This window comes from Triticum aestivum, chromosome 5A, assembly GCF_018294505.1.
Source record: "Triticum aestivum cultivar Chinese Spring chromosome 5A, IWGSC CS RefSeq v2.1, whole genome shotgun sequence".
Taxonomy (NCBI): Eukaryota; Viridiplantae; Streptophyta; class Magnoliopsida; order Poales; family Poaceae; genus Triticum; species Triticum aestivum.
Window position 1 is genome coordinate 466,685,332 of NC_057806.1, and position 72,089 is coordinate 466,757,420.

The 72,089-nt window shown below is 47.9% G+C and overlaps 1 long non-coding RNA gene across 1 annotated transcript; it reads right to left on the minus strand.

The window, feature by feature from the left end:
- Positions 1–40,023: 40,023 nt before the first annotated feature.
- On the minus strand, positions 40,024–42,062 carry LOC123107190 (uncharacterized). The gene is made up of 3 exons (XR_006451605.1): positions 41,791–42,062; positions 40,634–40,714; positions 40,024–40,562 (listed from the first exon to the last, which is right to left on the minus strand). It is a non-coding gene; the product is annotated as an uncharacterized lncRNA (long non-coding RNA).
- Between the last annotated feature and the right edge of the window lie 30,027 nt (positions 42,063–72,089).

Genomic DNA, 72,089 nt, shown 5'->3' on the forward strand with positions numbered 1-72,089 from the left:
TGTGTCATCGCCGTTAGGCTTGATGGCTCCTACGATCATCGATAGCAATGCAGTCCAGGGTGAGACTTTTCTTCCCGGACAGATCTTTGTGTCCGGCGGCTTCGCACTGCAGGCCAACTCGCTTGGCCATCTGGAGCAGATCGAAAGTTACGCCCCTGGCCACCAGGTCAGGTTTGGAAGCTTAAACTACACGGCCGACATCCATGGAGACTTGATCTTCAACGGATTCGAGCCCCTGCCTTGTGCGCCGCGCAGTCACGATGAGTACGATTTAGCTCTACCATCGGACCGTATTCAGGAGATCGCACCGGCAGCCGCTCCGACCCTCAATTCGGAGCCAGTTGCGCCATCCATGGCCAGGTGGATGGACCCCGTCACGGAGGCTGTACCCTCAGCGGCGTTCGAGCCGAATATCGACCTTACCCTTCACGAGTGTCGTGTTGCCAAACTGCCAGATCCTTCTCCGTCCACGGACTCCGAACCGCCTGCGCCCATTCCTATCGAATTCGATTGGGCGCCGATCATGGAGTTTACCTCCGCGGATATTTTCCAGCACTCGCCCTTCGGCGACATACTGAACTCATTAAGGTATCTCTCCTTGTTAGGAGGATCCTGGCTGAACAACGTCCGGCAGGATTGGGATGCGGATGACGAAGAAATTCACCGCCCACCCACCACCCACTTAGTAGCCACTGTCGATGACTTAACCGACACGCTCGACTTTGACTCCGAAGACATCGACGGTATGGACGACGATGCAAGAGTCGAAGAGGAACCACTGCCCACAGGGCACTGGACGCCCACTTCATCACATGATGTATACATGGTGGACACACCCAAAGAAAATAACGACGAGGAACGGAAGGACGCAGCGACGGGTGGTTCCCTCGAGCATCAGTCAAAGCAGCGGCGTGAACGCCACCCCAAATCCTGCCCCGGCAGAAATAACGATCACATAGACCCAGCGTTAGAGCAGGGTGAACCATTGCCCAACCATGGTAACACGGAAAATCAAGCCGAACAACCTAACCCCGTCGAAGATAACAGTCCGGACGACATCACACCAGATAGGCGCTAGGAGCAACATAATGCTCACCAAAGGCTTGTTTCCACGGTGAGGAGTCTAAAAAAACAGAAGCAAAGGCTCAAGGCTGCACAAGACACACTCAAAATCAAATGGAGTGAAGTACTCAACACAGCAGCGAAGTACGGTAGTAATCGCCACACCAAGAGCTACCCGAAGCGGAAGTTACTACCTGAATTTGATGAGGAGGCCTTAGATCCCCCGCAACCAAAAATTAAAATGGCCATCCGGCCGGATAGACGACCTCACGGCCAACATAAAGCGGCGAACAACGCCACAGATAAGCCAATACGCGACCCACGCGAGGGCTCGCATCAAAAGGACGGCGCAACCAGATCCATTTATGGACCACGCAAGTGTGCTCCAGCATACGATGCAACACAACAAACATCCGAACACCATGGTACACCCAGATACAGGGGTGCCGCACACCCCCTATGTTTCACCGATGAGGTGCTGGACCATGAATTTCCAGAGGGATTCAAACCCGTAAACATAGAGGCATATGACGGAACAACAGACCCTGGGGTCTAGATTGAGGACTATATCATCCATATCCATATGGCTCGAGGAGATGATCTCCACACCATCAAGTACATACCCCTCAAGCTCAAAGGGCCAGCTCGGCATTGGCTTAAAAGCCTTCCCGAAAGCTCCATTGGAAGCTGGGAAGAGCCCGAAGACGCCTATCGGGCAAATTTTCAAGGGACATATGTCCGACCACCGGATGCAGACGATTTAAGTCATATAACTCAACAGCCCGGAGAGTCAGCCCGAAAGCTTTGGAACAGGTTTCTTACTAAAAAGAACCAAATAGTCGACTGTCCGGATGCCGAATCCTTGGCAGCCTTTAAGCACAGCGTCCGAGACGAATGGCTTGCCAGGCACCTCGGCCAAGAAAAGCCGAGAACAATGGCAACATTAACAAGCCTCATGACCCGCTTTTGCGCGGGCGTGGACAACTGGCTAGCCCGATGCAGCACCAGCGACCCAAGTACATCCGAAGTTAGAGATGGAAATGGGAAATCACGACGCAGCAAAAATAATAAGCGCCGGAATAAAGAAGACAGCCCGAAGAGCATGGCGGTAAACGCCAGGTTCAGAAGCTCTCGGCCAGGTCAGCAAAAGCCGCCCTCTAAAGGTGCCAGAGATGAACTATCTAGCTTAAACAAAATTCTGGACCAAATATGTCAGATCCATAGCACCCCCGATAAACCTGCAAATCATACCCACAGAGAATGTTGGGCCTTCAAGCAGTCTGGCAAGCTCAACACCGAACATAAGGGGCAAGATACACCAAGCGAAGACAAGGATGAGCCTCGCAAGCAAAACACTGGGGAACAGAAGAAATTCCCACCAGAAGTCCAAACAGTAAACGTGTTACACGTGATAAAGGGGAGAAGCAAAGCGGCACTCCCAGACAAACATGCCCAAGGGCCTATCACCGCGGAGTTCTGCCACTGGCCGTCTCAATAGATCACCTTCGACCATCAGGATTACTCAGCAAGTATCCGGAACGCAGGGTGGGCTGCCTTGGTATTAGATTCAATAATTGACGGATACCACTTCACACGAGCCCTGATGGACGGCGGCAGCAGCTTAAACCTGATATATCAGGACACAATCCGCAAAATGGGGATACATTCAACGAAAATTTGCCACAACAATACTACCTTTAGAGGAGTAACGCCAGGCCCAGGGGCTCATTGCACGGGATCCCTGCTACTAGAGGTTATATTCGGCTTCCCCGATAACTTCCGTAGCAAAAATTTAACCTTCCACATTGCTCCGTTCCAAAGTGGCTATCAAGCACTACTTGGACGCGAAGCTTTCGCTCGCTTTAATGCAATACTGCATTACGCTTCCCTTACACTTAAGATGCCCGGTCCATGTGGCATCATTAGAATAAATGGAAATATTGAGCGATCCCTGCGTGCCAAAGAGAGTGCGGCTACCTTGGCAGCCGCACACTAAAACGGCCTCACCAACTAAAGCATTCGATAGGTCGTTAAGACCACGGACACGGTTAGACGAGTCCGGCGCAGCGATATGAAATTCATACAGGTTTGATGGCCACACCCCTATTACAAATACTAGTCGTCAACCCGTGCGTCCGCACGGGCTAGCCTATTTTAGGTAGACGTATATAAGCTGAACTTCGATTAACATTTTTGTCGCATGCAATATTTTTCGAGAAATTAGCTGTGATTATGAACAGTTATGTCCACATTTTAGTAGCATTTCTTGTGTGCAAATACTTTTCCATGAGTACAGAAAAAGAATATGTCAATATAAGTTTGAAAATTACTCTTCAGAATAAATTATAGTTCTCACTGCAAGTCATAGAGCCAAAATGTATATATTTCTACATTCAATATCATGGTGAGAAATTATTACCTTTTGAACAACAGACACATGACCAATGATCCCCTGCCAACAACAAAACCTTGAGCAACCCGTACAGACCAACCTTTGTAAAGTGTCAAGGATCGGCTTCTATGTGAAGTATCATTCAATATTTTTGTGAATATGTGGAGGGAATACAAACATGCAGAGTATAGTAGGATAGTCAACTCGTTTGCAGAACACGTGCAAAGCAAGTGTAGTAGTATGTGGCTGTAAAAAATTCAGAGAACTCACCTGAAAAAAAAATCAGAGAAAGGGACTCAAGCTATATGCAAGAAAATTATATCTTACCTACATTTTGCCGTTGCTTCTGGCAGGTAGTAAAATGAAATGGTATTTTTGATGAATTCCTGAGAAGATAATTTACATATATGTAGGATTTACCAATGATGATAAAGTAATAATGAATTGTATTGTTATATTTCTAGGAACTGTTTTGTAGATCTATTCTCACACTATTAATTAAACAAAACATGTATCCACAAAAACATGTGAATATTCCTGTTCCATTGTATATTTACAAATTTATTATCCTAGATCCCAGACTTATTCTTTTTAAATAATTAGGTAACATAGGCAACTTTGAGCTTGCCAAATTCATGGTCAACTTTGAGCGAATCAAAATCATGTGTGCTTGCCAAATTGACTATCTAAAACCCAATGACACTAATATATCATGATACTGTGTGGAATCCAAATTTGCGCTTAGTTACAAAATAAAGAGACCACATTCAAAAGTTTCCAAAAAATGTATATGTGAGCTCCGGAACTTCAAAACTTTAGTAAGAAATATTCTTGTTTGTATCTTAAGAAACGGACAAATGAGTACATCTTTTATAGTGTATTATTTCATATATTTACGTCACACATTCGGTTTTTGTGTAACATGCAAATAATAATAGTCCGTAGTCAAACAGTAGTATCAATATTTACGTGTAAGGCAAAATTAGGATTTTGTCAAACTTAAAGGGGTGTTTGATTTATATCTTTTGTTGTCATTTTTGTCAACTTGAAGGTTGGAAGCAATATATTTGCACTCCATATGGCTCAGAATATTTCAATATAATGAAGAAAAAAAATCATAAACATATATGTAGATAAGTTTTTTTATCAAAAAATATGTGCTCGGTGTGCTTCCACTACATCAACAACACCATGCCATATTTTGCATATGCCTTATTAAATTGTAAAAACGGAAAAAGTCTTTTCAGGCCTAACATAATTATATGCACTATAAACTTTTCACACACACACACACACACACACACACACACACACATATATATATATATGCTTTATTTATAATAAAAGATCAAAGTACAGCCACAATCCCATGGCCTGTTCAAAATATTTTCTGCTGAATATACTCTTGAACGGACAAAGGGGGCAAAAAGTTCCTTATACTTTTAAAGACGTAGAACTTATGCAACACAACAATTTATCACTTGTTCAATCAAAAAAGAGGTATTGCAGATTGATCTAAAATAGTTGTTCATGAGCTCAAATACGAATTTGGATGTTGCTAATGTATAAAATTACAGATATATATTCTTACTTCTAATTTCTCTTATATTTTCAATAGAAAATTACACCAACTATTTAGCATGTATATGTAGCAATCAGCCAGCTACAAAATAATGATCACAATATACTGCAAATATAGAACGCAAGACATATTCTTCGTCTAACCAATTATTCATGCCCTCAAATAGTCAATGGGACAGCATGGGAGTAGTGATATGCTGTACGGGGGAGAGATGATATGTTTGTGCTGATGCTCAGGAAGCAGACATGAAAGCTCTGTGATGGGAGGTAAGTAACTCGACTAATCAGCAAATGGAGACGGACTGTGCTCTGTGGTTTGAAGGCTTGCAACCCCGTTATTAGTCATCTGTTGGTAGGATTTGCAGCTTGGTCTTCTATTACCTATTATCGTTAGAAGACAGCAATTGCGCAACACATGAGTTTGAAAATCAGGCAAGAGTACCCGGACGCCTTGTGCATTTGTGGCCTTTCCTGACATTGCTGAAGCACCTTTTGTAGTGGTTCTAATATGATCGACATTCATATGTAAAACTCACTTTCCCCTTAAAAAAATCCTTTTATCAATACATAAACCAAATCAATTAGAAATAGAATGATCTGAAGGATAATGGTACCGTCTTTAAAGAAAGAGCAGTCCAACAAAACAGCAGTGGGCGAATTATTTTTGTCTCCGGCAGCCAATGTGCTTGCCGCCATATTGTACATCCCAATAAACTCAATCTAGCTCCTCAGCCTGTATAATCCAACAGTGAGACATGAGTTATAAACAGAGAGAAAAATATAGGAGGAATTTTCTTTCCTTACCTTCACTAATGGCCTGAAGAGGAGCAACGACGTCGAAGAGAGAAAAGGTGGAGGAGGATGCATTGCCCATAGGACTCGAGCCTGTAGCCAAATTTCAGACCTTATTTAGTAATTATAGTCAGCAAAATTAGCACTATTCAGCTAGAGTACTGCTTAAAAGCATATGAACAAATCTCAGTGTCATATATACTATTAAAATTGAACCGAACAAAATACGTATTTCGTGGATGCAATTGCATGAATACCCTTTCTGATCAAGTTATACAATGTGATGCTTGAATACGTCCTTTGACATACCTAAATTGGGACTCTAATTTGAAACCGTGCGGCACCTATCATGGAACGGAGGGAGACAACAAAGGGAATATGTAAATAAAGACATTTGAACTCGAGTACTCCATGAAATCAGCTTAACTCAACTATATGGACAACCGTTTTAAAGTCGGACTACTGATCTTCGAAAGAAGATTATGAACACTATTATCTCACAAAGAAAGAAACAATCACTTAACTGTGGTATTAGCCGAACAAAGAGTAATAGCTACAGAATATATACTCTTCAATGTAGTAGAACAACCTCTCTTCTGATAACAATAGATCCACCGTATCCATCCTTTTTTTCCTAACGTTCAAGTTCTACCATCTTCAGGCTTGCATGAACCTCGATGGTGAGGATCTCTAAACTCACTATGATACGAATGAATACGCAAATTTTGTTGATTCAAACATGGTACAGTAACTGACTTTGTTTCTATACTTCATGATCCCACTACAGGCTAAGTTTATGTTATTATTCCCTCTTTAAGAAATCATTCAGGAGCTGTGCTGATAGATGAACATCTACAACACCAAATTTTCTTTGTACACAACCTATCTGCAGTCTGCACAATGTATATATCATCATCTTGTCGAAATTGTCCAAACGCAAAATTAACAGAAATTAAGGAATATGCCTTTTTGTGGGTAATTAAGAATTGTAGGAAACACAAAGTAATACACATGGAAACTTTCAATCGTCCCTTTACCTTTTAGGTTTAGCCACACTGGGCCATATTATGGTTGCAGATTGAACATAACGATGTTCCCTGGGAGGCTTCTGTAATCTAATCAGAGTAGAGAAGAAGTTATATTAATAGATTTAAGACTAATATTACCTTAGAGGAGGGTTTTCATGGAATTGGAGCCAAGCAACAGCAGAGTCCGCATCTATGAAAAGACGGCCGGATAGCAGTCTAGACTCTGCAGTGGTGGTACAGGAAGTGGCATCACGTGATTGGGTTTCAACTATTAGCTAGCCGATGCCTTAGGAGAGGCCGGCGTGGGTTTGAGAAGGATGATGGGCATCGGAGACAGCAGGATGGTGGTTTGCCGGGCCGGAGGGGTAGAGGACATGGTGATTGAGGTCGTGAGGGACGACCGATGCGTGGAAAGCTCGCAACCTAGGATTTCGCTAGATTTGTTTCTGGTCTAGTTACATGATTGGTTGACGTATGTGAGAGGCCGTTGAGATGTACTCTTTTTACGTGTGAGATGTACTTTTTTTTCAGCCCAACTATAGATAGATATTGACACGGGAGTTCTTTTCTCATCTGTTTTAACGACCAAAAAAATCATTATTTGTCTAGGATTTTGTGAGTCGATCTACACCGCAATTACTTGGTCCCACCAGATAAACGGTTGGTAATTACTAATTAACGTGGGAATTTTTAGGGAGTCTAGGATTATTATAGGTATAGATAGATAGACAAGGGGCTCAACGCGCGCAGACAAGTGGTAATATTTACTCATCTTGAACTGTAAATGGTTTCTTTAAACCCACCTTTTTGCACGACAACTTTTCACCTAAGTTCCTCTCTTTTACAGATGACAATCGTGCTACACCCGTCCAGGATACGGCACAACGGAGACACAGGTGCAGACGTGCAGCAGGGACCCGTTCCAAGGATTCTTTTTAGATTAAGACCCTGCGTCAACCTTTTTTACTATCTCTTGTTGATACACACCCCTCGGATTCTCAGTACAATTGAGAAGGATGCTGACGTCTTGGCATGTGGCCACGTCAGAACAATGCACGTACCTAGACACTAGGGGCTTCTTACAAAGGGCACTGTTTAGGCTCGGTTTACACCATAAAGACCGAATACCTTAGGGAGTGTTCGGCGTCGCGAGTTTAGCCTTATATGCATCAGCTCCGAATCATGTCTTGGGTCAAATGTTGGGTTTGCCCGGCTCCTGTGTTTTGCTGCCTTACGTTCCGCTCTATCGACTAAGGCGGCACCAGGAGAACTACTGCGATTGTGCCCTGGTTCATCCGGATGAGCACCTCAGTAGAGAAAGCCGAAAACTGACTATCATGATATAGCGCGAGACTGGTCAACCACTCGATGACCTATTGGAATCCTAGAATTGCTCCACCTTAACGAATGGCCGTTTCCCGGCCGGGCATGTACGCACCCCGAACTCGGGTGAGTGCGGAGCCATCAGGGGCTATATAGTAGCCCCACTGTCAAACTCCTATGGCTAAGTGAAAGTGTTAAAGCATTATAGTCCGGTTGCCTAGTTCGCTGTGCTATCACCTCTTATTAGGACCAAGACGTTGGATTAAGTGTGAATACGTGTCTTCTGTGAACACCCCCGCATTATATGCGTGGGGGCTGAAGCCGACGACTGCAATCTTTCAGGTTATATACATGTATACATAAAACGGCCGGACAGGAGGCATCACAATACTTTCGAGCAAAAGTATAAATACAGCCATGATAAAATTAATAAAACATTGTTTTTACAATGGGAATACATGTCACTCAAACATAATATTCTTCGAGCACTGGGCCTCTATCAAACGAGCACCCCCAAGAACTTCTTCAAAATAGTGCTCGGCAGCCACTCGGCCTATGGCCGAACCCTGCGCCGCGACAGTGGTAGCATCCATCTCCGCACAGTATGCTTTGACACGGGTGAGGGAGTCCTGGATTAGGGGGTGTTCGGATAGCCGGACTATACCTTCAGCCGGACTCCTGGACTATGAAGATACGAGATTGAATACTTCGTCCCGTGTCCGGAAGGGACTTTCCTTGGCGTGGAAGGCAAGCTTGGCGATACGGATATGTAGATCTCCTACCATTGTAACCGACTTTGTGTAACCCTAACCCTCTCCGGTGTCTATATAAACCGGAGGGTTTTAGTCTGTAGGACAACATACACAACAACAATCATACCATAGGCTAGCTTCTAGGGTTTAGCCTCTTCGATCTCGTGGTAGATCTACTCTAGTACTACCCATATCATCAATATTAATCAAGCAGGACGTAGGGTTTTACCTCCATCGAGAGGGCCCGAACCTGGGTAAAACTTGGTGTCCCTTGCCTCCTGTTACCATCCGGCCTAGACGCACAGTTCGGGACCCCCTACCCAAGATCCGCCGGTTTTGACACCGACATTGGTGCTTTCATTGAGAGTTTCTCTGTGTCGTCGCCGTCAGGCTCGATGGCTCCTACGATCATCAATAGCGATGCAGTCCAGGGTGAGACCTTCCTCCCCGGACAGATCTTCGTCTTCGGCGGCTTCGCACTGCGGGCCAATTCATTTGGCCAGCTGGAGCAGATCGAAAGCTACGCCCCTGGCCGTTAGGTCAGATTTGGAAGTTTAAACTACACGGCTGACATCCGCAGGGACTTGATCTTCGACGGATTCGAGCCATTGCCGAGCGCACCGCACTATCTCGACGAGCATGATCTAGCTCTGCCACCGAACAGTGCCCTGGAGGCCGCACCCGCATCGGCTTCGACCCTTAATTTGGAGCCAATTGCGCCGATCGAGGATGGGCGGTTGGATGCCGCCTCGGGGGCTGTGATCCCAACGGCGATTGAGCCAAACACCAACCCCGCACTCTGCGAGACTCGTGACTCCAAGGAGCCGGACTCCGAACCCTCCGCGCCCCTGCTGATCGAATCCGATTGGGCGCCGATCATGGAGTTTACTGCCGCAGACATCTTTCAGCACTCGCCTTTCGGCGATATTCTGAATACACTGGAGTCTCTCTCTTTATCAGGAGAGCCCTGGTCGGACTAAGGTCAGCAAGGTTGGGGTACGGACGATGAAGAAATTCAAAGCCCACCCACCACCCACTTTGTAGCCACTGTCGACGATTTAACCGACATGCTCAACTTCGACTCCGAAGACATCGACGGTATGGATGCCGATGAAGGAGACGATGAAGAACCAGCGCCTATCAGGCCCTGGAAAGCCACCTCGTCATATAACATATACATGGTGGAGACCCCCAAAGAAGGAGATGGCGATGGAACAGCGGAGGATGACCCCTCCAAGAAACAGCCTAAGCGCCGGCGTCAGCGGCGCCCCTCAAAATCCCGCCAAAACAAATACGGTGATTCCAGCACGGGAGATAATAATACTCCGGAAAGTGCCGAAGAAAACCCCCTCCAGCAAGATTTAGCACAGGAGGATGGAGAAACCAGCCCTCATGAGAGAGCGGCAAACAGAGAGGTCGAGGATGATAATTATATGCCTCCCTCCGAAGACGAGGCAAGCCTCGACGACGACGAATTCGTCGTGCCAGAGGATCCCGTCGAGCAAGAGCGTTTTCAACGCAGGCTTATGGCCACGACAAGAAGCCTCAAGAAAAAACAGCAACAGCTTAGAGCTGATCAAGATTTGCTAGTCGACAGATGGACTGAAGTCCTTGCGGCTGAAGAGCATAAACTCGAACGCCCCCCAAGAGCTACCTAAAGCGCAGGTTGCTACCCCTATTAGAGGAGGAAGCACTTAAACCTACATCACCTGCACTCGATATGGCCGATCGGCCACCTCGTGGCCGCGACAGAGAGGCCTCTCGGCCCTCCACTCAAGCCGCACCCCGTACCAAGGCACGGGAAAATGCGCCGGACTTGCGAGATATGTTGGAGGATAAGGCAAGGCAAACAAGATCGATCTACAGATCGCGTGGGCGCCCCACGACTCGAGACGGTAACCGTCACGCCGGCCACAAATTCGATAGGGCCGAACACAGTAGACAAAGCTCATTGGAGCTACATCGTGACATAGCCCAGTACAGAGGCGCCGCACACCCACTATGCTTCATAGACGAAGTAATAGATCATCAAATCCCCGAGGGTTTCAAACCCGTAAACATCGAATCATATGATGGCACAACAGATCCTGCGGTATGGATCGAGGATTATCTCCTTCATATCCACATGGCCCGCAGCGATGATTTCCACGCCATCAAATACCTCCCACTCAAGCTTAAAGGACTAGCTCGGCATTGGCTTAACAGCTTGCCAACATGATCAATCAGTTGTTGGGAGGACCTGGAAGCCGCATTCCTCGACAATTTCCAGGGCACTTATGTGCGACCCCCAGACGCCGATGACCTAAGTCACGTAATTCAGCAGCCACATGAATCGACCAGGCAATTCTGGACACGGTTCCTAACAAAGAAAAATCAAATAGTCGACTGTCCGGACGCCGAGGCCCTAGCAGCCTTCAAGCACAATATCCATGACGAGTGGCTTGCCCGGCACCTTGGACAGGAAAAGCCGAAGTCTATGGCAGCACTCACGACACTCATGACCCGCTTTTGCACGGGAGAAGACAGTTGGCTTGCTCATAGCAAACATATGACCAAGAACCCTAGTAATTCGGATACCAGTGACAGTAGTGGCAGGTCGCGTCGCAACAAGCAGAAGCGCCGCATTAACGGTGACAATGCTGAGGATACGATAGTTAATGCCGGATTCAGAGGCTCTAAATCCGGTCAACAGAAAAAGCCATTCAAAAGGAATCCTAGGGGCCCGTCCAGTTTGGACCGAATACTCAACCTCTTGTGCCAGATACATGGCACCCCTGAAAAGCTGGCCAATCACACCAACAGGGATTGTTGGGTGTTCAAGCAGGCAGGCAAGTTAAATGCCAAAAATGAAGACAAGGGGCTGCATAGCGACGATGACGAGGAGCCCCGGCCGCCGAACAATAGTGGACAGAAGGGTTTTCCCCCACAAGTGCGGACGGTGAACATGATATACGCAACCCACATCCCCAAAAGGGGGTGGAAGCGCGCGTTAAGGGACGTATACGCGGTAGAGCCAGTCGCCCCAAAGTTCAACCCATGGTCCTCCTACCCGATCACCTTTGATCAAAGGGACCATCCCACTAGCATCCGTCATGGCGGATTCGCCGCATTGGTCCTAGACCCAATTATTGACGGATTTCATCTCACTAGAGTCCTTATGGACGGCGGCAGCAGCCTGAACCTGCTTTACCAGGATACAGTGCGGAAAATGGGCATAGATCCCTCGAGGATTAAGCCCACCAAAACGACCTTTAAAGGCGTAATACCAGGTGTAGAGGCCAACTGTACAGGCTCAGTCACACTTGAAGTGGTCTTCGGATCTCCGGATAATTTCCGAAGCAAGGAGTTAATCTTCGACATAGTCCCATTCCGCAGTGGCTATCACGCACTGCTCGGGCGAACCGCATTCGCCAAGCTCAATGCGGTACCGCACTACGCATACCTTAAGCTCAAAATGCCAGGCCCTCGAGGAGTAATTACGGTCAATGGAAATACCGAACGCTCCCTCCGAACGGAGGAGCACACGGCGGCCCTTGCAGCAGAAGTACAAAGCAGCCTCTCCAGGCAGTTCTCCAGTCTGGCCATTAAACGACCGGACACCGTCAAGCGCGCCCGGAGTAACCTACAACAAGACCGCCTGGCACGATCCGAGCAGGCGTAGCAATGCGGCCCCAACCCCAGCCCTCGCAAAAAGGCGACGCTAGTGCTTTGCATACATAACTACGCTCTAGAAATACCATGGGTACAGGGGGAGGGGCACCATCACAGCACGCCCGAAACACGGCTTAAACCACACCAGGGGCTGCCAATTTTTTAATTTTCTCTTACTTTCAGGACTCCATTCTTTGGAAGGCCTGTTCGGCAGTTCAATTGCTGCACAAACGATGCAAGAACCAGGGAAGCAGACAAGTCACGCCGCATTACGGAACTCCCAGGTGGTCTCTATCACGAGCAGTATACCTGTTTCGCATACCATTCCGCAGCCTGCCCCTGGAACGGACATGTTAAATAGTCCAACCTTTTGCTTATCACATTATTTGTATCGTTCTGCTTTGATCGCAGCCCTTTTTAATAAACAATGCATAGCTTTTGTCTATTTTTGCATTAGTCTTTATATATATATATATATATATTCCTTAATGACATGTTGCACCCGTACACTTTGGTACGGCCAAAATACGCCAGGGGCTTTAGTACCCCTCAATATGGTGTGAGAAGTCCGAACACTTTAACAAGTGTGGCACCCCGAACTTATAGCATTATATGCATCGACTCTGAATCATCTCTTGGGTCAATAGTTGGGTTTGCCCGGCTCCTATGTTTCGGCTAAGGTAGCACTAGGAGAACCACTGCGATTGTGCCCAAGTTGAGCTAGGTCGAGCACCTCAATGGAGAAAGCTAAAACTGACTGTCATGATGAAGCGAGAGCTGATCTCTGTTCGAGAGGTTTTTCGAGTCCCTAAAGACTTATGCCGCTTAGAGTGAGGAGTTGGCTCTGTCCAGCCAAGGCGTGGATAGCGCCCCGAACTCGGTCTTTTGAATACAAGGGGCTTCGCCGAAATTTAAAATTATAGAATTCTATGGCTAAGTGAGAGTGTTCACGCATTATAGTCCTATTGCCTTGTTCGTTGGGCCGAGCGCTTCCCTCGAAGGACCCAAACATGGGGAAAAGGGCGCTCAGGTTTATCTCCAAACACCCCAGCACTAGCGGCACGGGGGCAGAAGCCGACGACTCGCCATCTCTCGGAATTGATAAATAGCCGCACAGAAGTTAATATTTTAAATTCCAACAGCATTGCTTAGCGCATATGAACAAGTTTTTAGCGCACAGGACAAAACGAGCAAGTTTCACTCAAAAATTACATCCCTAGAACATTCATCCGCCACAAGGCAGGCACCCTTCAAAACATCCTTATAATAATTCTCGGGCTTGCGATGCTCTTTCCCCAGCGGTGGCCCGTCCTTCACAAGCTTCTCAACATCCAGCTTGCCCCAGTGCACCTTCGCACGGGCAAGGGCCCTACGGGCACCTTCAATGCAGACGGAGCGCTTGATGACTTCGAGCCTTGGACAGGCCTCCACCAGCCGCCGCACCAGCCCGAAATAGCTCCTAGGCAGAGCCTCTCCAGGCCACAGCCGAACTATGAGGCCCTTCATGGCCTGTTCGGCCGCCTTGTGGAGCTCGACCAGTTGCTTCATCTGGTCGCTCAGGGGCACAGGGTGTCCGGCCTCAGCATACTGAGACCAGAACACCTTCTCTGTCAAGCTGCCCTCCTCGGCTCGATAGAATGCGGTGGCATCAGACACACTCTGGGGAAGATCTGCGAACGCTCCTGGAGAGCTCCGGATTCGGGTAAGTAACAAGTAACTCACGTTTATGTGTTTGCTTTGCATAAAGAATGCCTTACCCGCCACTATCTTCTTCACCTCATCCAACTCCTGGAGGGTCTTCTGGGATTCGGCCTTGGCAGACTTGGCATTTTCAATAGCCGCGGTAAGCTCGGATGCTCGCGTCTTTGAGTCAAGCTCCAAACTCTCATGTTTTTTCATCAGAACCTGGAGCTCTTGCTGCACCTTGCCAACCTGGGCCTCGTACTTCTCCCGCTCGGTGCGCTCCGTGGCTGCCCTCTTCTCGGCCTCGACCAGCGCTTGCTTAAGGGTCACCACCTCAGACGTGGCCCCTATAATAGCCACGATAATCCTGTCATTTTTTGCAATTGCACCTTTTTATATATATTTAAACAAGGAATTTCTTACCTTCATTGTCCTCGAGCTGCTTCTTGGCACGCCCGAGCTCTTGCTCGGACCGCTCGAGGTTCTGCTTTAGCGTGTCCACTTCCGCAGTCAGTGCGGCGGATGCAAGTAGAGAAGCCTGTATACGCATATTGACTCCTTTTTGCTAGACTCCTGTGAATTTTATTTGATCCTCTATTCGGCTTTTCTTCCGGAACGCCAAACAGAGCATCAAGGGCTACTATCTATGCGGTAATATTATTTACACATTCTTTACTTACCTCAAAGCCTGTTAAAAGGCTACTGAACCTTCTGGATCACCACACTCATAATGGTGCGGTGCTCCTCATCGATGGAGGCGCCTTGGAGCGCCTCCAACAGATTGTCCGGCGCCTCCGGTTGGATGGAGGTCACTGGCACGGTGGGCTTGCTCCTCTTGGAAGGAGGTCCCCCACCGGACTCTGGAACCTTTGAAGGTTCCGGAGCGGTGTTCGGCCTAGGGACGGACTTGGAGCCCTGGGGGGTTTCATCCCCTTTACTCCTGGAGTCCGGGAGGTCGCCTCGCGGCGCCACCAGGACCACCTCCTCCCGGCTTGGAACCTGTTGGGACAACACTTCGGTGTCGTCCGTAGGGCGGGGGGAGGAAGCCGTCGGAAGTGAGTTCACATCCGACGAGTCCAGTGAGCCCCTCGACGACGCGTCGAGACGGTCTTTGGGTGGGCTGCATAAACATATTCGACATAAGGGAAAGCTGTGCAATAAATGAATACTATGAATTACTCTGGTATCCGGATACTTACGATTTGGCCAGGGGCTTGGCCCTGGGCGGCCACTCCTCTCCGCCGTCCTCGGCGTCGGTGGAGTACTCTGGAGGAAGGGTTTTCCCCTTCTTGGACCCTTCGGCCTCCCCAGTTGGGGCGGGGAGGGGTCTCTTCTTCCTCCTCCTCGTCTTCATGGGAGGAGTGCGTCTTGGAGTCGTCGGATGAGGGATCCGACACCTCTAGGCGCCGGGCACTCTTTCGAGTCCCCGTGGCCTTCTTCTTGGCCCTCTTCTCCGGCACCAAATGGGGTGCCGGAACCAGCAGCTTCGCCAAACGAGCGTCCGCTGGGCCTTCGGGCAAAGGAGCCGGACAGTTGATATGTCCGTACGTCTCCTACCAATCCTGTCAAAGGTAAGGGAGCTTAGATCCCGCATGGAGTCAAACTATGAAAAACTGATACCCTGTAAAAGGAAAAAACAGCTTACCGCATGAGCGTGATGCTGCGTACTGAATCCGCGATCCTCGGTAGCAGATGCGGGGGCCTCGGCGCCCTTGAAAAGCACCTTCCAGGCATCTTCGTACATCGTGTCGAAGAGCCTACTCAGAGTTCGGTGCCGCGCCGGGTCGAACTCCCACAGGTTGAAAGCCCGTTGTTGACACGGGAGGATTAGGCGGATGAGCATAACCTGGACTACATTGACAAGTTTGAGATTCTTGTCCACCAGGGTTTGGACGCATGTTTGGAGTCCGATCAGCTCTCCTTTTTTACCCCACGACAGGCCCGTCTTCTTCCAGGAGGTGAGCCGCGTAGGGGGTCCGGATCGAAACTCGGGGGCTGCGACCCATTCAGGGTCGCGTGGCTCGGTGATGTAAAACCACCCCGATTGACACCCCTTCAGGGTCTCCACAAAGGAGCCCTCGAGCCATAAGACGTTGGGCATCTTGCCCACCATGGCGCCTCCGCACTCCGCCTGGTTGCCGTGCACCACCTTCGGCTTGACATTGAAAGTCTTGAGCCATAGGCCGAAATGGGGGCGGATGCGGAGGAAAGCCTCGCACACGACGATAAATGCCGAGATGTTGAGGACAAAGTTCGGGGCCAAATCGTGGAAATCCAGGCCATAGTAGAACATGAGCCCCCAGACAAATGGGTGGAGAGGGAAGCCCAGTCCGTGGAGGAAATGGGGGAGGAACACCACCCTCTCATGGGGCCTAGGGGTGGGGATGAGCTGCCCCTTTTCGGGAATCCGGTACACGATGTCGTTAGACAAGTATCCGGCCTTCCTCAGTTTTTTGATGTGTCCCTCCGTGACGGAGGAGACCATCCACTTGCCTCCCGCTCCGGACATGGGTGGAGAAGGTTGAGGTGGGGAGTGCGGGCTTGGGCACTGGAGCTCGAGTGTGCGAGAATGGATAAGAAAGGGAGGAAGAAGGCGTAGGTGAAAAGGTGGATCCTATCCCCTTATATGGGTGGACGCAACTACGTGTCCCCACCAGCCTGGTAAAACTCGCTTTTCTCCAAGCGCCGTAATCAATGGCGCGGTTGGGTTACCCACGCCTGTATTGATGAGAATCCCGGAATAAGGGGACATGATCTCTGCTTTAACAAGACGTGCCAAGGAAACCGCCTCGCATGACGCGCTGAGGTGGGATAATGAAATGACTCGGATAAAGGCTTGGTCGTGGTGTGTCACACTACGGAATACGTCAGCAGATTAGATTTGTGTAAATATTATTCTCTCTATGGCAATATGTGGAAACTTATTTTGCAGAGCCGGACACTATCTTTGTGTTCAAAATCTTCTATGAAGTACTTGGAGGAGGAACCCGCCTTGCAATGTCGAAGACAATCTGCGCGTGGGACTCGTCGTCATTGAAGCCTGGTTCAGGGGCTACTAAGGGAGTCCTGGATTAGGGGGTGTTCAGATAGCCAGACTATACCTTCAGCCGGACTCCTGGACTATGAAGATACGAGATTGAAGACTTCGTCCCGTGTCCGGAAGGGACTTTCCTTGGCGTGGAAGGCAAGCTTGGCGATACGGATATGTAGATCTCCTACCATTGTAACCAACTTTGTGTAACCCTAACCCTCTCCGGTGTCTATATAAACCGGAGGGTTTTAGTCCATAGGACAACATACACAACAACAATCATACCATAGGTGTAACACCCTCGATGCGACTATAGCTCCCACGTGTCGAGGCACGACTTAGAGACATAATCGCATTGAAGGCATATGTCGCAAGTGAGGTAATCTTCGCAAACAACCCATGTAATACATAAGGGAAAAGATACATAGTTGGCTTACAATCGCCACTTCACACAAATACATGAATAAAATATTACAAAATCCAAATACAATCAAGGTCCGACTACGGAACCAAAATAAAAGAAGAACCCCAAATGCGACAAAGGTCCCCGATCGACCCCAACTGGGATCCACTACTGATCAACTAGAACGAAACAACACAAAGGGCAAGATCTTCATCGAGCTCCTCCTGAGCTTGGTTGCGTCATCTGCACGGTCTCATCGGCACCTGCAAGCTGGTTTTGGAAGTATCTGTGAGCCATGGGGACTCAGCAATCTCGCACCCTCGCGATCAAGACTATTTAAGCTTATGGGTAAGGTAAAAGTATGAGGTGGAGCTGCAGAAAGCGACTAGCATATATGGTGGCTAACATACGCAAAAGAGAGCGAGAAGAGAAGGCAAAGCACGGTCGAGAAACTATGATCAAGAAGTGATCCTAGAACAACCTACGTCAAGCATAACTCCAACAACCATGTTCACTTCCCGGACTCCGCCGGAAAGAGACCATCACGGTTACACACGCGGTTGATGCATTTTAATTAAGGTCAAGTTCAGGTTTTCTACAACCGGACATTAACAAATTCCCATCTACCCATAACCGCGGGCACGGCTTTCGAAAGTACAAATCCCTGCAGGGGTGTCCCAACTTAGCCCATGACAAGCTCTCACGGTCAATGAAGGAATAGACCTCCTCCCGAGACGTCCCGACTCGGTATCACGGTACAACAAGACATTTCGACAGGGTAAAACTAAACCAGCAACACCGCCCGAATGTGCCGACAAATCCTGATAGGAGCCGCACATATCTCGTTCTCAGGGCACACTCAGATGAGACTAGCTACGAGTAAAACCAACCCTCAAGTTTCCCCGAGGTGGCCCCGCAGGCAGCTCAGTTCGGACCAACACTCAGAGGAGCACTGGCCCGGGGGGGGTAAAATAATGATGACCCTCAGGAGCGCGACTCCCAAGGGAAAAGAAAAGGCTAGGTGGCAAATGGTAAAACCAATGTTGGGCATTGCTGGTAGAGCTTTACTTAAGGCGAACTGTCAAGGGGTTCCCATAATAGCCCAACCGCGTAAGGGATGCAAAATCCGGGAACATAACACCGATATGACGGAAACTAGGATGGCAAGAGTGGAACAAAACACCAGGCATAAGGCCGAGCCTTCCATCCTTTACCAAGTATATAGATGCATTAATTAAATAAGATATATTGTGATATCCCAACAAGTAAACATGTTCCAACAAGGAACGATCACCATGTTCCAACAAGGAACAAACTTCAATCTTCACCTACAACTAACAACGCTATAAGAGGGGTTGCGCAAAGCGGTAACATAGCCAAACAACGGTTTGCTAGGACAAGGTGGGTTAGAGGCTTGGTTCAACAATATAGGAGGCATGAAAAGCAAGTGGTAGGTATTGCAGCATAGGCATAGCAAAAGAGCGAGAAACTAAGCAAGCAAAGATAGAAGTGATTTCGAGGGTATGATCATCTTGCCTGAAATCCCGCAAGGAAGAAGAACGAGTCCATGAAGAAGACAAACGGACGTAGATGAACGGGTCCTCACAAACGCAACGTTAACGGAACCACCCCGAAGAAGCAACACCGGAAAGAAGCACACAACATAGTAAACAACCACGACATGAACATGGCATGATGCACAATCAAGTATGATGCATGTCCGGTTTAATGAAGCATGGCATGGCAAAGTGCAACAAACAACACTACAAATTAAGTGGAGCTTAATATGCAACGAGTTGCATATTGACGAAACACCACGTCAATTATTTAGTTCTCTCCCGGTTAGGTACTCAACAATATTAAATGTTGTTAAGCATGGCAAGAGGTGAAGCATAACAAAACTATACCATCTAGTCAAATTTAAATGAGGCCGGGAACAACAAACAACAAATCCGGAAACTCCTCATGTGCATATATTAGGTTAGGTACTGTTCTGCCCTAAACATAATTTTAGAGTTGTTAAGCATGCAAAATGAAGCCACCATGTTAAACTAGGCATTTTTCTACCCCAATTACATATAAAGATTATTTAATTCGGAGCTACGGTTGAATAGTTATGAATTAAATCATTTTAGCATGGCATAGGAGCAAATTTAAACAAACATCATTTTAGACATTTTTAACATGGATGAAAGTGACATATTATTAAACTAGACAGAATTCTGAGCAAGTTTCATATATAAATCATTTTAATCCGATGCACGAATTGTGAGTTATTATATGCATGAACATGAGGGTCTTTTCTATAAAACTGACATCTCTGGAAAATTGGACAAATTCGCAGAACGGAAAAAAACATGACATGGGCCGAATCTGGCTGGCCCAACCAAGACAGTAGATTAGCCTCTTGGTGATCAAAATGCCAGCAATTACAAACACAACTAGACGTAGGCTTTTACCTTCATCGTAAGGGGCCGAACTAATATAAAACCTCTCGTGTCCCTTGTCCCGATTAACCCCTTTAAGCTTCCTAGTTGCGATGGCCCTATGACTAAGTCCTTTTGCTAGGACATCTGCCGTGACAATTCCACGACAGGTTCAGTTAACAGCCATCGATCGATCGATCGGGTTCAGTAACGCGTAGCCTGCAGTGCAATCGCTCGGGTTCAGTTAGAGCCCAACGCCTCGCTCGGGTTCAGTTAGAGCCCAACGCCCCGCACACACGCGCGTACGTACAAGAGAAACACACATCGCTCGGCCCCTGACCACCCACCGTAACCGGGGACTCCCCGATATTTTCCGCGCCCTCGCTTCTACCATGGTTTTTTCCGTCATGGATGGCCCAAAGAATGTCATGCAGCTGCGTCTCCAGCCCACCCAGGACAAAAAGCCCATTTTCTGTCATGATTTTTTGTCATAGAAGTAGTACCCCACCACATCTATGATGATACCGGGTTTTGTCACAACTATCATCATAGAAGTGTCATAAGTATGACAGAAAAATTCGTTCGGCCCAAAATGTCACGGATGTGTCTTTTTTTTGTAGTCGCAGTTTTTGACATCCATTTGGCAGATTTCATAATTATAAAATGTGGCAATTGCTAACATCATTCGGATGGACTTAAGCATCGTTACGGGTGAGAAAGTCTCATTGTACTCAACCCCTTGAACTTGTCGAAAAACCTTTCACGACAAGTCGAGCTTTGTAGATGGTGACATTACCATCAACGTCTGTCTTCTTCTTGAAGATCCATTTATTCTCAATGGCCTGCCGATCATCGGGCAAGTCCACCAAAGTCCATACTTTGTTTTTGTTGGAAATATGCCCTAGAGGCAATAATAAATTAGTTATTATTATATTTCCTTGTTCATGATAATCATTTATTATCCATGCTAGAATTGTATTGATAGGAAACTCAGATACATGTGTGGATACATAGACAACACCATGTCCCTAGTAAGCCTCTAGTTGACTAGCTCGTTGATCAATAGATGGTTACGGTTTCCTGACCATGGACATTGGATGTCATTGATAACGGGATCACATCATTAGGAGAATGATGTGATGGACAAAGACCCAATCCTAAGCCTAGCACAAGATCATGTAGTTCGTATGCTAAAGCTTTTCTAATGTCAAGTATCATTTCCTTAGACCATGAGATTGTGCAACTCCCGGATACCGTAGGAGTGCTTTGGGTGTGCCAAATGTCACAAGTAACTGGGTGGCTATAAAGGTACACTACAGGTATCTCCGAAAGTGTCTGTTGGGTTGGCACGATTCGAGACTGGGATTTGTCACTCCGTGTAAACGGAGAGGTATCTCTGGGCCCACTCGGTAGGACATCATCATAATGTGCACAATGTGATCAAGGAGTTGATCACGGGATGTTGTGTTACGAAACGAGTAAAGAGACTTGCCGGTAACGAGATTGAACAAGGTATCGGGATACCGATGATCGAATCTCGGGCAAGTATCGTACCGCTAGACAAAGGGAATTGTATACGGGATTGATTAAGTCCTTGACATCGTGGTTCATCCGATGAGATCATCGTGGAACATGTGGGAGCCAACATGGGTATCCAGATTCCGCTGATGGTTATTGACCGAAGAGTCACCTCGGTCATGTCTGCATGTCTCCCGAACCCGTAGGGTCTACACACTTAAGGTTCGGTGACGCTAGGGTTATAGAGATATTAGTATGCGGTAACCCGAAAGTTGTTCGGGGTCCCGGATGAGATCTCGGACATCACGAGGAGTTCCGGAATGGTCCGGAGGTAAAGAATTATATATAGGAAGTGCTATTTCGGCCATCAGGACAAGTTTCGGGGTCACCGGTATTGTACCGGGACCACCGGAAGGGTCCCGGGGGCGCACCGGGTGGGGCCACCTGCCCCGGGGGGCCACATGGGTTGTAGGGAGTGCGCCTTGGCCTACATGGGCCAAGGGCACCAGCCCCTATAGGCCCATGCGCCAAAGGGACAAGAGGAGGGGAGAGTCCTAAAGGGGGAAGGCACCTCAGAGGTGCCTTGGGGAGGATGGACTCCTCCCCCCCTTGGCTGCACCCTTCCTTAGAGGAAGGGGCAAGGCTGTGCCCTCCCCCTCTCCCTTGGCTCTATATATAGTGGGGGGGAAGGGAGGGCAACCAAACCTAAGCCCTGGCGCCTCCCTCTCCCTCCCATGACACATCTCCCTCCTCCCGCAGCGCTTGGCGAAGCCCTGTTGGAATCCCGCTACTTCCACCACCACGCCGTCGTGTTGTTGGATCTCCATCAACCTCTCCTCCCCCCTTGCTGGATCAAGAAGGAGGAGACGTCGCTGCTCCGTACGTGTGTTGAACGCGGAGGTGCCGTCCGTTCGGCGCTAGGATCATCGGTGATTTGGATCACGACGAGTATGACTCCATCAACCCCGTTCTCTTGAATGCTTCCGCGCGCGATCTACAAGGGTATGTAGATCCACTCCTCCCTCGTTGCTAGATTACTCCATAGATTGATCTTGGTGACACGGAGGAAAATTTTGAATTTATGCTACGTTCCCCAACAGTGGCATCATGAGCTAGGTCTATGCGTAGTTTCTATGCACGAGTAGAACACAAAGTAGTTGTGGGCGTTGATTTTGTTCAATATGCTTACCGTTACTAGTCCAATCTTGATTCGGTGGCATTGTGGGATGAAGCGGCCCGGACCGACCTTACACGTACTCTTACGTGAGACTGGTTCCACCGACTGACATGCACTAGTTGCATAAGGTGGCTAGCGGGTGTCTGTCTCTCCCACTTTAGTCGGATCGGATTTGATGAAAAGGGTCCTTATGAAGGGTAAATAGCAATTGGCATGTCACGTTGTGGTTCTTGCGTAGGTAAGAAACGTTCTTGCTAGAAACCCATAGCAGCCACGTAAAACATGCAAACAACAATTAGAGGACGTCTAACTTGTTTTTGCAGGGTATGCTATGTGATGTGATATGGCCAAAAGGATGTGATGAATGATATATGTGATGTATGAGATTGATCATGTTCTTGTAATAGGAATCACGACTTGCATGTCGATGAGTATGACAACTGGCAGGAGCCATAGGAGTTGTCTTTATTTATTTATGACATGTGTGTCAACATAAACGTCATGTAATTACTTTACTTTATTGCTAACCGTTAGCTGTAGAAGTAGAAGTAATAGTTAGCGAGACAACTTCATGGAGACACGATGATGGAGATCATGATGATGGAGATCATGATGATGGAGATCATGATGATGGAGATCATGGTGTCATGCCGGTGACGATGATGATCATGGAGCCCCAGGATGGAGATCAAAGGAGCTATATGATATTGGCCATATCATGTCACTATTTGATTGCATGTGATGTTTATCATGTTTTTGCATCTTGTTTACTTAGAACGACGGTAGTAAATAAGATGATCCCTCATTAAAATTTTAATAAAGTGTTCCCCCTAACTGTGCACCGTTGCGACAGTTCGTTGTTTCGAAGCACCACGTGATGATCGGGTGTGATAGATTCTAATGTTCACATACAACGGGTGTAAGACAGATTTACACACGCAAAACACTTAGGTTGACTTGACGAGCCTAGCATGTGTACAGACATGGCCTCGGAACACAGAAGACCGAAAGGTCGAGCATGAGTCGTATGATAGATACGATCAACATGAAGATGTTCACCGATGTTGACTAGTCCGTCTCACGTGATGATCGGACACGGCCTAGTTGACTCGGATCATGTAATCACTTAGATGACTGGAGGGATGTCTATCTGAGTGGGAGTTCATAAGATGAACTTAATTATCCTGAACATAGTCAAAAGGTCTTCGCAAATTATGTCGTAGCTCGCGCTTCAGTTCTACTGTTTAGTTATGTTCCTAGAGAAAATTTAGTTGAAAGTTGATAGTAGTAATTTTGCGGACTAGGTCCGTAAACTGAGGTTTGTCCTCATTGCTTCATAGAAGGCTTATGTCCTTAATGCACCGCTCAGTGTGCTGAACCTCGAATGTTTTCTGTGGATGTTGCGAACATCTGACATACACATTTTGATAACTACGTGATAGTTCAGTTAAACAGTTTAGAATTGAGGCACCGAAGACGTGTTAAAACGTCGCGAAAAATATGAGATGTTTCGAGGGCTGAAATTGGGATTTCAGGCTCGTGCCCACATCAAGAGGTATAAGACCTCCGACGATTTTCTTAGCCTGCAAACTAAGGGAGAAAAGCTCAATTGTTGAACTTGTGCTCAGATTGTCTGAGTACAACAATCGCTTGAATCGAGTGGGAGTTGATCTTCCAGATGAAATAGTGATGGTTCTCCGAAGTCATTACCACCAAGCTGCTTGAGCTTCATGATGAACTATAATATATCAGGGACATATATGATGATCCTTGAGATATTCGCGATGTTTGACACCACAAAAGTAGAGATCAAGAAGGAGCATCAATTGTTGATGGTTGGTGAAACCACTAGTTTCAAGAAGGGCAAGGGCAAAAAGGGATGCTTCATGAAACGACAAATCAGCTGCTGCTCTAGTGAAGAAACCCAAGGTTGAACCCAAACCCGAGACTAAGTGCTTCTGTAATAAAGGGAACAACCACTGGAGCAGAATTACCCTAGATACTTGGTAGATAAGAAGGCTGGCAAGGTCGATAGAAGTATATTGGATGTATTATGTTAATGTGTACTTTACTAGTACTCCTAGTAGCACCAGGGTATTAGATACCGGTTCGGTTGCTAAGTGTTAGTAACTCGAAATAAAAGCTACGGAATAAACGGAGACTAGCTAAAGGTGAGATGACGATATGTGTTGGAAGTATTTCCAAGGTTGATCAAATATCGTACGCTCCCTCTACCATCGAGATTGGTATTAAAACATAAATAATTGTTATTTGGTGTTTGCGTTGAGCATAGACATGACTGGATTATGTCTATCGCAATACGGTTATTCATTTAAGGAGAATAATGGTTACTCTGTTTATTTGAAGAATACCTTCAATGGTCTTGCACCTAAAATGAATGGTTCATTGAATCTCGATCATAGTGATACACATGTTCATGCCAAAGATATAGATAGTAATGATAGTACCACCTACTTGTGGCACTGCCACGTAAGTCATATCGGTATAAAACGCATGAAGAAGCTCCATGTTGATGGATCTTTGGGCTCACTCGTTTTTGAAAAGTTTGAGGCATGCGAACCATGTCTATTGGTGTATATGCATGAAGAAACTCCATGCAAATGGACCGTTTGGACTCACTTGATTTTGAATCACTTGAGACATGCAAATCATACCACATGGGCAAGATGACTGAAAGCCTCGTTTTCAGTAAAATGGAACTAGAAAGCAACTTGTTGGAAGTAATACATTTTGATGTGTGCAGTCCAATGAGTGCTGAGGCATGTAGTGGATATCGTTATGTTCTTACTTCACAGATGATTTGAGTAGATGTTGAGTATATTTACTTGATGAATCACGAGTCTGAATTATTGAAAGGTTCAAGTAATTTCAGGGTGAAGTTGAAAGATCGTCGTGACAAGAGGATAAAATATCTATGATATGATCATAGAGATGAATATCTGAATTACGAGTTTGGCACAGAATTAAGACATTGTGGAAATTGTTTCACAACTAATACAGCCTGGAACACCATAGTGTGATGGTGTGTCCGAACATCATAACTGCACCCTATTGGATATGATGCATACCATGATGTCTCTTATCGAATTACCACGATAGTTTATGGGTTAGGCATTAAAGACAACCACATTCACTTTAAATAGGGCACCACGTAATTCCGATGAGATGACACCGTATGAACTATGGTTTAGAGAAACCTAAGCTGTCATTTCTTAAAAGTTTGGGGCTGCGACGCTTATGTGAAAAAGTTTCAGGCTGATAAGCTCGAACCCAAAGCGGATAAATGCATCTTCATAGGACACCCAAAACAGTTGGGTATACCTCCTGTCTCAGATCCGAAAGCAATAAGGGATTGTTTCTAGAATCGGGTCCTTTCTCGAGGAAAAGTTTCTCTCGAAAGAATTGAGTGGGAGGATGGTGGAGACTTGATGAGGTTATTGAACCGTCTCTTCAACTAGTGTGTGGCAGGGCACAGGGAGTTGTTCCTGTGGCACCTACACCAATTGAAGTGGAAGCTTATGATAGTGATCATGAAACTTCAGATCAAGTCACTACCAAACCTCGTGGGATGACAAGGATGCGTACTACTTCAGAGTGGTACGTAATCCTGTCTTGGAAGTCATGTTGCTAGACAACAATGAACCTACGAGCTATGGAGAAGCGATGGTGGCCCGGATTCTGATAAATGGCTCGAGGCCATATAATCCGAGAGAGGATCCATATATGAAAACAAAGTGTAGACTTTGGGAGAACTACTTGATGGTCGTAAGGCTGTTAGGTATATATGGATTTTAAAAGGAAGACGGACAATGATGGTAAATGTCACCATTAAGAAAGCTCGACTTGTCGTTAAGATGTTTTCCGACAAGTTCAAAGAGTTGACTACGATGAGACTTTCTCACTCGTAGCGATGCTAAGAGTCTGTTGGAATTATATTAGCGATTACTGCATTATTTATGAAATCTTGCAGATAGGATGTCAAAACATTGTTTCCTCGACGTTTTTTTAGGAAAGGTTGTATGTGATACAACCGGAAGGTTTTGTCCATCCTGAAAGATGCTAATAAGTATGCAAAGCTCCAGCAATCCTTCTAAGGACTGGAGTAAGCATCTCGGAGTTGGAATGTACGCTTTGACGAGATGATCAAAGATTTTGGGTGTATACAAAGTTTATGAGAAACTTGTATTTCCAAAGAAGTGAGTGGGAGCACTATAGAATTTCTGATAAGTATATGTTGTTGACATATTGTGGATCAGAAATGACGTAGAATTTCTGGAAAGCATATAGGGTTATTTGGAAAGTGTTTTTCAATGGAAAGCCTGGATTAAGCTACTTGAACATTGAGCATCAAGATCTATGAGGATAGATCAAAACGCTTAATGGTACTTTCAAATGAGCACATACCTTGACATGATCTTGAAGGTGTTCAAGATGGATCAGTCAAAGAAGGAGTTCTTGCCTGAGTTGTAAGGTATGAAGTTAAGACTTAAAGCTCGACCACGGCAGAAGAAAGAGGAAGGACGAAGGTCGTCCCCTATGCTTTTTTCATAGGCTCTATACGGTATTCCATGCTGAGCACCGCACCTGATGTGTGCCTTGCCACATATCTGGCAAGAGGGTACAAAGGTAATCTAGGAGTAGATCACCAGATAGCGGTCTAAATTATCCTTAGAGGAATAAGGATATGTTTCTCGGTTATGGAGGTGATGAAGTGTTCAACGTAAAGAGTTATGTCGATGCAAGCTTAACACCTATCCGGATAGCTCTGAGTAGAGATACCGGATACGTATAATGGAGCAACAATTTAGAATAGCTCCAAGTAGAACAGTTATTTGAAATGGCTCCAAATATAACGTAGTAGCTGCATCTACAAGATGACATAGAGATTTGTGAAGTACATACGGATCTGAAAGATTCAGACCCGTTGACTATAACATCTCTCACAAGCATAACATGTTCAAACCCAGAACTCATCGAGTGTCAATCACATGGTAATGTGAACTAGATTATTGACTCTAGTAAACTCTTTGGGTGTTAGTCACATGGGGATGTGACCTTGAGTGTTAATCACATATCGATGTGAACTGGATTATTGACTCTAGTGCAACTGGGAGACTGTTGGAAATATGCCCTAGAGGCAATAATAAATTAGTTATTATTATATTTCCTTGTTCATGATAATCGTTTATTATCCATGCTAGAATTGTATTGATAGGAAACTCAGATACATGTGTGGATACATAGACAACACCATGTCCCTAGTAAGCCTCTAGTTGACTAGCTCGTTGATCAATAGATGGTTACGATTTCCTGACCATGGACATTGGATGTCATTGATAACGGGATCACATCATTAGGAGAATGATGTGATGGACAAAGACCCAATCCTAAGCCTAGCACAAGATCATGTAGTTCGTATGCTAAAGCTTTTCTAATGTCAAGTATCATTTCCTTAGACCATGAGATTGTGCAACTCCCGGATACCGTAGGAGTGCTTTGGGTGTGCCAAACGTCACAACGTAACTGGGTGGCTATAAAGGTACACTACAGGTATCTCCGAAAGTGTCTGTTGGGTTGGCACGAATCGAGACTGGGATTTGTCACTCCGTGTAAACGGAGAGGTATCTCTGGGCCCACTCGGTAGGACATCATCATAATGTGCACAATGTGATCAAGGAGTTGATCACGGGATGATGTGTTACGAAACGAGTAAAGAGACTTGCCGGTAACGAGATTGAACAAGGTATCGGGATACCGACGATCGAATCTCGGGCAAGTATCGTACCGCTAGACAAAGGGAATTGTATACGGGATTGATTAAGTCCTTGACATCGTGGTTCATCCGATGAGATCATCGTGGAACCTGTGGGAGCCAACATGGGTATCCATATCCCGGTGATGGTTATTGACCGGAGAGTCATCTCGGTCATGTCTGCATGTCTCCCGAACCCGTAGGGTCTAAACACTTAAGGTTCGGTGACGCTAGGGTTATAGAGATATTAGTATGCGGTAACCCGAAAGTTGTTCGGAGTCCCGGATGAGATCCCGGACATCACGAGGAGTTCCGGAATGGTCCGGAGGTAAAGAATTATATATAGGAAGTGCTATTTCGGCCATCGGGACAAGTTTCGGGGTCACCGGTATTGTACCGGGACCACCGGAAGGGTCCCGGGGGCGCACCGGGTGGGGCCACCTGCCCCGAGGGGCCACATGGGCTGTAGGGGGTGCGCCTTGGCCTACATGGGCCAAGGGCACCAGCCCCTAGAGGCCCATGCGCCAAAGGGACAAGAGGAGGGGAGAGTCCTAAAGGGGGAAGGCACCTCCGAGGTGCCTTGGGGAGGATGGACTCCTCCCCCCCTTGGCCGCACCCTTCCTTGGAGGAAGGGGAAAGGCTGCGCCCTCCCATCTCCCTTGGCCCTATATATAGTGGGGGGAAGGGAGGGCAACCAAACCTAAGCCCTGACGCCTCCCTCTCCCTCCCATGACACATCTCCCTCCTCCCGCAGTGCTTGGCGAAGCCCTGTTGGAATCCCGCTACTTCCACCACCACGCCGTCGTGTTGTTGGATCTCCATCAACCTCTCCTCCCCCCTTGCTGGATCAAGAAGGAGGAGACATCGCTGCTCCGTACGTGTGTTGAACACGGAGGTGCCGTCCGTTCGGCGCTTGGATCATCGGTGATTTGGATCACGACGAGTATGACTCCATCAACCCCATTCTCTTGAATGCTTCCGCGCGCGATCTACAAGGGTATGTAGATCCACTCCTCCCTCGTTGCTAGATGACTCCGTAGATTGATCTTGGTGACACGTAGGAAAATTTTGAATTTATGCTACGTTCCCCAACAGTTTTCATACATGGACCCTATCTCAGATTTCATGGCCTCAAGCCATCTATCAGAATCAGTAGGTTCTTCATAGTTCGTAGGTTCGCCTTGGTCTACTAACATGACTTCCAGGACAGGAATACCGTCACCACTCTGGTGCGGATTGTGCTTTGGTTGACCTACGAGGTTCAGTAGCAACTTGATCCAAAGTTTTATGATCATCATCATTAGCTTCCTCTATAGTTGGTGTAGGCATCACGGGAATGGATTTCTCTGATGTGCTACTTTCCAAATTGAGAGAAGGTACAATTACCTAATCAAGTTATACTTTCCTCCCACTCACTTCTTTTGAGATAAACTCCTTCTCTAGAAATGTTCCATTCTTGGCTACAAAGATCTTGCCTTCGGACCTGTGGTAGAAGGTGTACTGATGACCCACAAGTATAGGGGATCAATCGTAGTCCTTTCGATAAGTAAGAGAGTTGAACCCAACGAGGAGCAGAAGGAAATGACAAGTAGTTTTCTGATACGTCTCCGTCGTATCTACTTTTCCTAATGATTTTCCTCTTGTTTTGGACTCTAATTTGCATGATTTGATCGTAACTAACCTGGACTGACACTGCTTTCTGCAGAACTACCATTGTGTTGTTTCTGTGCAGAAATAACAGTTCTCGGATTGGAACGAAACTTTGCAAGGAATTATTATATGAATAAATAAAAATACTAGAGCCAAGAATATGCATCTCCTTCATCTATATCGAGGGCGGTTTCACCTCCTTCATCTATATGCATCCAAACGACGGCTCCCCTCCAGGCGCGCCCAGGTGGGTTGTCCCCACCTGGTGGCCCCGTAGACCCTGAAACCGACGCTATAAAATCACATACTTTCAGAACAAAACAGGGAGGAAGAATTATCTCGTTTCACGATACGGAGCTGTCGTCACCTCCTGTTCTTCATCAGGAAACCAGATCTGGAGTCTGTTTGGGGCTCCGGAGAGGGGAATCTTCGCTCTTCGTCATCACCAACCATCCTCCATCGCTAATTCCATGATGCTCTCCATCGGGAGTGAGTAATTCCTTCGTAGGCTCGCTAGTCAGTGAGGAGTTGGATGAGATTCATCATGTAATCGAGTTAGTTTTGTTAGGGCTTGATCCCTAGTATTCACTATGCTCTGAGACTGATGTTGCTAGGACTTTGCCGTGCTTAATGCTTGTCACTTTGGGCCTGGGTGCCATGATTTCAAATCTGAACCGTTTATGTTATCACCATTATATCTATATTCTTGATCCGATCTTGCAAGTTATAGTCACCTACTACGTGTTATGATCTGGCAACCCCGGAGTGACAATAGACGGGATACTTCCCGGTGATGACCGTAGTTTGAGGAGTTCATGTATTTCACCGTGTGTTAATGCTTTGTTACGGTTCTCTATTAAAAGGAGGCCTTAATATCCCTTAGTTTCCAATAGGACCCTACTACCACAGGAGGGTAGGACAAAAGATGTCATGCAAGTTCTTGCCATAAGCACGTATGACTATTTACGGAATACATGCCTACATTATATTTATGAACTGGAGCTAGTGTCGTATCGCCCTAGGTTATGACTGTTATATGATGAATATCATCCAACAAATCGCCGATCCAATGCCTACGATTTTCCTACATATTGATCTCGCTAAGTTACTACTGCTGCTGTTACTATCATCACTGCTACAAAACTATTACCATCACTCTTACCATTACTATTACTGCTACCACTACTATCAAATCTATCATATTACTGTGCTACTGATCACTTTACTGTAGATAATTAATCTCCAGGTGTGGTTGAATTGACAACTCAAATGCTAATACTCGCAAATATTCTTTGGTTCCCCTTGTGTCGAATATATAAATTTGGGTTGAATACTCAACCCTCGAAAACTATTGAGATCCCCTATACTTGTGGGTTATCATTTTCAGCAAGGTATTCTCTACAAGTACTGAAATTATAAGTAACGAGTAGTTTGATAGCAAGATAATTTGTAACGAGAAAGTAATGGTAATGGTAACGACAGTGCAACAAGGTAGCCCAATCCTTTTGAGGCAAATGACAGGCTAAAACTGTCTCTTATGATAAGAAAAGCGTTCTTGAGGGTACACGGGAATTTCATCTAGTCACTTTCATCATGTTGGTTTGATTTGTGTTTTCTACTTTGATAATTTGATATGTGGGTGGACCGGTGCTTAGGTGTTGTTCTCACTTGAACAAACCTCCTACTTATGATTAACCCCCTCGCAAGCATCCGCAACTATGAGAAAAGTATTAGGATAAAATCTAACCACAACATTAAACTTTTGTATCCAAATCAGTCCCTCACAGAATAGCGCATGAACTAGGGTTTAAGCTTCTGACACTCTCTCAACCCATCATCTAATAACTACTCCCCAATGCATTGCCTTAGGCCCAAATATGGTGTAGTGTCATGTAGTCGACGTTCACATGACACCACTAAGGGAATAACAACATACATACCATCAAAATATTGAACACATATCAAGTTCACATGATTACTTGCAACAAGATTTCTCCCGTGACCTCAAGAACAAAAGTAACTACTCAAAAATGATAATCATGCTCAAAATCAAAGGGGTATTAAATAGCATAATGGGTTTGAACATATAATATTCCACCAAATAAACCATATAGTAATCAACCGTAAGGTAGTGTCTGCAAGTGCTGAGATTGTAAGTAGCGAGTAGTTTGATAGCAAGATAATTTGTAAGGAGCAAGTAATGATAATAGTAACAAGTATGCAGCAAGGTAGCCCAATACATTTTAGGAAAAGGGTAGGCCAAAACAGTTTCTTATAATAAGCAAAGCATTCTTGAGGTTACACGGGAATTTCATCTAGTCACTTTCATCATGTTGGTTTGATTTGTGTTCGCTACTTTGATAATTTGATATGTGGGTGGACCGGTTCTTAGGTGCTGTTCTTACTTGAACAAACCTCCTACTTATGATTAACCCTCCCACAAGCATCTGCAACTACGAGAAAAGTATTAAGGATAAATCCTAACCATAGCATTAAATTCTAGGATCCAATCGGTCCCTTATGGAATAGTGCATAAACTGGGGTTTAAGTTTCTGTCACTCTTGCAACCCACCATCTATTTACTACTCCACAATGCATTCCCTTAGGCCCAAATATGGTGAAGTGTCATGTAGTCGACATTCACATGACACCACTAAGGGAATCACAACAAACATACTATCAAAATACCGAACACGTATCAAATTCACATGATTACTTGTAACATGATTTATCCCGTGACCTCAAGAACAAAAGTAACTACTCACAATCAACAAACATGCTCATGATCAGAGGGGTATTAATATGCATAGTGGATCTGAACATATAATCTTCCACCAAATAAACCATATAGTAATGAACTACAAGATGTAATCAACACTACTAGTCACGCACAAGTACCAATCTATAGTTTCGGTACAAAGATTGAACACAAGAGATGAACTAAGGTTGAGAGGAGATGGTGCTGTTGAAGATGTTGATGGAGATTGCCCTCCCCAAGATGGGAGAGTTGTTGGTGATGATGATGACGATGAATTCCCCCTCAGGGAGGGAAGTTTCCCTAGCGGAATCGCTCCACCGGAGGGCAAAAGTGCTCATGTCGAAGTTCCGCCTCGAGACGACGGCGCTCCGTCCCGAAAGTCCTCTCCTTTTTTTCTAGGTCAAAATGACTTATATACCAGAAGATGGGCACCGGAGGTGGGCCGAGGAGGGCACAACCCACCAGGGTGCGCTTGGGCTCCCTGGCGCGCCCAGGTGGGTTGTGTCCACCTGGTGGCCCCCCTTGATAACCCACAAGTATAGGTGATCGTAACAGTTTTCGAGGGTAGAGTATTCAACCCAAATTTATAGATTCGACACAAAGGGAGCCAAAGAATATTTGAAGGTATTAGCAGCTGAGTTGTCAATTCAACCACACCTGGAGATTAATTATCTGCAGCAACGTGATCAGTAGCAAAGTAATATGATAGTTTTGATAGTAGTGACAGAAGCAATGGTAATGGTAACAGTGATAGCAGTATTTTTGTTGCAATGCAACAGTAACAATAGTAGTAGTAATTGTCGGCGTCCTGGGAACGGGGGTACCTAGACTTGCCTACTTGTGGCCCAGGGCGTGGATCCACCAACGGCCTGGTACGGCCCATCATCTGCAGCAACAACTCGAGACTCTCGCGAGGGGCGAAGCCTCGCGAGGCGGACGACGCCAAGACCTCCTTGGGGGCAGCCTCACTAGGCTGGCTCCCGAGGAGCGGAGATATCTATGCAAGGGGCACCTTGTGAGGTTCACGTGACGTGAGCCATGACGACCAAGGCCAGGCGGGCACCAGCGGGAACAGTGTACCATTTTCCTCTTTGGTGCTAAAGAGGCAGGCGCATGCGAGGAGTCCCGAGGCATCAGGCAAAGGTTTCCTTATCAGTGCAGTGAGACCAAGGCCAACAGGACGGCAGGACGGGGGTCACCGTGGAGCCCACATCAGCGTCACCACCAGAGCCTTTGGCAGGCGAAGACAACTAAGGGAGTCTGGGATTAGGGGGTCTCCAGACAGCCGGACTATATCCTTTGGTCGGACTGTTAGACTATGAAGATACAAGACTGAAGACTTTGTCTCGTGTCCGGATGGGACTCTACTTGGCGTGGAAGGCAAGCTAGGAAATACAGATATGTATATCTCCTCGTTTGTAACCGACCTTGTGTAACCCTAGCCCTTTCCGGTGTCTATATAAACCGTAGGGTTTTAGTCCGTAGGACAACATACAATCATACCGTAGGCTAGCTTCAAGGGTTTAGCCTCTCCGATCTCGTGGTAGATCAACTCTTGTAATACTCATATCATCAAGAATAAATCAAGCAGGACGTAGGGTTTTACCTCCATCAAGAGGGCCTGAACCTGGGTAAAACATCGTGTCCCCTGCCTCCTGTTACCGTCCGCCTTAGACGCACAGTTCGGGACTCCCTACCCGAGATCCGCCGGTTTTGACACCGACATTGGTGCTTTCATTTAGAGTTCCTCTGTGTCGTCGCCGTTAGGCTTGATGGCTCCTACGATCATCGATAGCAATGCAGTCCAGGGTGAGACTTTTCTTCCCGGACAGATCTTTGTGTCCGACGGCTTCGCACTGCAGGCCAACTCGCTTGGCCATCTGGAGCAGATCGAAAGTTACGCCCCTGGCCACCAGGTCAGGTTTGGAAGCTTAAACTACACGACCGACATCCGCGGAGACTTGATCTTCGACGGATTCGAGCCCCTGCCTTGTGCGTCGCGTAGTCATGATGAGTATGATTTAGCTCTACCATCGGACCGTATTCAGGAGATCGCACCGGCAGCCGCTCTGACCCTCAATTCGGAGCCAGTTGCGCCATCCATGGCCAGGTGGATGGACCCCGTCACGGAGGCCGTACCCTCAGCGGTGATCGAGCCGAATATCGACCTTACCCTTCACGAGTGCCGTGTTGCCAAACTGCCAGATCCTTCTCCGGCCACGGACTTCGAACCGCCTGCGCCCATTCCTATCGAATTCGATTGGGCGCCGATCATGGAGTTTACCTCCGCGGATATTTTCCAGCACTCGCCCTTCGGCGACATACTGACCTCATTAAGATCTCTCTCCTTGTCAGGAGGATCCTGGCTGAACAACGTCCGGCAGGATTGGGATGCAGATGACGAAGAAATTCGCCGCCCACCCACCACCCACTTAGTATCCACTGTCGATGACTTAACCGACACGCTCGACTTTGACTCCGAAGACATCAACGGTATGGACGACGATGCAAGAGTCAAAGAGGAACCACTGCCCACAGGGCACTGGACGCCCACTTCATCACATGATGTATACATGGTGGACACACCCAAAGAAAATAACGACGAGGAATGGAAGGACGCAGCGACGGGTGGTTCCCTCGAGCATCAGTCAAAGCGGCGGCGTAAACGCCGCCCCAAATCCCGCCCCGGCAGAAATAACAATCACATAGACCCAGCGTTAGAGCAGGGTGAACCATTGCCCGACCACGGTAACACGGAAAATCAAGCCGAACAACCTAACCCCGTCGAAGATAATAGTCCGGACGACATCACACCGGACAGGCGCCAGGAGAAACAAAATGCTCACCAAAGGCTTGTTTCCACGGTGAGGAGTCTAAAAAACAGAAGCAAAGGCTCAAGGCTGCACAAGACACACTCAAAATCAAATGGAGTGAAGTACTCAACACAGCAGCGAAGTACGGTAGTAATCGCCACACCAAGAGCTACCCGAAGAGGAAGTTGCTACCTGAATTTGATGAGGAGGCCTTAGATCCCCCGCAACCAAAAATTAAAATGGCCATCCGGCCGGATAGACGACCTCACGGCCAACATAAAGCGGCGAACAACGCCACACATAAGCCAATACGCGACCCACGCGAGGGCTCGCATCAAAGGGACGGCGCAACCAGATCCATTTATGGACCACGCAAGTGTGCTCCAGCATACGATGCAACACAACAAACATCCGAACACCATGGTACACCCATATACAGGGGTGCCGCACACCCCCTATGTTTCACCGATGAGGTGCTGGACCATGAATTTCCAGAGGGATTCAAACCCGTAAACATAGAGGCATATGACGGAACAACAGACCCTCGGGTCTGGATTGAGGACTATATCATCCATATCCATATGGCTCGAGGAGATGATCTCCACACCATCAAGTACTTACCCCTCAAGCTCAAAGGGCCAGCTCGGTATTGGCTTAAAAGCCTTCCCGAAAGCTCCATTGGAAGCTGGGAAGAGATCGAAGACGCCTATCGGGCATATTTTCAAGGGACATATGTCCGACCACCGGATGCAGACGATTTAAGTCATATAACTCAACAGCCTGGAGAGTGAGCCCGAAAGCTTTGGAACATGTTTCTTACTAAAAAGGACCAAATAGTTGACTGTCCGGACACCGAAGCCTTGGCAGCCTTTAAGCACAGTGTTCGAGACGAATGGCTTGCCAGGCACCTCGGCCAAGAAAAGCCGAGAACAATGGCAGCATTAACAAGCCTCATGACCCGCTTTTGCGCGGGCGTGGACAGCTGGCTAGCCCGATGCAGCACCAGCGACCCAAGTACATCCGAAGTTAGAGATGGAAATGGGAAATCACGACGCAGCAAAAATAATAAGCGCCGGAATAAAGAAGACAACCCGAAGCGCACGGCGGTAAACGCCGGGTTCAGAAGCTCTCGGCCAGGTCAGCAAAAGCCGCCCGCTAAAGGCGCCAGAGATGAACTGTCTAGCTTAAACAAAATTCTGGACCAAATATGTCAGATCCATAGCACCCCCGATAAACCTGCAAATCATACCCACAGAGAATGTTGGGCCTTCAAGCAGTCCGGCAAGCTCAACGCCGAATAGAAAGGGCAAGATACACCAAGCGAAGACAAGGATGAGCCTCGCAAGCAAAACACTGGGGAACAGAAGAAATTCCCACCAGAAGTCCAAACAGTAAACGTGTTACACGTGATAAAGGGGAGAAGCAAAGCGGCACTCTCAGACAAACATGCCCAAGGGCCTATCACCGCGGAGTTCTGCCACTGGCCGTCTCAACAGATCACCTTCGACCATCAAGATTACTCAGCAAGTATCCGGAACGCAGGGTGGGCTGCCTTGGTATTAGATTCAATAATTGACGGATACCACTTCACACGAGCCCTGATGGACGGCGGCAGCAGCTTAAACCTGATATATCAGGACACAATCCGCAAAATGGGGATAGATCCAACGAAAATTTGCCACAATAATACCTTTAGAGGAGTAACGCCAGGCCCAGGGGCTCATTGCACGGGCTCCCTGCTACTAGAGGTTATATTCGGCTTCCCCGATAACTTCCGTAGCGAAAATTTAACCTTCCACATTGCTCCGTTCCAAAGTGGCTATCAAGCACTACTTGGACGTGAAGCTTTCGCTCGCTTTAATGCAATACCGCATTACGCTTCCCTTACACTTAAGATGCCCGGTCCATGTGGCATCATTACAATAAATTGAAATATTGAGCGATCCCTGCGCGCCGAAGAGAGTGCGGCTGCCTTGGCAGCCGCACACTAAAACAGCCTCACCAACTAAAGCATTCGATAGGTCGTCAAGACCACGGACACGGTTAGACGAGTCCGGCACAGCGATATGAAATTCATACAGGTTTGATGGCCACACCCCTATTACAAATACTAGTCGTCAACCCGTGCGTCCGCCCGGGCTAGCCTATTTTAGGTAGACGTATATAAGATGAACTTCGATTAACATTTTTGTCGCATGCAATATTTTTCCAGAAATTAGTCGTGATTATGAACAGTTATATCCACATTTTAGTACCATTTCTTGTGTGCAAATACTTCTCCATGAGTACAGAGAAAGAATATGTCAATATAAGTTTGAAAATTACTCTTCAGAATAAATTATAGTTCTCACTGCAAGTCATAGAGCCAAAATGTATATATTTCTACATTCAATATCATGGTGAGAAATTATTACCTTTTGAACAACGGACACATGACCAATGATCCCCTGCCAACAACAAAACCTTGAGCAACCCGTACAGACCAACCTTTGTAAAGTGTCAAGGATCGGCTTCTATGTGAAGTATCATTCAATATTTTTGTGAATATGTGGAGGGAATACAAACATGCAGAGTATAGTAGGATAGTCAACTCGTTTGCAGAACACGTGCAAAGCAAGTGTAGTAGTATGTGGCTGTAAAAAATTCAGAGAACTCACCCGAAAAAAAAATCAGAGAAAGGGACTCAAGCTATATGCGAGAAAATTATATCTTACCTACATTTTGCCGTTGCTTCTGGCAGGTAGTAAAATGAAATGGTATTTTTGATGAATTCCTGAGAAGATAATTTACATATATGTAGGATTTACCAATGATGATAAAGTAATAATGAATTGTATTGTTATATTTCTAGGAACTGTTTTGTAGATCTATTCTCACACTACTAATTAAACAAAACATGTATCCACAAAAACATGTGAATATTCCTGTTCCATTGTATATTTACAAATTTATTATCCTAGATCCCAGACTTATTCTTTTTAAATAATTAGGTAACATAGGCAACTTTGAGCTTGCCAAATTCATGGTCAACTTTGAGCGAATCAAAATCATGTGTGCTTGCCAAATTGACTATCTAAAACCCAATGACACTAATATATCATGATACTGTGTGGAATCCAAATTTGCGCTTAGTTACAAAATAAAGAGACCACATTCAAAAGTTTCCAAAAAATGTATATGTGAGCTCCGGAACTTCAAAACTTTAGTAAGAAATATTCTTGTTTGTATCTTAAGAAACGGACAAATGAGTACATCTTTTACAGTGTATTATTTCATATATTTACGTCACACATTCGGTTTTTGTGTAACATGCAAATAATAATAGTCCGCAGTCAAACAGTAGTATCAATATTTACGTGTAAGGCAAAATTAGGATTTCGTCAAACTTAAAGGGGTGTTTGATTTATATCTTTTGTTGTCATTTTTGTCAACTTGAAGGTTGGAAGCAATATATTTGCACTCCATATGGTTCAGAATATTTCAATATAATGAAGAAAAAAATCATAAACATATATGTAGATAAGTTTTTTTATCAAAAAATATGTGCTCGGTGTGCTTCCACTACATCAACAACACCATGCCATATTTAGCATATGCCTTATTAAATTGTAAAAATGGAAAAAGTCTTATCAGGCCTAACATAATTATATGCACTATAAACTTTTCACACACACACACACACACACACACACACACACACACACACACACACACACACACACACACACACACACACACATATATATATATATATATATATATATGTTTTTATTTATAATAAAAGATCAAAGTACAGCCACAATCTCATGGCCTGTTCAAAATATTTTCTGCTGAATATACTCTTGAACAGACAAAGGGGGCAAAAAGTTCCTTATACTTTTAAAGACGTAGAACTTATGCAACACAACAATTTATCACTTGTTCAATCAAAAGAGAGGTATTGCAGATTGATCTAAAATAGTTGTTCATGAGCTCAAATACAAATTTGAATGTTGCTAATGTATAAAATTACAGATATATATTCTTACTTCTAATTTCTCTTATATTTTCAATAGAAAATTACACCAACTATTTAGCATGTATATGTAGCAATCAGCTAGCTACAAAATAATGATCACAATATACTGCAAATATAGAACGCAAGACATATTCTTCTTCTAACCAATTATTCATGCCCTCAAATAGTCAATGGGACAGCATGGGAGTAGTGATATGCTGTACGGGGGAGAGATGATATGTTTGTGCTGATGCTCAGGAAGCAGAGATGAAAGCTCTATGATGGGAGGTAAGTAACTCGACTAATCAGCAAATGGAGACGGACTGTGCTCTGTGGTTTGAAGGCTTGCAACCCCGTTATTAGTCATCTGTTGGTAGGATTTGCAGCTTGGTCTTCTATTACCTATTATCGTTAGAAGATAGCAATTGCGCAACACATGAGTTTGAAAATCAGGCAAGAATACCCGGACACCTTGTGCATTTGTGGCCTTTCCTGACATTGCTGAAGCACCTTTTGTAGTGGTTCTAATATGATCGACATTCATATGTAAAACTCACTTTCCCCTTAAAAATCCTTTTATCAATACATGAACCAAATCAATTAGAAAGAGAATGATCTAAAGGATAATGATACCGTCTTTAAAGAAAGAGCAGTCCAACAAAACAGCAGTGGGTGAATTATTTTTGTCTCCGGCAGCCAATGTGCTTGCCACCATATTGTACATCCCAATAAACTCAATCTAGCTCCTCAGCCTGTATAATCCAACAGTGGGACATGAGTTAAAAACAGAGAGAAAAATATAGGAGGAATTTTCTTTCCTTACCTTCACTAATGGCCTGAAGAGGAGCAACGACGTCGAAGAGAGAAAAGGTGGAGGAGGATGCGTTGCCCATAGGACTCGAGCCTGTAGCCAAATTTCAGACCTTATTTAGTAATTATAGTCAGCAAAATTAGCATTATTCAGCTAGAGTACTACTTAAAAGCATATGAACAAATCTCAATGTCATATATACTATTAAAATTGAACCAAACATAATACGTATTTCGTGGATGCAATTGCATGAATACCCTTTCTGATCAAGTTATACAATGTGATGCTTGAGTACGTCCTTTGACATACCTAAATTGGGACTCTAATTTGAAACTGTGCGGCACATATCATGGAACGGACGGAGACAACAAAGGGAATATGTAAATAAAGACATTTGAACTCGAGTACTCCATGAAGCCAGCTTGACTCAACTATATGGACAACCATTTTAAAGTCGGACTACTGATCTTCGAAAGAAGATTATGAACACTATTATCTCAAAAAGAAAGAAACAATCACTTAACTGTGGTATTAGCTGAACAAAGAGTAATAGCTACAGAATATATACTCTTCAATGCAATAGTAGAACAACCTCTCTTCTGATAACAATAGATCCACCGTATCCATCCTTTTTTTCCTAACGTTCAAGTTCTACCATCTTCAGGCTTGCATGAACCTCGATGGTGAGGATCTCTAAACTCACTATGATACGAATGAATACGCAAATTTCATTGATTCAAACATGGTACAGTAACTGACTTTGTTTGTATACTTCATGATCCCACTACAGGCTAAGTTTATGTTATTATTCCCTCTTTAAGAAATCATTCAGGAGCAGTGCTGATAGATGAACATCTACAACACCAAATTTTCTTTGTACACAACCTATCTGCAGTCTGCACAATGTATATATCATCATCTTGTCGAAATTGTCCAAACGCACAATTAACAGAAATTAAGGAATAGGTCTTTTTGTGGGTAATTAAGAATTGTAGGCAACACAAAGTAATACACATGGAAACTTTCAATCGTCCCTTTACCTTTTAGGTTTAGCCACACTGGGCCATATTATGGTTGCAGATTGAACATAACGATGTTCCCTGGGAGGCTTCTGTAATCTAATCAGAGTAGAGAAGAAGTTATATTAATAGATTTAAGACTAATATTACCTTAGAGGAGGGTTTCCATGGAATTGGAGCCAAGCAACAGCAGAGTACGCATCTATGAAAAGACGGCCGGATAGCAGTCTAGACTCTGCAGCGGTGGTACAGGAAGTGGCATCACGTGATTGGGTTTCAACTATTAGCTAGCCGATGCCTTAGGAGAGGCCGGCGTGGGTTTGAGAAGGATGATGGGCATCGGAGACAGCAGGATTGTGGTTTGCCGGGCTGGAGGGGTGGAGGACATGGTGATTGAGGTCGTGAGGGACGACCGATGCGTGGAAAGCTCGCAACCTAGGATTTCGCTAGATTTGTTTCTGGTCTAGTTACATGATTGGTTGACGTACGTGAGAGGCCGTTGAGATGTACTCTTTTTACGTGTGAGATGTACTTTATTTTCAGCCCAACTATAGATAGATATTGACACGGGAGTTCTTTTCTCATCTGTTTTAACGACCAAAAAATCATTATTTGTCTAGGATTTTGTGAGTCGATCTACACCGCAATTACTTGGTCCCACCATATATACAGTTGGTAATTACTAATTAACGTGAGAATTTTTAGGGAGTCTAGGATTATTATAGGTATAGATAGATAGACAAGGGGCTCAACGTGCGCAGACAAGTGGCAATATTTACTCATCTTGAACTGTAAATGGTTTCTTTAAACCCACCTTTTTGCACGACAACTTTTCACCTAAGTTCCTCTCTTTTACAGATGACAATCGTGCTACACCCGTCCAGGATACGGCACAACGGAGACACGGGTGCAGACGTGCAGCAGGGACCCGTTCCAAGGATTCTTTTTAGATTAAGACCCCGCGTCAACCTTTTTTACTGTCTCTTGTTGATACACATCCCTCGGATTCTCAGTACAATTGAGAAGGATGCTGACGTCTTGGCATGTGGCCACGTCAGAACAATGCACGTACCTAGACACTAGGGGCTTCTTACAAAGGGCACTGTTTAGGCTCGGTTTACACCATAAAGACCGAATACCTTAGGGAGTGTTTGGCGTCGCGAGTTTAGCCTTATATGCATCAGCTCCGAATCATGTCTTGGGTCAAATGTTGGGTTTGCCCGGCTCCTGTGTTTTGCTGCCTTACGTTTCGCTCTATCGACTAAGGCGGCACCAGGAGAACTACTGCGATTGTGCCCTGGTTCATCCGGACGAGCACCTCAGTAGAGAAAGCCGAAAACTGACTATCATGATATAGCGCGAGACTGGTCAACCACTCGATGACCTATTGGAATCCTAGAATTCCTCCGCCTTAATGAATAGCCGTTTCCCGGCTGGGCATATACGCACCCCAAACTCGGGTGAGTGCGGAGCCATCAGGGGCTATATAGTAGCCCCACTGTCAAACTCCTATGGCTAAGTGAAAGTGTTAAAGCATTATAGACCGGTTGCCTAGTTCGCTGCGCTATCACCTCCTTATTGGGACCAAGACGTTGGATTAAGTGTGAATATGCGTCTTCTGCGAACACCCCCGCATTATATGCGTGGGGGCTGAAGCCGACGACTGCAATCTTTCAGGTTATATACATGTATACATAAAACGGCCGGACAGGAGGCATCACAATACTTTCGAGCAAAAGTATAAATACAGCCGTGCTAAAATTAATAAAACATTGTTTTTACAATGGGAATACATGTCACTCAAACATAATATTCTTCAAGCACTGGGCCTCTATCAAACAAGCACCCTCAAGAACTTCTTCAAAATAGTGCTCGGCAGCCACTCGGCCTATGGCCGAACCCTGCACCGCGACAGTGGTAGCATCCATCTCCGCACAGTATGCTTTGACACGGGTGAGGGAGTCCTGGATTAGGGGGTGTTCAGATAGCCGGACTATACCTTCAGCCGGACTCCTGGACTATGAAGATACGAGATTGAAGACTTCGTCCCGTGTCCGGAAGGGACTTTCCTTGGCGTGGAAGGCAAGCTTGGCGACACGGATATGTAGATCTCGTACCATTGTAACCGACTTTGTGTAACCCTAACCCTCTCCGGTGTCTATATAAACCGGAGGGTTTTAGTCTGTAGGACAACATACACAACAACAATCATACCATAGGCTAGCTTCTAGGGTTTAGCCTCTTCGATCTCGTGGTAGATCTACTCTTGTACTACCCATATCATCAATATTAATCAAGCAGGACGTAGGGTTTTACCTCCATCGAGAGGGCCCGAACCTGGGTAAAACTTCGTGTCCCTTGCCTCCTGTTACCATCCGGCCTAGACGCACAGTTCGGGACCCCCTACCCGAGATCCGCCGGTTTTGACACCGACATTGGTGCTTTCATTGAGAGTTTCTCTGTGTCGTCGCCGTCAGGCTCGATGGCTCCTACGATCATCAATAGCGATGCAGTCCAGGGTGAGACCTTCCTCCCTGGACAGATCTTCGTCTTCGGCGGCTTCGCACTACGGGCCAATTCATTAGGCCATCTGGAGCAGATCGAAAGCTACGCCCCTGGCCGTTAGGTCAGATTTGGAAGTTTAAACTACACGGCTGACATCCGCGGGGACTTGATCTTCGACGGATTCGAGCCACTGCCGAGCGCACCGCACTGTCTCGACGAGCATGATCTAGCTCTGCCGCCGAATAGTGCCCTGGAGGCCGCACCCGCATCGGCTTCGACCCTTAATTCGGAGCCAACTGCGCCGATCGAGGATGGGCGGTTGGACGCCGCCTCGGGGGCTGCGATCCCAACGGCGATTGAGCCGAACACCAGCCCCGCACTCCGCGAGACTCGTGACTCCAAGGAGCCGGACTCCGAACCCTCCGCGCCCCTGCCGATCGAATCCGATTGGGCGCCGATCATGGAGTTCACTGCCGCAGACATCTTTCAGCACTCGCCTTTCGGCAATATTCTGAAGACACTAGAGTCTCTCTCTTTATCAGGAGAGCCCTGGCCGGACTACGGTTAGCAAGGTTGGGGTACGGACGATGAAGAAATTCAAAGCCCACCCACCACCCACTTTGTAGCCACTGTCGATGATTTAACCGACATGCTCAACTTCGACTCCGAAGACATCGACGGTATGGACGCCGATGAAGGAGACGATGAAGAACCAGCGCCTATCAGGCCCTGGAAAGCCACCTCGTCATATGACATATACATGGTGGAGACCCCCAAAGAAGGACATGGCGATGGAACAGCGGAGGATGACCCCTCCAAGAAACTGCCTAAGCGCCGGCGTCAGCAGCGCCCCTCAAAATCCCGCCAAAACAAATACGGTGATTCCAGCACGGGATATAATAATACTCCGGAAAGTGCCGAAGAAAACCCCCTCCAGCAAGATTTAGCACAGGAGGATGGAGAAACCAGCCCTCATGAGAGAGCTGCAGACAGAGAGGTCGAGAACGATAATTATATGCCTCCCTCCGAAGACGAGGCAAGCCTCGACAACGACGAATTCGTCGTGGCAGAGGATCCTGTCGAGCAAGAGCGTTTTCAACGCAGGCTTATGGCCACGACAAGAAGCCTCAAGAAAAAACAGCAACAACTTAGAGCTGATCAAGATTTGCTAGTCGACAGATGGACTGAAGTCCTTGCGGCCGAAGAGCATAAACTCGAACGCCCCCCAAGAGCTACCCAAAGCGCAGGTTGCTACCCCGATTAGAGGAGGAAGCACTTAAACCTACATCACCTGCACTCGATACGGCCGATCGGCCACCTCGTGGCCGCGATAGAGAGGCCTCTCGGCCCTCCACTCAAGCCGCACCCCGTACCAAGGCACGGGAAAATGCGCCGGACTTGCGAGATATGTTGGAGGATAAGGCAAGGCAAACAAGATTGATCTACAGATCGCGTGGGCGCCCCACGACTTGAGACGGTAACCGTCACGCCGGCCACAAATTCGGCAGGGCCGAACACAGTAGACAAAGCTCATTGGAGCTACATCGTGACATAGCCCAGTACAGAGGCGCTGCACACCCACTATGCTTCACAGACGAAGTAATGGATCATCAAATCCCCGAGGGTTTCAAACCCGTAAACATCGAATCATATGATGGCACAACAGATCCTGCGGTATGGATCGAGGATTATCTCCTTCATATCCACATGGCCCGCAGCGATGATTTCCACGCCATCAAATACCTCCCACTCAAGCTTAAAGGACTAGCTCGGCATTGGCTTAACAGCTTGCCAACAGGATCACTCAGTTTTTGGGAGGACCTGGAAGCCGCATTCCTCGACAATTTCCAGGGCACTTATGTGCGACCCCCAGACGCCGATGACCTAAGTCACGTAATTCAGCAGCCAGATGAATCGACCAGGCAATTCTGGACACGGTTCCTAACAAAGAAAAATCAAATAGTCGATTGTCCGGACGCCGAGGCCCTAGCAGCCTTCAAGCACAATATCCATGACGAGTGGCTTGCCCGGCACCTTGGACAGGAAAAGCCGAAGTCTATGGCAGCACTCACGACACTCATGACCCGCTTTTGCGCGGGAGAAGACAGTTGGCTTGCTCGTAGCAACAATATGACCAAGAACTCTAGTAATTCGGATACCAGGGACAGTAGTGGCAGGTCGCGTCGCAACAAGCAGAAGCGCCGCATTAACGGCGACAATGCTGAGGATACGACAGTTAATGCCGGATTCAGAGGCTCTAAATCCGGTCAACGGAAAAAGCCATTCAAAAGGAATCCTAGGGGGCCGTCCAGTTTGGACCGAATACTCAACCTCTTGTGCCAGATACATGGCACCCCCAAAAAGCTGGCCAATCACACCAACAGGGATTGTTGGGTGTTCAAGCAGGCAGGCAAGTTAAATGCCGAAAATGAAGACAAGGGGCTGCATAGCGACGATGACGAGGAGCCCCGGCCGCCGAACAATAGTGGACAGAAGGGTTTTCCCCCACAAGTGCGGACGGTGAACATGATATACGCAACCCACATCCCCAAAAGGGAGCGGAAGCGCGTGTTAAGGGACGTATACGCGGTAGAGCCAGTCGCCCCAAAGTTCAACCCATTGTCCTCCTACCTGATCACCTTTGATCAAAGGGACCATCCCACTAGCATCCGTCATGGAGGATTCGCCGCATTGGTCCTAGACCCAATTATTGATGGATTTCATCTCACTAGAGTCCTTATGGACGGCGGCAGCAGCCTGAACCTGCTTTACCGGGATACAGTGCGGAAAATGGGCATAGATCCCTCGAGGATTAAGCCCACCAAAATGACCTTTAAAGGCGTAATACCAGGTGTAGAGGCCAATTGTACAGGCTCAGTCACACTTGAAGTGCTCTTCAGATCTCCGGATAATTTCCGAAGCAAGGAGTTAATCTTCGACATAGTCCCATTCCGCAGTGGCTATCACGCACTACTCGGGCGAACCGCATTCGCCAAGCTCAATGCGGTACCGCACTACGCATACCTTAAGCTCAAAATGCCAGGCCCTCGAGGAGTAATTACGGTCAATGGAAACACCGAAGCGCTCCCTCCGAACGGAGGAGCACACGGCGGCCCTTGCAGCAGAAGTACAAAGCAGCATCTCCAGGCAGTTCTCCAGTCTGGCCATTAAACGACCGGACACCGTCAAGCGCGCCCGGAGTAACCTACAACAAGACTTCCTGGCACGATCCGAGCAGGTGTAGCAATGCGGCCCCAACCCCAGCCCTCACAAAAAGGCGACGCTAGTGCTTCGCATACATTACTACGCTCTAGAAATACCATGGGTACAGGGGGAGGGGCACCATCACGGCACGCCCGAAACACGGCTTAAACCGCACCAGGGGCTGCTGATTTTTTAATTTTCTCTTACTTTCAGGACTCCATTCTTTGGAAGGCCTGTTCGGCAGTTCAATTGCCGCACAAACGATGCAAGAACCAGGGAAGTAGACAAGCCATGCCGCATTACGGAACTCCCAGGTGGTCTCTATCACGAGCAGTATACCTGTTTCGCATACCATTCCACAGCCTGCCCCTGGAACGGACATGTTAAATAGTCCAACCTTTTGCTTATCGCATTATTTGTATCGTTCTGCTTTGATCGCAGCCCTTTTTAATAAACAATGCATAGCTTTTGTCTATTTTTGCATTAGTCTTTATATATATATATATATATATATGTTCCTTAACGACATGTTGCACCCGTACACTTTGGTACGGCCAAAATACTCCAGGGGCTTTAGTACCCCTCAATATGGTGTGAGAAGTCCGAACACTTTAACAAGTGTGGCACCCCGAACTTATAGCATTATATGCATCGGCTCCAAATCATGTCTTGGGTCAATAGTTGGGTTTTCCCGGCTCCTATGTTTTGGTGCCTTACGTTCCGCTATATCGGCTAAGGTAGCACTAGGAGAACCACTGCGATTGTGCCCCAGTTGAGCTAGGTCGAGCACCTCAGTGGAGAAAGCTAAAACTGACTGTCATGATGAAGCGAGAGCTGATCACTGTTCGAGAGGTTTTTCGAGTCCCTAAAGACTTATGCCGCTTAGAGCGAGGAGTTGGCTCTATCCAGCCAAGGCGTGGATAGCGCCCCGAACTCGGTCTTCTGAATACCAGGGGCTTCGCCAAAATTTAAAATTATAGAATTCTATGGCTAAGTGAGAGTGTTCACGCATTATAGTCCTATTGCCTTGTTCGTTGGGCTGAGCGCCTCCCTCGAAGGACCCAAACATGGGAAAAAGAGCGCTCAGGTTTATCGCCGAACACCCCAGCACTAGCGGCACGGGGGCAGAAGCCGACGACTCGCCATCTCTCAAAATTGATAAACAGCCGCATAGAAGGTAATATTTTAAATTCCAACAGCATTGCTTAGCGCATATGAACAAGTTTTTAGCACACAGGACAAAACAAGCAAGTTTCACTCAAAAATTACATCCCTAGAACATTCATCTGCCACAAGGCAGGCACCCTTCAAAACATCCTTATAATAATTCTCGGGCTTGCGATGCTCTTTCCCCAGCGGTGGCCCGTCCTTCACAAGCTTCTCAGCATCCAGCTTGCCCCAGTGCACCTTCGCACAGGCAAGGGCCCTACGGGCACCTTCAATGCAGACGGAGCGCTTGATGACTTCGAGCCTTGGACAAGCCTCCACCAGCCACCGCACCAGCCCGAAATAGCTCCTAGGCAGAGCCTCTCCAGGCCACAGCCGAACTATGAGGCCCTTCATGGCCTGTTCGGCCGCCTTGTGGAGATCGACCAGTTGCTTCAGCTGGTCGCTCAGGGGCACAGGGTGTCCGGCCTCAGCATACTGAGACCAGAACACCTTCTCTGTTGAGCTGCCCTCCTCGGCTCGATAGAATGCGGCGGCATCAGACACACTCTGGGGAAGATCTGCGAACGCTCCTGGAGAGCTCCGGATTCGGGTAAGTAATAAGTAACTCACGTTTATGTGTTTGCTTTGCATAAAGAATGCCTTACCCGCCGCTATCTTCTTCACCTCATCCAACTCCTGGAGGGTCTTCTGGGATTCGGCCTTGGCAGACTTGGCATTTTCAATAGCCGCCGTGAGCTCGGATGCTCGCGTCTTTGAGTCAAGCTCCAAACTCTCATGTTTTTTCATGAGAACCTGGAGCTCTTGCTGCACCTTGCCAACCTGGGCCTCGTACTTCTCCCGCTCAGTGCGCTCCGTGGCCGCCCTCTTCTCGGCCTCGACCAGCGGTTGCTTAAGGGTCGCCACCTCAGACGTGGCCCCTACAATAGCCATGATAATCCTGTCATTTTTTGCAATTGCACCTTTTTATATATATTTAAACAAGGTATTTCTTACCTTCATTGTCCTCGAGCTGCTTCTTGGCACGCCCGAGCTCTTGCTCGGACCGCTCAAGGTTCTGCTTTAGCATGTCCACTTCCGCAGTCAGTGCGGCGAACGCAAGCAGAGAAGCCTGTATACGCATATTGACTCCTTTTTGCTAGACTCCTGCGAATTTTATTTGATCCTCTATTCGGCTTTTCTTCCCGAACGCCAAACAGAGCATCAAGGCCTATTGTCTATGCGATAATATTATTTACACATTCTTTACTTACCTCAAAGCCTGTTAAAAGGCTACTAAACCTTCTGGACCACCGCACTCATAATGGTGCGGTGCTCCTCATCGATGGAGGCGCCTTGGAGCGCCTCCAACAGATTGTTCGGTGCCTCCGGTTGGATGGAGGTCACCGGCATGGTGGGCTTGCTCCTCTTGGAAGGAGGTCCCCCGCCGGACTCTAGAACCTTTGAAGGTTCCGGAGCGGTGTCCGGCCTAGGGACGGACTTGGAGCCCTGGGGGGTTTCATCCCCTTTACTCCTGGAGTCCGGGAGGTCGCCTCGCGGCGCCACCAGGACCACCTCCTCCCGGCTTGGAACCTGTTGGGACAACACTTCGGTGTCGTCCGTAGGGCCGGGGGAGGAAGCCGACGGAAGCGAGTTCACATCCGACGAGTCCAGTGAGCCGCTCGACGACGCGTCGAGACGGTCTTTGGGTGGGCTGCATAAACATATTCGACATAAGGGAAAGCTGTGCAATAAATGAATACTATGAATTACTCTGGTATCCGGATACTTACGATTTGGCCAGGGGCTTGGCCCTGGGTGGCCACTCCTCTCCGCCGTCGTCGGCGTCGGTGGAGTAGTCTGGAGGAAGGGTTTTCCCCTTCTTGGACCCTTCGGCCTCCCCAGTTGGGGCGGGCTTCCTTTTCCTCCCTTCCCCCGCTGGAGGGGGAGGGGTCTCTTCTTCCTCCTCCTCGTCTTCATGGGAGGAGTGCGTCTTGGAGTCGTCGGATGAGGGATCCGACACCTCCAGGCGCCGGGCACTCTTTCGAGTCCCCGTGGCCTTCTTCTTGGCCCTCTTCTCCGGCACCACATGGGGTGCCGGAACCAGCAGCTTCGCCAAACGAGCGTCCGCTGGGCCTTCAGGCAAAGGAGCCGGACAGTTGATCTGTCCGTACGTCTCCTACCAATCCTGTCAAAGGTAAGGGAGCTTAGATCCCGCATGGAGTCAAACTATGAAAAACTGATACCCTGTAAAAGGAAAAAACAGCTTACCGCATGAGCGTGATGCTGCGTATTGAATCCGCGATCCTCGGTAGCGGATGCGGGGGCCTCGGCGCCCTTGAAAAGCACCTTCCAGGCATCTTCGTACGTTGTGTCGAAGAGCCTACTCAGAGTTTGGTGCCGCGCCGGGTCGAACTCCCACAGGTTGACAGCCCGTTGTTGACACGGGAGGATCAGGCGGATGAGCATAACCTGGATTACGTTGACAAGTTTGAGATTCTTGTCCACCAGGGTTTGGACGCATGTTTGGAGTCCGATCAGCTCTCCTTTTTTACCCCACGACAGGCCCGTCTCCTTCCAGGAGGTGAGCCACGTAGGGGGTCCAGATTGAAACTCGGGGGCTGCGACCCATTCAGGGTCACGCGGCTCGGTGATGTAAAACCACCCCGATTGCCACCCCTTCAGGGTCTCCACAAAGGAGCCCTCGAGCCATAAGATGTTGGGCATCTTGCCCACCATGGCGCCTCCGCACTCCGCCTGGTTGCCGCGCACCACCTTCGGCTTGACATTGAAAGTCTTGAGCCATAGGCCGAAATGGGGGCGGATGCGGAGGAAAGCCTCGCACACGACGATAAATGCCGAGATGTTGAGGACAAAGTTCGGGGCCAAATCGTGGAAATCCAGGCCATAGTAGAACATGAGCCCCCAGACAAATGGGTGGAGAGGGAAGCCCAGTCCCTGGAGGAAATGGGGGAGGAACACCACCCTCTCATGGGGCCTAGGGGTGGGGATGAGCTGCCCCTTTTCGAGAAGCCGGTACGCGATGTTGTTAGACAAGTATCCGGCCTTCCTTAGTTTTTTGATGTGTCCCTCCGTGATGGAGGAGACCATCCACTTGCCTCCCGCTCCGGACATGGGTGGAGAAGGTTGAGGTGGGGAGTGCGGGCTTGGGCACTGGAGCTCGAGTGTGTGAGAATGGATAAGCAAGAGAGGAAGAAGGCGTAGGTGAAAAGGTGGATCCCTATCCCCTTATATGGGTGGACGCAACTACGTGTCCCCACCAGCCTGGTAAAACTCGCTTATCTCCAAGCGTCGTAATCAATGGCGTGGTTGGGTTACCCACGCCTGTATTGATGAGAATCCCGTAATAAGGGGACACGATCTCTACTTTAACAAGACGTGCCAAGGAAACCGCCTTGCATGACGCGCTGAGGTGGGATAATGAAACGACTCGGATAAAGGCTTGGTCGTGGTGTGTCACACTACGGAATACGTCAGCAGATTAGATTTGTGTAAATATTATTCTCTCTATGGCAATATGTGGAAACTTATTTTGAAGAGCCGGACACTATCTTTGTGTTTAAAATCTTCTATGAAGTACTTGGAGGAGGAACCCGCCTTGCAATGCCGAAGACAATCTGCGCGCCGGACTCGTCATCATTGAAGCCTGGTTCAGGGGCTACTAAGGGAGTCCTGGATTAGGGGGTGTTCAGATAGCCGGACTATACCTTCAGCCGGACTCCTGGACTATGAAGATACGAGATTGAAGACTTCGTCCCGTGTCCGGAAGGGACTTTCCTTGGCGTGGAAGGCAAGCTTGGCGATACGGATATGTAGATCTCCTACCATTGTAACCAACTTTGTGTAACCCTAACCCTCTTCGGTGTCTATATAAACCGGAGGGTTTTAGTCCATAGGACAACATACACAACAACAATCATACCATAGGTGTAACACCCTCGATGCGACTATAGCTCCCACGTGTCGAGGCACGACTTAGAGACATAATCGCATTGAAGGCATATGTCGCAAGTGAGGTAATCTTTGCAAACAACCCATGTAATACATAAGGGAAAAGATACATAGTTGGCTTAAAATCGCCACTTCACACAAATACATGAATAAAACATTACAACATCCAAATACAATCAAGGTCCGACTACGGAACCAAAATAAAAGAAGAACCCCAAATGCGACAAAGGTCCCCGATCGACCCCAACTGGGCTCCACTACTGATCAACTAGAACGAAACAACACAAAGGACAAGATCTTCATCGAGCTCCTCCTGAGCTTGGTTGCGTCATCTGCACGGTCTCATCGGCACCCGCAAGCTGGTTTTGGAAGTATCTATGAGCCACGGGGACTCAGCAATCTCGCACCCTCGCGATCAAGACTATTTAAGCTTATGGGTAAGGTAAAAGTATGAGGTGCACCTGCAGAAAGCGACTAGCATATATGGTGGCTAACATACACAAAAGAGAGCGAGAAGAGAAGGCAAAGCACGGTCGAGAAACTATGATCAAGAAGTGATCCTAGAACAACCTATGTCAAGCATAACTCCAACAACCGTGTTCACTTCCCGGACTCCGCCGAAAAGAGACCATCACGGTTACGCACGCGGTTGATGCATTTTAATTAAGGTCAAGTTCAGGTTTTCTACAACCGGACATTAACAAATTCCCATCTGCCCATAACCGCGGGCACGGCTTTCGAAGGTACAAATCCCTCCAGGGGTGTCCCAACTTAGCCCATGACAAGCTCTCACGGTCAACGAAGGAATAGACCTCCTCTCGAGACGTTCTGATCAGACTCGGTATCACGGTACAACAAGACATTTCGACAGGGTAAAACTAAACCAGCAACACCGCCCGAATGTGCCGACAAATCCTGATAGGAGTTGCACATATCTCGTTCTCAGGGCACACTCAGCTGAGACTAGCTACGAGTAAAACCAACCCTCAAGTTTCCCCGAGGTGGCCCCGCAGGCAGCTCAGTTCGGACCAACACTCAGAGGAGCACTGGCCCGGGGGGGGGGGGTAAAATAATGATGACCCTCAGGAGCGCGACTCCCAAGGGAAAAGAAAAGGCTAGGTGGCAAATGGTAAAACCAATGTTGGGCATTGCTGGTAGAGCTTTACTTAAGGCAAACTGTCAAGGGGTTCCCATAATAGCCCAACCGCGTAAGGGACGCAAAATCCGGGAACATAACACAGATATGACGGAAACTAGGATGGCAAGAGTGGAACAAAACACCAGGCATAAGGCCGAGCCTTCCATCCTTTACCAAGTATATAGATGCATTAATTAAATAATATATATTGTGATATCCCAACAAGTAAACATCTTCCAACAAGGAACGATCACCATGTTCCAACAAGGAACAAACTTCAATCTTCACCTGCAACTAACAACGCTATAAGAGGGCTGCGCAAAGCGGTAACATAGCCAAACAACGGTTTGCTAGGACAAGGTGGGTTAGAGGCTTGGTTCAACAATATAGGAGGCATGAAAAGCAAGTGGTAGGTAACGCAGCATAGGCATAGCAAAAGAGCGAGCAACTAAGCAAGCAAAGATAGAAGTGATTTCGAGGGTATGATCATCTTGCCTCAAATCCCACAAGGAAGAAGAACGAGTCCATGAATAAGACAAACGGACGTAGATGAACAGGTCCTCACAAACGCGATCTTAACGGAACCAACCCGAAGAAGCAACACCGGAAAGAAGCACACAACATAGTAAACAACCACGACATGAACATGGCATGATGCACAATCAAGTATGATGCATGTCCGGTTTAATGAAGCATGGCATGGCAAAGTGCAACAAACAACACTACAAATTAAGTGGAGCTTAATATGCAACGAGTTGCATATTGACGAAACACCACGTCAATTATTTAGTTCTCTCCCGGTTAGGTACTCAACAATATTAAATGTTGTTAAGCATGGCAAGAGGTGAAGCATAACAAAACTATACCATCTAGTCAAATTTAAATGAGGCCGGGAACAACAAACAACAAATCCGGAAACTCCTCATGTGCATATATTAGGTTAGGTACTGTTCTTCCCTAAACATAATTCTAGAGTTGTTAAGCATGCAAAATGAAGCCACCATGTTAAACTAGGCATTTTTCTACCCCAATTACATATAAAGATTATTTAATTTGGAGCTACGGTTGAATAGTTATGAATTAAATCATTTAGGATGGCATAGGAGCAAATATAAACAAACATCATTTTAGACATTTTTAACATGGATGAAAGTGACATATTATTAAACTGGACAAAATTCTGAGCAAGTTTCATATATAAATCATTTTAATCCGATGCACGAATTGTGAGTTATTATATGCATGAATATGAGGGTCTTTTCTGTAAAACTGACATCTCTGGAAAATTGGACAAATTCGCAGAACGGAAAAAAAAACATGACATGGGCCGAATCTGGCTGGCCCAACCGCACAGAGATCTGAAGGGGGGGTTCTCACCATGGGCTTGGCCCAGATCTGTGGAGGAGGCGGCCTGGCAGGGCACGCTGGCCTTGGGCGTGGTTGGCCCACATGCGCACGAGGAAGGTGGCCCAGTAGGGAAGCGCTCATCCTCCTCTGCTCGAGCAAGGGCAGGAGCATGGCGTGGCAGCTGCCGGTGATGGGGATGGCGGCGCGACGCGTAGGGAGCCGGAGGACGACGGGGATGGATGGATCCGAGGACGGGTGTTCCAGATCCGGTGACACAGGTGGTCGACGACGCTCGGGGATGCGGGATCCGGCGAGGTGGACGCTCGTCCATGGAGGCGGCGGCGGTTTCTTGTGGCAGACAAAGGGAGGGAGAGAGCTGGTGAGGGGAGGAAGGAGAACGGGAAGGGCACGGGGCGGCGAAGGGAGGTCCAGCCTGGGGTCGAGGTCACCGGCGGATGGTGCGGTGAAGGAGTCCGGCGGGGAGGCGTGGAGATGGGGCAGAGCGGCGGAGGAGCTCGGATCGGGATCTTCCTCTCCCGATCTGGTGCTCGGGGAGCAGGGGCGGCGCGGTGCGGGCCTCAGAGCCCAGATCGGGGCCCGGGCGGGCCTGGAGCGGGCGTGGCGGCGCGAGGCGTTGTGGGGCGCGGGGAGGCGACGTGGCTTGAGGCCAGTGGCTAGAGGGGCGGGTGGCTGGAGGCGCGGCCAGTCAGAGAGCACCAAGTGGCGGTGGAGGGTGCGGCCAGCGCGAAAATGGAGGTGGGCGGCGGCTGGTTGAAGATTGGGGCATGGATTTTAAGGGGGAGGAAGGAGAAGGCCAAAAATGGCAAGGGGGGCTGCTAGGGTTGGGGTTTTTAGTCCGTTCCGGAGCCGTCCGATCTCGATCGGACGACCCGGAGCGGAGGGGGGTTAGATAGGTGGGCTAGTGGGCTGTTAAGAGAGGTTGGGCTGAGATGAGAGGAGAGGAGTGCAGCCCGGCAACTGTTTCCGGAGACCGAAAACATCCAACGAAAAGACCGGCAACGGTGCCGCTATAAATTTAATGGTTGGGCTATCAAACGAAGTCCGAATGCGATGAAACTTGACAGGCGGTCTATCTACACTATAATAAGACCACACGTCAACTCACATCCCATTCCGAGAACATTTTCCGGCCACTTGTAAAATAATATTCGGACGTGCCGCGGGCGCGTGCAAGTGTTGTTGGGCTCAGAACGGACAATGGAGAGAACTCGGAGAACCCGGACGAATGCAAGTTTTGAAAAACATGATGATGCTATGCAAATGATGACATGATGAAATGCAACACGCAAGCAAATGACAAGGCAACAACAGCGAATAACTGGACGACACCTGGCGCAACGGTCTCGGGGCGTTACAACACTCCACCACTACGAGAGGATCTCGTCCCGAGATCTAGAATGGCACCGGAGGGAAAAACGGAAGGAAAAGAGAAGAGGTAAAACTAAGTTGCTTCTTTGACCAATGAGTGAAGCCAAAGAACCTTGAGAGGTTGAACAATTGAAAGAAAGAATGCAACGAGAATGAACGAAGTTGAAAGCACTCCATTAGGAAAAGGAACAAGGAAGAACAAATTCGGGCAGCACTCCGATTGAAAAGAAAAGGAATTGAATAAGAACTTGGTAAGGTGAGAATATGCTTGATGAAATCACAACACACTGCCTCCGGAACTATTGAATGAATGTAACAAGGGGTAAGAAAGATCTCAGACAGCACTCCGGTTGAACAAAGATGAAAGGCTTGATAAGGCGAAAAGAACTTGAGCAAAATGGCACAACACTCCGGTTAAATGAATAGGCATGAAAAGAACATGATCTTTTGATGAAACGAGATGATGGTTGAAGAAAGCAACATCACAATGCCTCCGGAACAAAAGAATAGAAGATAGATAATTGTCTAAGGAGAATTGAGAAGAAAATGCCAACTTCTGCCACAAAAGAGCTTGAAAAGGCATCTTTAGGAGAAGGGTCGAACGAAATTGTTGGAAAGGAAAGAGTTCAGAAGAAAATGACATCTTCTACCACAATAGAATTTGAAAGGCATCCTTAAAAGAAGGATTGAACGAAGTTGTTGGGAAATCAACAACGAAAAGAGTAAGCTTGTTATGGACTTATAGAAGACATCTCAAAATTCTGGGGTGACAACTTGCCGCTAACGGAAAACAATAGATTGGATTGATATCAACAAGGAGAGGAGAAACTTATTTCACCGGGAGGATAAAGAAGAACTTGGGTCCTTTATAAGCACCATAATAGCAACAATCCTTAAGGAAAGCTTAAAGTGAAATATAACCCAAGATAACTCCAACGAAGAGATTAATGGATTTAAACTACCTCATTCTTAATAACATGTGAATCATGAAACATGAACTCAAATTATGAAGAATGACATAATGCCACCTCCAATGATTCGGAAGAAAGAATTGCACTCCGGATAACAAGATGAAGAAAGCTTGAGCTCCTTTGAAAAGAATCTCAATGAACGCTAGGAGAAGGAATCATCCTTGATGAACCATCATGTAGAGCCTCCATGAAGAACTCCGGTAATAAAAGAATGACCAATCAAAAGGAAAGAGAAGTTGAATCCTTGCAATGATTAGATGGATCTCCATGGTGATATAATTGAAAGAGGTTGGAACTCCGGGAAAAGAGAAGATGAAACCAATGAAACTGAGAATTTGATAAGCCTTCGAAATAAGGAATTAATCACTTGGATGAAACAAAGAATAAGAAGTACATTATGATTATCCTTCACCAATTAAATTGATGACAATCAACGGATTCGACATATTACTTATTCTCTTAGAGAGCATTAAGACAGATATAGCGCCAACTTGATAAGGTCTTCAACAAATCACCCGTCGGGATTGAAAGAACGAATGAATTGATACGGAAGAGAGATCTTGAACGAACCACCGTAAGAATTGAAAACGATTGAAGTAAAGGTAAAGAAAACACCGGGAAGAATTATAAAATGAACATAGATTTAGAGGATTTAGAAACATGAGAACGAAGAGATCATGAGCCGATTAAAGATCACTTGAACGATGCACCGGTAAGATTAGAGAACGATAACTGAAGGCTGGGAATGAATAATTATGAGATGATGGTCTCCGGAGAATCAAATTGAGAAGACTCTTGAATTTGCTTCGGATGGATGAAAAGAATTCTCACGATCAAAACAATTACGAGAGAATGGCAACAAGCTAGAATCACGAATCTTGAAGAGAATGGAGCAAGAATAAAGAGAAACTCTTCTTCGGTCTTCAAAATCCGAGAATGATGACGAGAAACACCACCATGAATTATTTAGACCTCCGGAAAAATCAAAACGAAGAGATTGAGCCGACGATGAAAGAATTGTGAAAGATCTAGGAGAAGACATTTGATTGATGATAAATCATTCTTACGTCAAACTTTGAAAAGAAATATGAAGATAGCTCCGGGAAGATTGGAAGAGTCAGGTAAGATCCTGGGAAAAGACCTGTGGGTTAGGGCCCACTCAAAGAAACACCGTTGAAATGATTTAGAAGAGAGGTTTCACCGGTTGAATTAAATGGCTTGAATGAGATACCAATCTCGAAATAGGTTGAATGGATCTTGAATGACAAGAAGATCTTTCCAAGATATCTTTAGCACTCCGGAATCATTGAATAGCGAGAAATGGACGATTAAGAGGTCCACCGGCACGAAAAGGCATAGAAATGAGGAAAAAGGGTAAAGAAGCATCAAAAACTTGAATTGAAGCCACCGAAGAAGAAAACGAGTGAAAAGTTACGAACTTGAAACTCCGTTAGAATCTTTCTGAGAATCACCGGATAAGAGCATTAACGGAAAAGAATGGAGAGGCTTGCCATCACTAAAAGGATACTTAATAAGAAATCTGAGTCCTCGAAGAAAACAAAGGGAGGGAGGGCGGGAAAACAAAGACAATTTGGAATGGATGGAACGAACACCGTTGAGAAACTTAGAATTGATCTTGCGGATGTTGAAATGATCGGATCCATTTGAAGAGAAACACACCGGTTGATAAGGATTGACAACACAATCTCGATGATCATGAGGGATTAGTATTCACCTCGGAGTATGAGAACACCATTTGGGGAAGGTATGGAATCAACATTTGACTTCAAAGCAACTCGAATACCACAACTCAAAACAAAACAAAGGATTGGCTTGCAGAATAAGCCGGAACAAACATATGATAGAGATTTCGTCCAAAGTTTTCGTGGTGGGGCCTACACGGGCTCGATCATACAGCACCATCATGTACAAGGCAGTGCACATGACATACGAAGCGTCCCCGAGTCGGCATAGCCAAGGACTCTTTAAGACACAACGAGACCACTGTAAAACCAACCGTGAATAGGCGGACCACTAGATGTCGAACCCCAATTTCATATCATACATCTGTCAGAAAGATATCCTAAGAGCTACTTGAATTCCCACTTATAAACTCCCGAAATTTTCTCAGTTATGCAATCAAGTGTTGGGGATACAGGGGAAGCATAATATCTCACCCAAACTAACAAATCCTACATCCAGCTGTATCCATCCTTCAACACATAACCAAGAAACCTTCGGAAATCATCTACCTCAACCTTCGAAAAGCATCCGTTATACAAGTTATGGCAATACTCCCGAACTCCCGCCCCAGTACTGGGTGGCATCGAGGTTATCTCACCAACGAACTGCATAAAAGAGATTTTCGATGTCGGCGTACTAAACTCAGGTATTCCAGAACTGCAACGATAAAATTATGACGACAACACCTCAGAGCTCAACTCCCCGGACACTTCCACAAAACCCCTGACAGGAGGCACCAAGCCAATGTTCTCATCATAAAACCATCGGAACGATTCCAAGATACCCGCGTGATCCTAAATTTTTTTTTAGTGAAATTTGAGAAGAGAAGAGTCAAGACTCTACGTCAGGATGCCTTACCAGAGCGATGAGGAGACTGGGAAGTAAAAAGAATTCCTAAACTCTCTGATATATAATTCCTAAATGACTCAAAACATTTTTCTAGACACAACAAGGCCGCTAAAAACGATCAAGCAATGTGGCTCCTAAGGTCGGGGAAGGCTCTGATTACCAACTTGTAACACCCTCGATGCGACTATAGCTCCCACGTGTCGAGGCACAACTTAGAGACATAATCGCATTGAAGGCATATGTCACAAGTGAGGTAATCTTCGCAAACAACCCATGTAATACATAAGGGAAAAGATATATAGTTGGCTTACAATCGCCACTTCACACAAATACATGAATAAAACATTACAACATCCAAATACAATCAAGGTCCGACTACGGAACCAAAATAAAAGAAGAACCCCAAATGCGACAAAGGTCCTCGATCGACCCCAACTGGGCTCCACTACTGATCAACTAGAACGAAACAACACAAAGGACAAGATCTTCATCGAGCTCCTCCTGAGCTTGGTTGCGTCATCTGCACGGTCTCATCGGCACCTGCAAGCTGGTTTTGGAAGTATTTGTGAGCCACGAGGACTCAGCAATCTCGCACCCTTGCGATCAAGACTATTTAAGCTTATGAGTAAGGTAAAAGTATGAGGTGGAGCTGCAGCAAGGGACTAGCATATATGGTGGCTAACATATGCAAAAGAGAGCGAGAAGAGAAGGCAAAGCACGGTTGAGAAACTATGATCAAGAAGTGATCCTAGAACAACCTACGTCAAGCATAACTCCAACAACCGTGTTCACTTCCCGGACTCCACCGGAAAGAGACCATCACGGTTACACACGCGGTTGATGCATTTTAATAAAGGTCAAGTTCAGGTTTTCTACAACCGGACATTAACAAATTCCCATATGCCCATAACCACGGGCACGACTTTTGAAAGTACAAATCCCTGCAGGGGTGTCCCAACTTAGCCCATGACAAGCTCTCACGGTCAACGAAGGAATAGACCTCCTCCCGAGACGTTCTGATCAGACTCGGTATCACGGTACAACAAGACATTTCGACAGGGTAAAACTAAACCAGCAACACCGCCCGAATGTGCCGACAAATCCCAATAGGAGCTGCACATATCGCGTTCTCAGGGCACACTCAGATGAGACTAGCTACGAGTAAAACCAACCCTCAAGTTTCCCCGAGGTGGCCCCGTAGGCAGCTCAGTTCGGACCAACACTCAGAGGAGCACTGGCCCCGGGGGGGGGGGGGAATGATGACCCTCAGGAGCGCGACTCCCAAGGGAAAATAAAAGGCTAGGTGGAAAATGGTAAAACCAATGTTGGCATTGCTGGAAGAGCTATACTTAAGGCGAACTGTCAAGGGGTTCCCATAGTAGCCCAACCGCGTAAGGGACGCAAAATCCGGGAACATAACATCGATATGACGGAAACTAGGACGGCAAGAGTGGAACAAAACACCAGGCATAAGGCCGAGCCTTCCACCCTTTACCAAGTATATAGATGCATTAATTAAATAAGATATATTGTGATATCCCAACAAGTAAACATGTTCCAACAAGGAACGATCACCATGTTCCAACAAGGAACAAACTTCAATCTTCACCTGCAACTAACAATGCTATAAGAGGGGCTGCGCAAAGCGGTAACATAGCCAAACAATGGTTTGCTAGGACAAGGTGGGTTAGAGGCTTGGTTCAACAATATAGGAGGCATGAAAAGCAAGTGGTAGGTATCGCAGCATAGGCATAGCAAAAGAGCGAGCAACTAAGCAAGCAAAGATAGAAGTGATTTCGAGGGTATGATCATCTTGCCTCAAATCCCGCAAGGAAGAAGAACGAGTCCATGAAGAAGACAAACGGACGTAGATGAACGGGTCCTCACAAACGCGACGTTAACGCAACCAACCCGAAGAAGCAACACCGGAAAGAAGCACACAACATAGTAAACAACCACGACATGAACATGGCATGATGCACAATCAAGTATGATGCATGTCCGGTTTAATGAAGCATGGCATGGCAAAGTGCAACAAACAACACTACAAATTAAGTGGAGCTTAATATGCAACGAGTTGCATATTGACGAAACACCACGTCAATTATTTAGTTCTCTCCCGGTTAGGTACTCAACAATATTAAATGTTGTTAAGCATGGCAAGAGGTGAAGCATAACAAAACTATACCATCTAGTCAAATTTAAATGAGGCCGGGAACAACAAACAACAAATCCGGAAACTCCTCATGTGCATATATTAGGTTAGGTACTGTTCTGCCCTAAACATAATTTTAGAGTTGTTAAGCACGCAAAATGAAGCCACCATGTTAAACTAGGCATTTTTCTACCCCAATTACATATAAAGATTATTTAATTCGGAGCTACGGTTGAATAGTTATGAATTGAATCATTTTAGCATGGCATAGGAGCAAATATAAACAAACATCATTTTAGACATTTTTAACATGGATGAAAGTGACATATTATTAAACTAGACAAAATTCTGAGCAAGTTTCATATATAAATCATTTTAATCCGATGCACGAATTGTGAGTTATTATATGCATGAACATGAGGGTCTTTTCTGTAAAACTGACATCTCTGGAAAATTGGACAAATTCGCAGAACGGAAAAAAAACATGACATGGGCCGAATCTGGCTGGCCCAACCGCACAGAGATCTAAAGGGGGGGTTCTCACCATGGGCTTGGCCCAGATCTGTGGAGGAGGCGGCCTGGTAGGGCACGCTGGCCTTGGGCATGGTTGGCCCACATGCGCGCGAGGAAGGTGGCCCAGTAGGGAAGCGCTCATCCTCCTCTTCTCGAGCAGAGGCAGGAGCATGGCGCGGCGGCTGCCGGCGATGGGGATGGCGGCGCGACGCGTAGGGAGCCGGAGGACGACGGGGATGGATGGATCCGAGGACGGGTGTTCCAGATCCGGTGACACAGGTGGTCGACGACGCTCGGGGATGCGGGATCCGGCGAGGTGGACGCTCGTCCATGGAGGCGGCGGCGGTTTCCTGTGGCAGATAGAGGGAGGGAGAGAGCTGGTGAGGGGAGGAAGGAGAACGGGAAGGGCACGGGGCGGCGAAGGGAGGTCCAGCCTGGGGTCGAGGTCACCGGCGGATGGTGCGGTGAAGGAGTCCGGTGGGGAGGCGTGGAGACGGGGCAGAGCGGCGGAGGAGCTCGGATCGGGATCTTCCTCTCCCGATCTGGAGCTCGGGGAGCAGGGGTGGCTCGGTGCGGGCCTCAGAGCCCAGATCGGGGCCCGGGCGGGCCTGGAGCGGGCCTGGCGGCGCGGGGCGATGTGGGGCGCGGGGAGGCGACGTGGCTTGAGGCCAGTGGCTAGAGGGGCGGGTGGCTGGAGGCGCGGCCAGTCAGAGAGCACCAAGTGGCGGTGGAGGGTGCGGCCAGCGTGAAAATGGAGGTGGGCGGCGGCTGGTTGAAGATTGGGGCACGGATTTTAAGGGGGAGGAAGGAGAAGGCTAAAAATGGCAAGGGGGCTGCTATATATAGCAGGAGGAGCTAGGGTTGGGGTTTTTAGTCCGTTCTGGAGCCGTTCGATCTCGATCGGACGACCCGGAGTGGAGGGGGGTTAGATAGGTGGGCTAGTGGGCTGTGAAGAGAGGTTGGGCTGAGATGAGAGGAGAGGAGTGCAGCCCGGCAACTGTTTCCGGAGACCGAAAACGTCCGACGAAAAGACCGGCAATGGTGCCGCGATAAATTTAACGGTTGGGCTATCAAACGAACTCCGAATGCGATGAAACTTGACAGGCGGTCTATCTACACTATAATAAGACCACACGTCAACTCACATCCCATTCCGAGAACATTTTCCGACCACTTGTAAAATAATATTCGGACGTGCCGCGGGTGTGTGCAAGTGTGGTTGGGCTCAGAACGGACAATTGAGAGAACTCGGAGAACCCGGACGAATGCAAGTTTTGAAAAACATGATGATGCTATGAAAATGATGACATGATGAAATGCAACACGCAAGCAAATGACAAGGCAACAACAGCGAATAACTGGACTTCACCTGGCGCAACGGTCTCGGGGCGTTACAATAGGCTAGCTTCTAGGGTTTAGCCTCTCCGATCTCGTGGTAGATCTACTCTTGTACTACCCATATCATCAATATTAATCAAGCAGGACATAGGGTTTTACCTCCATCGAGAGGGCTCGAATCTAGGTAAAACTTCGTGTCCCTTGCCTCCTGTTACCATCCGGCCTAGACGCACAGTTCGGGACCCCCTACCCGAGATCCGCCAGTTTTGACACCGACAACGGGCAAGGGCCATCCGCGAGCCTTATATGCACGCCGACCTCTTCATCGCATTGATGCGCGGCACCGCACCAAGGAACTGCTGCACCAGTCTAAAATAACTGTTCGGCTTTGGCCTTTCCGGCCACAGCTGATCCACGAGAGACCTCATGGCAAGTCCGGACAACCTATTGAGTTCGGCCCATTCGGCTAGCTGATCGGTCAATGGAAGCGGACGCTCTGGAACGTTAAACTGCGACTAGAACAGCTTGTCCACTTCCCGATCTGTTTGCTCTCGGAAGTATTCGACCGCATCGACAGCGCTCGCCGCCAAGTCCAGATATGCGTCTACTGAACTCCACAACCGATCCAGAGGGGCATACCATGGATCTCCAAACTTCCTCCGCAGCAAAAAGGGCTTCCCAGCCACAATGTCACAGGCTTCACGCAGCTCCTCCTTCTTCGCTCTCATGGCAGAACGGGTGTCTTTGGTCGCCATCGTGGCCTTTTCAAGGCCCGTCGCCTTCGCTCAGTTTTCTTCCTCAAGGAACTGGCAACGATCGGCGGTGTCTTTTAACTTTACAACCATCTTGGCCATTTTCTCTTTGCTCTCGCAATGCGCGGCCTTCTCGGCTCTTAACTCTTCGGCCGCCTTCAAAGCAGCCGCATTACTACTCCTTGCTTGTTCTTTGGCTCGGGCAAGTTCCGCTCGAAGGGTCTCCGCGGTGGCAGCTCCATCTGCAGTCACAAAATATTAAAGATACTGGCATCACGCTGCTCTTACTACGTGACATTCACCAGAAAATATCACTTGCCCTGTGCCTCGTCAAGCCGCTTGTTAACAAGCTCGATGTCGGCATCCGCAGCATCCAGTTGCCGCTTTAGTTCGGCAAACTCATGAGTCCAGCTAGCCACCGGAGCTTCCACTACCTGCACATAAAGGCGGTATGGTTATTACCTGGGACTACGATCCTCTGTTTGCCGCCGTTCTCGGTGACAACCAGAGTCTCAGGGGCCACTATCTACACAGGGCACACCTAAAAATGTGCGGTACTATCACAAAGGTATATCATTTTACGTACCTCAAAGCCCATTAGTAAACTCATAAAGGCGTCATGCAACCCGCTTTTGGCGGACGAAATCCTTTCCATCACCGTACCCATCAACGCACAGTGTTCTTCCGAGATGGTCGCTTGCTTCAACAGATCCCTCAGTACGTCCGACCGCATACCAGACGGCGCCGGACTCTTTTGTCTGCCCTCTTCAAGAGCCGGATGCTGGGTACTTCGGGTGACTATGGGATTATCTTCTGGCCTTACCGGATCCGGAGAGGCCCTCCATGACGACACTTCAAGGTCACCCGCTTCTTGAGCGGGGGAGTCCGAGGGAGGCGTTTCGCTGTCCATCATCTCTGGAAGAAGGTCCCCTGAAGACGAGCGCTGTTGAGAAGGGCTAAGATCCAAACTGCAAGATAAATGCTTCGGTTATTTTCCTCAAAAGTAAGGTAGAATATCTCCACTATTAAGTAAATTTTGATCACTTACGACTCGTTAGAGGGCTGATCCCCGCACGAACTTTGTGCGGCAAAAGCAGCCTCCGAGACGGGCTCCTCTGGTGGAGTTTTCTTCTCCCGTTTGGAAACCTTGGTTTCCGAATCATCGGAGGTAGTCCTCTTGCTCCCCCTGGGAGAAGGAATGTCAAACTCCTTCCCTTGGTTATCCTCCCTCACGAAGGCGCTTGTTCCCTCGGTTGGAACAGATAGCGGTGGAGGCCCGCTTTGGCCCTCTTTATTCCCCCCTTCATCTTCCTTTGCGGGCACCAGGCAAGGTGCTGGCTCGAGCATCTTTTCCAGCACCGGATTGTCCAAGCCTTCAGGAAGGGGAGCCGAACACCGGATCATCTTCGCCTTTGCTATCCAGTCCTGGTCAAAGAGCGATCCTTCAGAATGATGTCATGATAAAAGAAATACAGTGTGTTCGGCTAGAGGGTTACTTACTTGGGCCGCGGTGCGGTTGCTGCTCAGGCCCACGTCCTCGGAGGTGTCCGGACACTCTATTTGGGGTCCGAAGAATGACTTGTACATCTCCTCGTGCGTCAGGCCGAGGAAATTATGAATAGCGCGCGGTCCTTCTAGGTTGAATTCCCATAAATGAAGGGGCCGGCATTTGCAAGGCTGGACTTGATGAACCAGCATAACTTGCACTACCATAACCAAACTAAAATTTCCCTCGAAGAGACCCCGGATGCGGCTCTACAGTATGGGCACATCCTTGGCTGGACCCCAGCTCAGCCCCCTGCTGATCCATGACATAAGTTGTGGTGGAGGGCCCGTGCGAAAGACGGGGGGAGCTACCCACTTGGCACTTCTCGGAGCGGTGATGTAGAACCACTCCCTTTGCCATAATCCGGACACCTCTGGAAAGGAACCTTTTGGCCACGGAGCTCCAGCAATCTTGCTTATTAATGCACCTCCACATGCTGCATACTGCCCCTCGACCGTCTTCGGCTTCACATCAAAGGTCTTGAGCCACAGGCCGAAGTGAGGGGTAATGCAGAGGAATGCCTCACATACGACAATAAATGCCGAGATGTGGAGAAAGGAATCTGGGGCTAGATCATGGAAATCAAGCCTGTAATAGAACATCAAACCCCTTACAAAGGGATCCAGAGTGAGGCCTAGTCCTCGGAGGAAGTGGGAGATGAACACGACATCTTCGTTGGGTTGGAGAGTAGGGACGACCTACCCTCGGGCGGGCAGCCGATGCGAGACTTCGGCGGTCAAGTATCTTGCCTCCCTCAACTTCTTGATATCCTCTTCCGTGACGGAGGAGGGCATCCACCGGCCCTAGAGGCTGGATCCGGACATGATTGATGGTCTGAAGCACCTGACCTGGGCTTTGGGTGTTAGAACTCGAGGCGGGGGAAGGATTCGATTGAGCACGGGAGGAAAAAAGTAAAAACCTTGACCCTTTATAAAGAGGGTGAATATCAAGCGTCCTCCTCGTGGTCTTTTGGGACTTGCCTAAAATCTAGGAGTCCTAGGCGTGGTTGGGTTACCCACGCCCGTATTGATGAGAATCCCGTAATAAGGGGGACACGATCTCTGCTTTGACAAGACGTGTCAAAAAACTGTCTCGCGTTATGTGCGGGGCTAGTTAAAGGAAACAGTTCAAATAATCACCGGGCCATGGCATAATGTCATGTGGCTAAAACGTGTCAGCAGATTAGACTTGTGGAAATATTATTCTCACTATGGCGGTATGTGGAACTTATTTTTGCAGGGTCGAACACTATCCTTGTGTTCAAATTCTTCCGTGGTGTATTCGGAGGAGGAACCCGCCTTGCAATGCCGAAGACAATACTGCGCGGTGGACTCATTGTCATTGAAGCCTGGTTCAGGGGCTACTGAGGGAGTCTAGGATTAGGGGGTCTCCGGACAGCTGGACAATATCCTTTGGCCGGACTGTTAGACTATGAAGATACAAGATTGAAGAGTTCGTCTCGTGTCCGGATGGGACTCTACTTGCGTGGAAGGCAAGCTAGGCAATACGGATATGTATATCTCCTCCTTTGTAGCCGACCTTGTGTAACCCTAGCCCTTTCTGGTGTCTATATAAACCGAAGGGTTTTAGTCCATAGGACAACATACAATCATACCATAGGCTAGCTTCTAGGGTTTAGCCTCTCCAATCTTGTGGTAGATCAACTCTTGTAATACTCATATCATCAAGAATAAATCAAGCAGGACGTAGGGTTTTACCTCCATCAAGAGGGCCCGAACGTGGGTAAAACATCGTGTCCCCTACCTCTTGTTACCATCTGCCTTAGACGCACAGTTCGGGACCCCCTACCCGAGATCCGCCGGTTTTGACACCGACAACCACCTTTTGTCAAGATAACTTGTACTAGTTGTCCCCCTTCAAACTTGGCCATTGTTGGATCCGTTCCCGCCTAACATTTGGGAAGAGGACCAGGGCCTCTATAAACAGGGCTAGCCACCACCGTAGCAAGGGCGGATCAGTGAGACCATCCTCACACTCACCAGCTCATCGAGCTCAAGAACACCTCTCCTCAGGAGGCAGTTCATCCATTGTACTAGTTCGTCCCTAGCCCTCGAGGCAATCAACCACCACCACACTGGAGTAGGGTATTACACCACAACGGGTGGCCCGAACTAGTATAAACCTCTGTGTCTCGTGTTCCTTGGGTTCGTCGAGCTAGGCTGTGGGATCGTCGAGCGAGCGAACTAGAGAGGAGGAATACTTTGTGCGCACCCCAGTGTTTGAACCTCAAGGGTTAGCTGGAACCCACGATCCGACATTTGGCGCGCCAGGTAGGGGTGCGTCGAAGGTTTCCTCCGACAGTCCACGCTCCACCGCTCCGCCGATTTCATGGTTGATGCTCATCGAGCCCGTGCCGAGTGCCGAGCCGCTCTCAACGCTCGCGTCGCTCAAACGACGCTGGTCGATGGGCCTCCCCATCGCTCTCCATCGCCCGCTGCCAACGCCGCCACCGGCCCATGGTGAACGAGCAGCATGCTTCGTCACTGCACCCCTCTGTGCGGCGGGACGAACGCACCGCCACCCCATTGCTACCTCTGGCCGGCTCGTCGTCCCACGCTCGTTGCGTGCCCACGTACGCGCAGGCTGCGCTGCTCATGGCGCGCGAGCTCCTCCTCTACCGAACCGTCGACGACCTCTACGACGACTGGCTAGACCGCATCGCCGAGCTCGTAAGCACCGCTGGGGGCTCTCCCGCCCCATCCCTCTCGCTACCTCATCCACCTCCTGCTGCGGGCGACGTGGTCCACGGAGCACCTCCACCACCTCTGCATCAAGACATCGCCCTCGCACCAAGACGCGCAGCCCCGCGGCGTGACCCGCCGCGCAGGGCGCATGCACATGAAGAAAGAAGCCACCAAGAAGTCCCTCGGCCGCAACAAGATAACGCCCCTGCACTCCCAGCACCACCGCGTCAAGACCGTGCACCGCTCGCGGTGGCGGCGTGCGGATACCAAGACCAGGCTCCGCCCCCACGACGGGCTCCAGTAACTACGGCAGGTTGCCGCGCCTTCACTCCTGAGCTGCGTAAGATCGTCTGGCCCGACAAGTTCAAACCAGACCTACCTCCGCGCTACGACGGCACCCCGACCCTGCCGAGTTCTTACAGCTCTATGAGCTAAGCATCGAGGCGGCCAGCAGCGACAAAAAGGTCATGGTGAACTGGTTTCCCATGGCCCTCAAGGATGGCGTGTGCTCGTGGCTCCTGAACCTTCCCGCAGGGATCGATCTCCTCCTAGGGCGAGATGCGCGAGCGCTTCATCACGAACTTCCAGGGCACTCGCGACTGCCCCCGGCCGCGGGTGACCTGTGGCGCATCAAGCAGCAGCCAGGGGAAACCCTGCAGAAATACATATAGTGCTTCAACAACGTTCTCCTCAAGATCCCCAAGGTGATGGACGAGGCCATCATCTCCGCGTTCTCCAACGGCGTCCACGACGTCAAGATGAAGGAGGAGCTCGCCATCCACGAAGACCTATGCACGGCTCTGGAGAAGTTCAACATGGCAACCAAGTGCGCAAGAGCTGAGGAGGGGCGTCTCTCCCTCCTCGAACTCCCTGCTACCGACCCAAAAGACAAGAGGGCCAAGGCCAAGGATGTGAAGCGTAAGGGAGCGGCCATGCTTGCGGCCGAGCCAGAGATGAAGCGCGGTCGCGACCACCCGGAGCCTTCGAAGGGCAGCTGTCCGTTTTGCGCCGTCCACAACCTGCACAGCCACAACACCAATGATTGTCAAGTGCTCAGGGCCATCCGTGATGGGCGTTTCGGTCGACGCCCCGAGCGCAATGACCGGGGCTACGACCGAGGAGGAGGACAAAGCGGAGGACGCTAGGACGACTGAGGCCCTCGCTAGGAGTGGCGTGACCAGTCTCGTGAGGACCGACCTCAGGGCAAGGTTGGCCTCCCTCCGCTGCCGCCACCACCAAGGAGGAATGACGACTATCATCAAGACGAGGGGGCTGGGGGGCTTCCAAGAACCGCGCGCCATCGCCTGCATCCTTAGTAGTGCCCAGGCCCCAGCCTCCCAGCGCATCTTCAAAAATTTCGCCCGCGAGGTGAACGCGGCTCTCCCCAGGCTCGAGGCCACGCGCCCGTTCAGCTCCTCAGACCAGCTCAAGTGCGTAGCAACTACCGGCGCCCTTTCGATGCTTTGTTCACCCATCATCAGCATCGTCCAAGTCACCAAGACCCTCATCAACGGTGGTGCAGGGCGCAATGCCCTGTCTGTCGAGACATTCGACCACCTCCAAGTGCCATATAATCAGCTGCAGCCTACCAAGCCCTTCTCAGGAGTGACCGACGGCTCTACCACCCCGATAGGGCAGGTCCGCCTCCCTATCACCTTCGGCACCCGCGACAACTACCACACCGAGCTTATCGACTTTGAGTTGCCCACATCCTCCTGCCGTACAACGCCATCCTTGGATACCCAGCCTTGGCCAAGTTTATGGCAATGACCCACCACGGCTACAATGTCCTCAAGATGCCAGGGAGCAGCGGCGTCATCTCGGTCGCCTGTGAAGAGAAGGATGCGGTGTGCTCCCTTGAGCGCGCTTACAAGGTTGCGGCAGTCGAAGACCCAGACAACGAAGGCGTTGTATATCCCCCTAAGGTCATTCCCAAGAAGAAGAAGCTGCTGCTCCACCAGGGACCTCAGGAGAGCGGTGTCTCCAGCGGCACCACCTCAGGACCTGCTCCCGCAGATGGGGTGCCTCCCTCCCTTGCATAGGAAGGCGCGCCCGGTGCCTAATACGTCTCTGCCGTATCTATAATTTGTTATTGTTCCATGCCAATATTATACAACTTTCATATACTTTTGGCAACTTTTTATACTATTTTTAGGACTAACCTATTGATCCAGTGCCCAGTGCAAGTTCCTGTTTGTTGCATGTTTTTTGTTTCGCAGAAAATCGATATCAAACACAGTCCAAACAGGATAAAAACTGACGAAGATTTTTTTTGAAATATATGCGATTTTTGGGAAGAAGAATCAACGCGAGACGATGCTCGAGGGGGCCACAAGGCAGGGAGCGCACCCTGGGCTCTCGAGGCCACCCTGTAAGGAGGTTGGTGCCCTTCTTTCACCACAAGAAAGCCAATATCTAGATAGAAATCGTGTTAAAATTTCAGCCCAATCAGAGTTACGGATCTCTGGGAATATAAGAAACGGTGAAAGGCCAGAATCGGAATGCAGAAACAGAGAGAGACAGAGAGACAAATCTAATATCGGAGGGGCTCTAGCCCCTCCGCCGCCACGGAGGCCATGGACTAGAGGGGAAACCCTTCTCCCATCTAGGGAGTGTTTCGCACACGAACACGTCACCGTGTACCCTCGACGTCGGGGGTGATGCACCGCGGCTCACGTCGAAGGAGATCTGACCAGCATCACGATACGCAGGACAGCCGACAGATGCTTTTGTGACCCGAAACCCTGCACGCCCGAGAGGGACCCCGTCAGGGAGTGCGGCGGCTATGGGCTGCTCCAGGTCGATTTGCTCGCCCCTAGAGCCTCGTGGATCCGCAGCCCTCCAGCATGAAGAACTAGCAAAGAACGAGAAGAAAGATACAAGGGAGAGATAAAAAGTAGATGAACACAAAAAATAGTAGATGTGTTTGTTCGATTGTGTGTTGTTCAATCGGCCGTCACCCCTTAGGTATATAAGAGGGGGCTGGACTTTCCGTGCAAGGAAAAGGCTTGGATTTACATCCAAAACCCTAGTCAAATTCGGATTGGTTTTGTCCAAACTTTCCAAAACTGTTCGGTCTAAAACTGGCTGCATACCGTGGGTATTCTTTGAGGTGGTAAACGACTTCGGATGGAAACGAGCCCAAAAGCAATCTTGACCATTTCGACAAGACGAAC